This window comes from Pituophis catenifer, unplaced genomic scaffold, assembly GCF_029215685.1.
Source record: "Pituophis catenifer annectens isolate HBS135680 unplaced genomic scaffold, rPitCat1.0.hap2 SCAF_3, whole genome shotgun sequence".
In the NCBI taxonomy this organism is placed as follows: Eukaryota; Metazoa; Chordata; class Lepidosauria; order Squamata; family Colubridae; genus Pituophis; species Pituophis catenifer.
The window spans coordinates 146,792,108-146,864,196 of NW_027256883.1; the positions used below are offsets into that span (position 1 = coordinate 146,792,108).

At 36.1% G+C, this 72,089-nt stretch overlaps 1 protein-coding gene across 1 annotated transcript; it reads right to left on the minus strand.

Annotated features, from left to right (window-relative positions):
* Window positions 1-716: 716 nt before the first annotated feature.
* LEPR (leptin receptor) lies at window positions 717-46,185 on the minus strand. Its single transcript, XM_070939483.1, has 18 exons — window positions 46,146-46,185; window positions 44,458-44,736; window positions 43,817-43,940; window positions 36,903-37,108; window positions 33,823-33,968; window positions 32,642-32,786; window positions 31,163-31,456; window positions 30,957-31,074; window positions 27,311-27,510; window positions 24,424-24,572; window positions 24,075-24,234; window positions 23,894-23,976; window positions 22,498-22,714; window positions 21,411-21,593; window positions 20,750-20,845; window positions 8,934-9,036; window positions 8,392-8,467; window positions 717-1,538 (listed from the first exon to the last, which is right to left on the minus strand). Exons 1-18 carry the CDS (start codon window positions 46,183-46,185, stop codon window positions 717-719), a joined length of 3,441 nt encoding a protein of 1,146 aa, XP_070795584.1.
* Window positions 46,186-72,089: the final 25,904 nt, after the last annotated feature.

Consider the following 72,089-nt stretch of genomic DNA (forward strand, 5'->3'; position numbering starts at 1 on the left):
AGCATGCCAACTTTCTAAATTTGGTTCTGAAGATAATACTGTTCATTCTCTTGCAAATAAAAGTCTGAGATACAATACTGTGTCAAAGGGTGAACATGTGCAGTTTCATTCATAAAGAGTATATTCAAGGGCTGCATAAATATATTACCTGTATCAGTATTCATGTATTGGAAAAGGTTTCCCTCTATGTAATAAGATAATTGTAGCTATGCCCATTGACCTGCTATGGTTCCTATGTCAGTAGAGAATAATACACTGATATTAAACTTGCAAGATTAGAGATTTAAGACATGCTGGCACAAGTTTGGTTATTTCAAGCTTTCATTGAAGCCTCAATCAGAAAATAGTACAGACATCATCCTGAGAATATTGCTGAAGCTCAATTATCACTCAATTAATTGCAGAAATTTGACAATACAACAGCAGTTTATTCACAAGTGCAAGTTAACTATGGAAAAAAGAACCTTCTTATTTGGAAAGATAGAATTTACTTTGTCTTTCCAGATAATCAAGCATATATTAAAACTGTCTGGTTGTTCTCCTTCAGGAAAACACAATATTGCACTACTTGGGAATTAAATAATATGGATTATTAATAAAACTTGAACATCTAGCTATTCACTTGCAAAATACAGAATTTGCCAAAATGTTCCACATGAAGAAAACTTGTTGGACATACAACATTATAATCAAAATAAATTAGACGTATGGATTAATTAAGCTTTGCTACTAGCTGTCTCTTGTATTTTAACTGTCAATGTTTGAAACTGTGGCATATATGGTATGAAAGTTTGAAGGGGTCTCTCACAGTTACAGATAAAAGGATTTAGATCAGCTGTTACATTTTGAGAAATCCTCATGCTTCTAATGAGAGTATTGGTATGAAAGTTACATGGTGCCACATTTGAATTTTCTGTTAAAAATATATCATTTTCGTTATTTTTGAGTGGGCCCATGCCTAAATAGAACAAACTTCTCTCTGGACTGTCACCTTCAGTGAAAGTTTTATCCTGTTCTGAAGATTCTGAGAAACCTTCAGAGGAAACAACAGACAGAGAGTGAGTTTTTCTGGGAGGGTCTTGAAAATATTCAGGTAATATCAAAAATGCTTGATTTCCTACTGCCCAAGAAATGCTAGAGAAAGAAGCTGGAACTGAAGACTTAAGGTTCACAAAACTTCTGTCAAAAAGACTACTTGAATCCTTTGGAGGCTCATAAAGCCCACTTGACATGGAGCCACTTATAATAGTTGCATATTTTACATTACATTGTTCTGACATGCCTCTTTTATTTTTAGCATCATGGACATTCTCAGAGAGACTGTCGCTATTGAAATGACCACTAGAGCAAATTGAGTCATGCTCAAAGTCCTGAATGGTTGAAAACAGTGAGTCAACTGCTAGTAACTCTTGTTTATCTTCATGTTTCATTGCTTTATCAATACTGATATCTTCCAATACTATTTCTGATTCCAGAAGTAGCGGACCAAATGACAATGCTTCAGGATGCTTGAGAAAGAGATGCTCAAAGGTTTCAGGCTAAAAAAACAAGACACATTGTAAAGCTCATTTATCAGTTAATTGTTCATACTGAAAAGAATACAAGAATAAGAAAAATTAAGCAAATAAATATTTTATTATATTTGAATCTGGTTCTTCATTTTCAAAACAAGATGAATTACATTTTTGAAATAATCTCTTTTTGGGAGGGGAACCAAATTATGGTATTGAATCTGAATGTCTTCACCTATATAGTTCAGATTAAATAAAGTGCATTAACATAAGGCAAACACGTTAAAGTAAACAAAGATATATCTGCAAGTTTTAAATATGCCATTTTAGATATTTAATTTTTATATGCTTTAAAGTAATTGTTTAAACCCTAGCTTTAGAGGCATCTGTTTTCTGTATTCTTGATTAGAATTATGGATATAATTCATCTTCCTTTCAATAAAGAGGAAATTAAGAATACAGTGGCTCTAAAAAATAATTGATAAATAAAATAAGTCATAATCAAAATAACTACAAAGCAAACCTGCAATTCTATGCACACTTACCTGTCAATAAAACAACTGAAAATATTTTATTCTGGCCAAAGTTTATATTCTATGATACAGCTGTGTCTCCAGAAATCATTACTCATTGATATGCAGTACAAGTGTTTATCAGGTTTTGCTATTCCTCTCCAACATCCAGAAGGAAGTTAAGTATATTTCTCATGTAGACTACATCAACAATATAGGGTGATATTCCCTAAGTTCAAAGATACTCTTTATTGTCATATTAAACTCTTGTTCAGTTCAACTGCTGGAAAAATTTTCTGCCTTTCTTAGGGAGTGGTTAAGGAGATCTCCAAAATTGGGAGATGTTTTGCATCTTGGAAATATTGCTTCTGTCACCATTCCCTAAAAAACATTTTTCTGGGCAATTTCTTAGCTTAGCTTTATTGAACTTTATTTAAAATGTATTATGGAGCTGACCTTTCATATTTTTTTTGTTGCTGGAAAGTTAGTGCCTAGTGACCTAATCCAAATCAGGATCAGCATACATTGAGATGGAGAAGGCCTATGAGGATTTGATGCAGCTTCTGTAGTGGCAATGCACATCTTTGTTTCCAAGTTATGTTAGCATCATTGGGTAATCAAGGGAATCATTGCAATTTAAATTGAGTTCTAGAATGCTTGGAGGTAGCTTTTTCATTCATAAGAATTTCTATCAGTGCTCCATTTCAAGTTCTTTGTTCTCCCCTCCCCATTTACAATGTCTCTAAAGCAACATAGTGCCCTTGTATAAGGTTCTGGGGCTCTTGCAACAATACCAGGTATCTGCTTTTCTTTGTCACAAACCTGTGTGAGGAAATTAATGTGGGGGAAATGGGTGGCAGGCTGGATATTGATTTCTTTGTTCCTTTACTGGCCAACTAGAAAGAGTTCAACCTAACTGCCAAGGTTTTGGCAAATGGATCTTTTTAATGGATACTCATGGATCTTTGAAAAAATGATGTTCAGTTAACAGCAGGGAATTTGCACACTGCCCACATGGAGTGTCTTTAATATTCTGTTTGTCACAACCCTGCATAGATATGCTGCTAAAATATGCAGTGCACAATGAGAGAGAGAAAAAGAAGGGGAGGATTAACAAAGTTTTGATAACAGCTGAAATGGGTGAAGAGGGCCTACAATGTAAGACTTTCAGAAATACCTTGGATTCTGAAAGTTTTTGAGGGTGGCCAACAGCTAATGTGACTGAGGTATGACATACAGTATTCTATTACAACATTGTAATGAAGAGGGGTGTTTATATTTATTCATATGTAAGTCCTGTTCTGTGCTGTTTTCAGTTAGGATGGACAGACAGACACAACGCTGGCCTCCTTTGCAGAATTTGATCCCAATATTCTGTTGGGTTGGAGATAATGAATTAATGAAAACCTTATGTGTTAGACAAATTATTATCTGATAAAATATAATACTTTGATTACAGAATAGGTTTAAGTTTACCTGCTATACTTGAATGTGGAATCATTTATGACGTGACAACTGAAATATATTTGCAAGAGACAGCCAAAAGAATCTATAAGATTCTATTTATATGTCTGAAATAGACATACACACAAACTATAGCATGTGTGTATATGTGTATGTGGCACATGCAAACATACACAGGGCAACAAATACTAAGAAAATAAACTATTTTTATTTCTTACGTAAAAGAGGTTAAGAACTTTGTGTCTGTCAACAGGATAATTCTCTGTAAATAGAACAGAATGAAATCAAATCTGCAGCAGGGAAAATTTAGCCAAATAAAGAATGAGATGGAAGATGGATTATGGAGACAAGGATTCCAGAAAATTTTCCAATGAATCTCATTTTGAAAGGCAGGTCAGAATACTGGCCAGCACTTCACCCTAAAATCCTCCTTTTGGTCATACGACGCAGAAGAGGATGTGTGTGGCCTGTCCCTTCCTTCCCACTGCACACATATTCACATACATATCGAGATACCCTACCTGAATACGGTGTCGTGTTCTGGGCTCCACGGTTCAGAGAGAACAGTGACAAATTAAATTCATAGAAAGGCTGAGATAGTAAGGGATCTAAAATAAAGCTTTATGAAGAAATGCTAGGGTATGTTTGACCTGTACACAGCTGATGAGTGGATATTAAATCAGTCTTCAAATATCTGAAGAGTTGTCACATAGAGGAAGGAACAGAGTTATTCTCTATTGCTCCAAAGGTCAGGATGAGAACTAATGGATTAAAATGCAAGTAAGTAGGTTCAGCCAGACATTAGGAGGAACTTCCTAATTTTATAAACTGTCAGCCCATGAAACAGGCAGCCATGTGAGGTGATAAACTTTTTGCTATAGGGCTAAAGAGGCTCCAGGCATGATCAATCAGAGATGCTTTGGTGCAGTATTTTCAAACCTTTTTTACAGAACCTGTAATTTCTTTCTAAAGAAATTCATGGAATCTCTAATCAAGAAGCAAAGCTCATGATAGTAAATTCATTGTGTTTGAGTGATGTCTTTTCCCTTTTGCACTTAGTTTCTCATGGAATCCCATCAAATTGTTCCAGAGTTTAGGGTTCCGTAGAAAACAATTTGTGAAACTTCTTCATTCAACCCCTTGTCCCATGCATACAACAATGGTGTGCACATACCCTGATTAGTTTCTGGGAAGAAAGTGCACATACACAAACACACACACAATACTTTATTACACAGAACACATACAAATACTTATGGCCACTGCTGCTAAAGGTGTTGAGAAAATTCCAGAAACTATCCCCCTGAGCTTGTCAAATATTTATCAAGGAATAATTTCTGTCATTCTTGCTTATGCTGCATTTTTTTTATTGTTTGTAATTATAATATCCAGACTAGGTTGTTTATCTATTCATTTTTTTTCTCCTAAAAATAGGATAGATTTCTTACTCCCTATGATTTGCTGGTGGTCTGCCTGCTTGTGTTTCTCAAGTTTGCTGAAAAGTGAGAGTGGACAAAAGACTGTATTGAGTTTCTATCATTCGTTTGATAATAAATATTATGTCCAAATTAGGAAAAATACTTGTCTTTTGATAAATACTTTATTAATTTTTCTTTTATAGCTTTAGGAAGTTATTTCAAAATATACAGCTCTTTTCCAAGTGCCTGAACAAATTAGAAATCAGGACAAGGAAAATCCTGCTCATTTATATTCATTTTAATGAAGTAAACAAGCTAAAACAGAAGATAAAATTATCATTGGAGTTAGACTAAATAAAAGCTAAAATGTTCAGAAATAAAGCTTTCAGAACGTTCATAATTTTCATTTCAAAAATAATTTGAATATGATGTTAAATGTAGTAGAATAATCTCAGCAAAAGCTACATGGCGCTTGTATGTATTGCATTTAGCATTAAATTGGACAGAATAAGTTTGTACCTTCTAAATAAGCTCTTAAATATTTCTGAGTTTTCAAACTTTCTGTTATATTAAGATTGAAAATTCATAGAATATAAAAGATGCCATTAACATATGAGACTTGAGTGCATTTTAATAGAATTTTATGTCGGAGTTCTATTCTATTGAATTTCCTGTTTCCCAATTCTGACTGTAATTTCAGAGACAGTTTCTACTAACTAGAGCAGATAATGCAGTCTTTTGGCCTCTATCCCCTTACCTAATCATTTTAGGGGGGGAAATCTACTTTGTAATGGATGCCATCGTGTAATTTGTAACTTTTTGTGGTAGCTTTCACCAATAGTAATCTGAAAGTTCATGACCTTCTGAAAACACCAAGATATGTCATGTTGCATAAAGCAGGAGTCCCCAAACCCCAGGCCACAGCCCAGTGCTGGGCCACAGCTCATTTGGAATCAGAGCATGGAAGCAGTGGACAAGTGTGTGGTTCGCCGCTGCATTTGTGAAAGCAATGCGCCCACACAAAACCATTCCCCCTTCTCCCCACTGCCACCGCAGCCTCCGCCGCCTCTGCTTGTCCACTGAGCTGGAAAGGTTGGAGACCACTGGCATAGAGCCACTGACATTATTATACAATTTCACTTTTATTGGAAAATCTGATAAAATGATTCTCCCACTGATTGCAAATATAGGAGAAATTTCAGAAGGCCATTTACACACACTTTAAAATAAATTAAATAGGGTTGTTTTTCCTGATAATAATTTTCATTGTCTCGTCTGTCTAAAACATTTACTCTATTCTTCCCTGCTTCTTGGCACAATTCAACTAAAGGCACATCAAAGTCATACTGTTCTCACTTCCAAAGCCCCCTGAAGCAATTTGTAGGCCTAGCTGTCTTTCCTTCTGCTAATATGAAACACAAGTATTGCCCTGACCAAACTGCTGCAGTCCTCCAGTTCTTTGCAGGCATTTTTCCATCTGGGCTGGAGAGGAAATCTGATTAATCTCTTGTCAATGTCATCTTTGTTTATTCGCTGCAAAATCATTAAGCCAGCATTCCCTTTGTAACTAATTTCTGTCAGGAATCAGAAGGAGGGATGAGGTAAGTGTTTCCTCTCACAAGAAATTAAAAAGCAAAAAAGCAAAATAGTAAGCTAAATTCTCCAATCCTGTTGAAACAGTGAGAATATGGAGATCAAGAGTGGTTTTTAAACTGGTGCAGCAAATGTGAAATTGAGAGATTAGATTACAGGTAGTCCTTAATTTACGACCACAATTGAGCCCAGAATTTATGTTACTAAGTGAGAAATTTGTTAAATGAGTTTTGTCCCATTTTACAACTTTTCTAGCCACATTTGTTAAGTGAATCACCGCAATTGTTAAATTAGTAACACGGTTGTTAAGTGAATCTGACTTCCCCATTGACTTTGGTTCAGAAGGTCGCAAAAGATGGCCACATGACCTGGGACACTGCAACCATCATAAATGTGAACCAGTTGTCAAGCATTTGAATGTAAATCATGTGATCTTGGAGATGTTGCAACAATAAGTGTGGAAAATGATCATAAGTCACTTTTTTCAGTGCCGTTATAACTTTGAAGGTCACTAAATGAATTGTTAAGTCGAGGACTACCCATAATCAGGAAAAGCACCTACACTGAGTATGTCTTAGGTACATATATGTGGCTGTTATGAAATGATTGCTTATAAAGATTCAGCATATGATGCTCCAAATAAGAAACATGCTCCATAATAAGTACCTGCTTATTTAGAAAACAAAATAGTTTTAGGAAAACATGTAGAATTAAAGACACCTTGATATCGCTGGCTTTAAGGACATGATGCTTTATATCTATATCTATCATTCTAAATCAGGTGCTGGGAACATTCCCCGGCTACCACGTAATCCCAGCTTTATTCATTCAACCCAGTCATAAAGATAGTTTGCCTGGACTATTCTTTCATCTTAGGTTACTTAATCAGAGTTTTCTAAGGGAACTTAATGTATTAAGGAATATAACATAGTACCTACTGTCCTTGAATCCTCAAGTGTTCCTCTTACACAACAAAACCTGTCCTTGCTGAAAAATAGTATTCTTAGAATGATATACCATTAATATAACCTTTGTACAAAATTATTTCCAACGCTATTATGTACGAACAAAGTCAGCAGACAATGAAATGATAGGAAAGTAATTCTGTCTTCTGAATTCAAATAGATAATTCTTCTAACAACTTGTAAAGGAAGTCTGGGAGCTGGAACAATGGTTCAGCGGGCAGTGACCAAGATTAGACTTCAAAGAATGTCCATTCTCTGTTTAAATGAAATGAAATAAAATTAACAATAAAGATGAGAAAGTAAAGTTTAATGGAAATGAAAACTGAAAATAATATATTAATTTTAAAAAAATCATTTCCCCAAATGGTTCTTTCTACCTATTAGAACATTTAATTCAACTTCTATAGTTTTATTCACAAAGTATGTAATGGTAAACTTAATAAAACTGCCATTTGCACAACGTAAGAATCAAGAAATCAACAGAAAGATTTATAGAGAGGGATGAGATGGAGATAAGTGGATTAGATACATTCATAATGCTTTGTAGACGTTATGACCTGCTCTGTCAGAATGACCAGTTTTCTTAGACAATGTTCTAATGATTGAAGATCCATGGTTCCAATAGAAATGTTGAATGCTTGTGGCATATTGTCCTAGCAGAACATGGAATCTCTACATTTTATTTTGAGCACTGGAGCTTGTATAATAGTAATAATAATAATAGTATTCTATAATAGTAATAATAATAAAAAAACTGGAAGGATATTTTTAGAATATACATGTATATCTACCTCTGAAGGGATACCTATTCAGGTGGATTTATTTTTGTCAGTGTACCTGAAAACCCATTAGTAATTTAATGGTAGTAATCAGATTCAGTTTTCAAGTAAAATATAACAATGAAATGCATTAAAATAGAATTCCATACCTTTTGGAAATTAACTCCTTGTGCCCAAGAACAATTCTTCGGGTTTGGGACATCAACCCACAATAATTTCTTAATTCTGAAAAAATGCAGATAATGAATTGATTTGGTTCAAAGGATAAGCAAAAGCAAATTAGGTGTAGTGTCTAAGGCTGTGAACCAGGACCTGAGAGATCCTAGTTCAAGGCTACCCTCAGCTATGAAGATATACTCTATGGTTTTGTACCAGGCATTCTCTCTCTGCTCATTCTTTCCTATATGAAAAATTATAGAAGCAGTGCTATGTATACTGTATAGTCTTTAACAGAAGCTAAGATATAAATCTAACAAAATAATGATGAGAAAAAATATTACAGCTTCTGGGTTGCTGCAAAGAATAATACTACAATGCAAACTCTAATAATTGGTAAATATTTCATAATTTTAATTTTTAAATTTAATTTATTCTCTATTCATCCATTTAAATGGATGATCATATAGATTATTGTATGTAATATTCTCCTACTAGGAACAGATTCAACAAGCGTCATGAAAGAAAACTTTACCTATGCTGCAAAATCAACAATGCTCCAAGAAGCAGAAATGAGCATGAAATCATTAAGGGTAGAATCACATAGAAGTTCACATCGTGCTGCTTTTCAATCCTATCTGGAAAAATAATTTATTTTAAAAAGTCATTACCATTACATTCCAAATACACTTGCAAGATATTACTTCAGTGACATTAAACTGAATGGGTGAAGATTATTCTAGACAATATGCCTAACGAAGTCTCCTAAGATAAAAACTGAATATCTTTGTATTCTAGATTATATTTTTCAAGTCAGATCCTATGTACAGAATGGGAAAGATAAATTCACCAGGCCTCCAGCTTAATTAATGCAGAATAAGATTAAAAGACTTTAAACATTGAATCCTTATTTACTCAAAGTTAAATCTTAATCGGTTTGAATTAATCAGATTTTTTTTAAATGTGTAAGTTTGAATATATAGTTTAAAATACATTGATTGGCTAAATTAGCCATGCATCCCAATTCTCTGTATGAGTACTCAAAAGAAGCAGCATTAAACATCATTAACAAGCAGGAAATACTGCTAAAGAAGCATGACAATGACTGTGTAATTTCATTATCGCCCTCCACGGCCTCCTGCAGCAGTCTGCTAGCTGAAAAAGGGCCAAAAACAACCCAAAATGGGCCAAAAACGAGCTTTGTGGCCCATTTTCTGCTTCCCCAGCCTCCAGTAGCACTCTGCTGGCCAAAACTGGGCCGCAGGGGGCTGCACGTGGCCCATTTTAGCCAGCAGCGGCACTGCGGGCCAGCCCTTTGATATTTCCAGGCAGGCCCCATGGGCCACATTTAAGCATCCCAGCGACAGAATCTGGCCTGCGGGCCTTGAGTTTGACACCCCTGTTCTAAGTAACGCATACTTAATAGGGCTAAGCATTCAAAGGCGCTTCAAACATATATCAGCAGAAATGAAATGCATCCTAACCCTATATAAAAGTATTAATAATGTATATTATACAAAATTATATTATATGAACTAAAAACAATATTTAAGGCAGATACAATTTCCTGCTCTGCCATTGTAAGTAGCAATCACGTCCCATAATACTTGGCAAAATGTTTATGTGAAATAAAAAAAAATTCTATACTTAAATGTAAACTATTACTATGCTGCTATCTGTTATGAAGGTTTGGTTGTGTCCATAAATCCTTCTCAAATGTTGTTGTGAATTTTTTTGTTTTGTTTTGCATTTTCAATATAAATAGTTGAACCGAAAAAAGAAAAAGACCAAAATTATGGCTGAAGCTGTATTTCATGGCAGGATTATTATTTCGAATTAAAAGTTAATAATAACTTGTACAAACATACATACCCATTACACTGTTGAGATGAGTGGCTCTATAAATCAATCAATCAGTAAATCAATCAATCAAACAAGCAAACACTCCAGCTCAAACTAAGCAAATAAGCACAGAACATGAATAAAAAATAAAACGCCAAAATGCATGATATAAGAAAAAAAAAGTTAGTTAAATCTAGTTTCCATCAAAATCAGTCACTGTATTCATTCAGTTCATATAATTCTACCCTTGCAATCATTCTTGCTTCTACAATTTCCGTATATCACTTCATACATTGGCTTTTGTTCTTCCAACTTAATCTCTCTTATTTTGAGTACAGGTAATCCTTGATTTACAATCATTAATTTAGTGCCTATTCAAAGTTACAATGGCACTTGAAAAATTGACTCATTACCTTTTTTCACACTTACAACCATTGCATCATCCTCATGGTCATGTGACCAAAATTCGGACATTTGGCAACTGGTTCATATTTATGAACATATCCCCAGGTCATGTTATCACCTTCTGTGACCTTCTAACAAGTCAATGTTGAAGCTAGATCATTTAACAACTGTAGCAAGAAAGGATGTAAAATGGGGCAAAGCTCACTTAACAACTGTCTTTGCTTAGCAATGGAAATTTTGAGTTCAATTTTTGAAATTGTGGCTGTAAGTAGAGAACTACCTGTATCATGCAACCATGATTTTCTTGGCCTTCTCTTTCCTCTTAATCTTCTTCCATATTTTTGTTCTGTAATTAAATCGTCAATCATGCTCTTTATACCACAAACTCTCTCAGTATATTTCTTTTTTTTTACTAATTATTCATTACTATCTTTTAAATGTTTAACATATTTCTTATTCTTGTATTCAACATTCAGTTTCTTTTCACCTACCAAACTCTCACTTCCACATAAATAGAGTAGAAGTATTTTATATATAAGTGTTTTATTCTGACAAATAATCATTACTCAAAATAGACCATACACTACGTTTATACCAGAATTATCATGTTTTAAAATTTTCTCCATTTTTCAATCTTTAGCACAGATTCTATCAAGTATACAAACATATCAACCTATTCTAGTTTTTTCTATGTATATATAACTTTCACTTATTTAATTGATTTTTCTGTTAAATACCACTGGTCTCAGATTCCTTGGATTCTGAATAAAACATATCATCTACTTAGAAAAATATATCCCCAACTATATGAATTGAGACTGGTAAGGGAGAACTAACTGTTTTCTCTGCCAATAAAGAGAACTGTTATATAAACATCCTTCAGCTACCTCCCAAGGCCTTCACAAGACTTGCCAAGAATCCATTTACTGTGAAGGATGAAAAAAAATTAGAATTTAAACCCTGTAGCACAGATATGTATTAAAAGTTTCTGATTTCTTTGTGTTTAACTGTTAATCAACTGTTGTGTTTAAGGCTTTATTCCTATCTGCCCTAAAGATTATATATAAAATTTATAAACTAGCTAAGTCATTTTTTAGTGTTTTCTGCCGAAGCAGGGACCAAATAAGGAGTTAAGAGACTGGATAGCTATAATTTATTTTATTTATTTATTTATTTACAAATATTTATATGCCGCCCTTCTCCCAAAGGACTCAGGGCAGCGAACACAAGTTAAAAACATACAATAATGAAGGAAAATCTTAATTAAAACCAGTTAAAACAGGGACAAATAAATAATAATACCCAAGAATCAAAATCAGCCCATTTGTTGAAACAGCCAAGTCTTTAGGCCTCAACGGAAGGAGCAGAGATCAGACGCCGTCCGGAGCTCGGTGGGTAACTCATTCCAAGGGCAGGAGCGCCCACAGAGAACGCTCTACCCCTGGACATCGCCAGCCAACATTGTCTGGTCGACGGTACCCTGAGGAAGGCAGCCATGTGTGAGTGGGCAGGATGGTGGGAGGCAGGTAGGAGATGGTCCTGCAAGTACCCCGGACCTAAGCCATGAAGGGCTTTATAGGTAAGTACCAGCACCTTGAAGCGGATCCAGAGGACCACTGGTAACCAGTGCAGCTCGCATAGGAGCGGTGTTACACGGTAGTAACAGGGAGCTCCCATAACAACCTGTACGGCCGCATTCTGGACCAGCTGGAGCCTCCGGGTGCACCTCAAGGGCAGCCCCATGTAGAGGGAGTTGCAGTAATCCAAGCGAGAAGTAACCAGGGTATGAGTGACCGTGCGAAGGGCATCTCGGTCTAGGAAAGGGCGCAATTGGTGCACCAGGCGAACCTGCGCGAAAGCCCCCCTGGTCACGGCCGTCAGATAGTCTTCTAAAGACAGCCGGGAATCCAGGAGAACACCCAAGTTGCAGGCCCTTTCAATGGGAGCAAGTACCTCCCCCCCATCAAAAGTGGTGGGACCTCTAGAACACGAGGTGTTGGCATCCACAGCCATTCAGTCTTGGAGGGATTGAGTCTGAGCCTGTTCCTACCGATCCAGGCCCGCACTGCCTCCAGGCATCGGGACATCACGGAAAGGGCATCCCAGGGGTGGTCCGGGTGGAGATGTATAACTGAGTATCATCAGCATATTGATGATACCTCACCCCGAAACCAAGAATGATCTCACCCAGCGGTTTCATATAGATGTTAAAGAGTAGGGGGGAGAGAACCAACCCGAGGCACCCCACAGGTTAGCGGCCTTGGGGTGGACCTCTGCCCCCTGCCCATACAAACTGTGAGCGACCTGAGAGGTAGGAGGAGAACCACTGTAAGACAGTGCCTCCTACCCTCAACCCCCCAAGTTGCTGCAGTAAGATACCATGGTCGATGGTATCGAAAGCCGCTGAGAGGTCAAGTAGGACCAGGATGGAGGAACAACCTCCATCCTGGGCCTGCCAGAGATCATTCACCAGAGTGACCAATGCCGTTTCCGTGCTGTGCCCATGCCGGAACCCCGATTGGTACGGGTCTTGGAACTCAGTTTCCTCCAGAACTGTGGGAGTTGTTGCGCCACATGAACTCAACAACCTTTGCTATAAAGCGAAGGTTGGAGACAGGCCAATATTTATTTATTTATTTATTTATTTATTTATTTATTTATTTATTTATTTATTTATTTATTTAATCTAATTTTTATACCACCCTTCTCCCGAAGGACTCAGGGTGGTGCACAGCCAAAAATAAAACAAACACATATATAAAATTTAAAAGCAATTTAAAAACATATTAAATAATTTGGCCCCGACATCATTAAAAAAGAAAGGCAACCCATTAAAATTAATGTTTAGGCCAGGCCAGCTTGTTGGAACAATAACATCTTGAGGGCACGGCGAAAGGTGCATAGGTCAGGGATAATCTGTATCTCCGGGGGCAATTCATTCCAGAGGGCGGGTGCCCCCACAGAGAAGGTTCTCCCCCTGGGGGGTCGCCAGTTGACATTGTTTGACCAACGGTACCCTGAGGAGTCCCTCTCTGTGGGAACGTACTGGCCAGTGGGAGGCTATCGGTAGCAGAAGGCGATATCGTAAGTACCCAGGTCCTAAGCCATGGAGCGCTCTAAAGATGGTAACCAACACCTTGAATTGCACCCGGAAGACCACCGGGTCCAGTGCAGCTCGCGCAGGAGAAGTGTTACATGTTACATAATCACCCACACGGCCGCATTCTGGACCAGTTGGAGCTTCTGGGTACTCTTCAAGGGGAGCCCCATGTAGAGAGCATTATAGTAGTCCAGACAGGAAGTGATGAGGGCATGAGTGACCGTGCGCAAGGAGTCCCGATCCAGAAAGGGACGCAACTGGTAAATCAGGCGAACCTGAGAAAAAGCCCCCCTGGTCACATGATCTTCTAGGGACAGCCGCGTATCCAGGAGGACACCCAAGTTGCGAGCCCTCTCTGAGGGGGCCAAGATCTCACCCCCAATAGTCAGCGATGGAACCAGCTGGCTATAACGGGACGCCGGAAACCACAGCCACTCGGTCTTGGAGGGGTTGAGTCTGAGCCTGTTTCTCCCCATCCAGATCCGCATGGCCTCCAGGCACCGGGACATCACATCAAGGGCATCATTGGGGTGGTCTGGGGTAGAGATGTACAGCTGAGTATCATCAGCATGTTCACATAAATGTTGAACAGGAGGGGCGAGAGGACTGACCCTTGTGGCACCCCACAAACAAGGCACCTCGAGATTGACCTCTGCCCCCTGCCAACACAGACTGCGTGCAGTCAGAGAGGAAGGAGGAGAACCACCGCAACATGGTGCCCCCCACTCCTAACCCCTCCAACCGGCACAGCATGATATTATGGTCGATGGTATCAAAAGCTGCTGAGAGGTCTAATAGGACCAGGACAGAGGATCAACCCCTGTCCCGAGCCCTCCAGAGATCATCAACCAATGCGACCAATGCCGTTTCCATGCTGTACCTAGGCCTGAAGCCTGACTGGTACGGATCTAGATAGACAGCTTCATCCAGGTACTGGGGAAGTTGTTGCACCACCACACTCTCAACAACCTTCGCCACAAAGCGAAGGTTGGAGACTGGACGATAATTCGCTAATACAGCCGGGTCCAGGGAAGGCTTCTTGAGGAGGGGCCTCACCACTGCCTCTTTCAAGGCGGAGGGGAAGAAACCATCACTCAGAGAAGCGTTAATAATCATCTGGAGCCAGCCTTGTGTGACCGCCCGGGAGGCCAACACCAACCAGGAAGGTCCAATAAACATGGCAGTGCTAAGCCTACGCAGAATCCTGTCCTCATCCTCAGGTGTCACAGGGTCAAACTCCTCCCAGATAACACTCTCAAGACCCATCTCCATCACCCCATCTGAACCTACCCAGTCGGAGTCCAAGCCTTCCCGAATCTGAGCAATTTTGTCATGCAGGTATTGCACAAAATCCTCAGCCCTACCCTGCAAGGGGTCTTCCCGCACTCCCAAATGAGTGGGAGTGGGTCACCCTAAACAGGGCGGCTGGGCGGTTATCTGCAGATGCAACAAGAGCGGAAAAATAATTAGATTTTGGAGCTCTTATCGCCACTACGTAGATCTTAATATGAGACCTCACCAGTGTTCAGTCAGATTCAGAACGACTGGCCCTCCAACTGCTCTCCAGGCATCTTTTCCGGCGTTTCATATAACGCTTCCGGCGTTATTGAGTCTGGATCCAGGGCAGGCTTCTTGAGGAGGGGTCGAACCACTGCCTCCTTAAGAGAGACGGGGAAGACCTCCTCCCTCAAAGAAGTGTTGACAATTGCCTGGATCCAGTCTCCAGTCACCTCCCAGGCGGCTGAAACAAGCCAGGAGGGATACGGATCCAACAAACATGTGGAGGCACCCAGTCTACCCACAATCCTGTCCACTTCATTGACGGAAACAGGGTCAAACTCAACCCAGATACTAGTCCCAAGACTTACCCAGTCTCATGGATGGATTCTGCCCAGTCAGAGTCCAATCCAATCAGGATCTGAACGATTTTATCTTGCAGAAACTGTACAAAATCCTCAGCCCTGCCCTGTAAGAGGTCTTCCCTCGTTCCCTGATTGAGAAGTGAGCGGGTCACTCTAAACAGGGCCGCTGGGCGGTTTTCTGCAGATGCAATGAGAGCGGGGAAGTGATCCCGCTTCGCCGCTTTCATCACCACAAGATAAGACCTAATATGGGTTTTTAACTGTGTTCGATCAGATTCAGACCGGGAGGACCTCCAACACTCCTCTAGGCATCTTTTCCGATGCTTCATTTCCCGGAGCTCCATAGAGAACCAAGGAGCCACCTGGGATCTGCGTCGGGTCAGAGGCCGCAAAGGTGCAATTCAGTCCAAGGCCTTGGCAGCCACCTGCTCCCAGGATGCTACAAGTGCCTCAGCCGAATCGCGGGATTGGGAAGCGGGGAATGTCCCAAGCTCCATCAGGAATCTCTCTGGGTCTATCAGGGCCTGGGGCAGAACCATTTTACTGGTTCCGCCTCCCAGCGGCGAGGGTTGGTGGGTTGAAAGTCCAGTCTAAGGAGGGAATGGTCGGTCCATGAGAGGGGGGCAATAGAAAGTTCCCCCCTACCCCGGCCATTTATCCACTGCCCAGAGAGAAAAACCAGGTCAAGTGTGTGTCCACCCCATGAGTTGGGCCCTGAACCACCTGAGTCAGGTCCGTGGCTGCCATGGAGGCCATGAACTCCCGAACTGTCTCAGATGTCTCGCCAATCGATGGCAGATTGAAATCTCCCACAACCAGAAGGCTGGGGAGTTCAACTGCCACTTCGGCCAAGACATTGAGCAGTGCGGGCAGGGCAGTGGCCACACAACTGGGAGATAGGTATGTGACCAACAAACCTGACTGAACTCCAGGGTCCCACTTCAATAGGAGAGACTCACACCCGCCTATCTGAGGGACAGTGACCTCCCTAGGACTAAGACTTTCTCTAATAACCACCGCCACCCCAGCCCTTCCCTGGCATCGCGGCTGGTGCAGTACACGAAAGCCTGGGGGGCATAAATCAGAGAGAGGAATTCCCCCCTCCTGTCCCAACCAGGACTCCGTAATGCAAGCCAGGTCCGCGCCCTCCTCATCGATAAGATCTTGTACGAGGGGGGCTTTATTCGCTACGGACCTGGCATTCACATACACCAGCCGGAGTCCAGGGTTCCCCACTCTCGCACCCCCAGAGAGGCAGGGTGAGCAGTGAGAGCGGGAATGCGCCACCACCTGAATACAGCAGGTGTGGCGTCCCTGCCCCCCCTACTCCCATCTCCTCTAATTAACTTCCAAATCCTGAGTGTAGTGTGAAAACAACCAATATACTTCTAATGTCACAAGCATTTATTGTCATCCATTAGTTCCATCATAAAGTCCTGCAAACTTTACATTATATTGTGATGGAATGCCTCCTCAGAAGGTACTCTGGATCCCTGCATGAAATATACCATCTCAAGGAGACTCTACCAGTAGCTAAACGATCTAGATATCTCGCCTGTAGATTTAACCACCTTAGTAACTGTTCATACATAATTTAATTTTATTTGTAATTTTATTCATCACTTGTTCTGTGTGTTTTTTAATGGTTCGTTGTTCTGATATTTTATATTTACACATTTTGTGAGTTTTTCTGCATTAAGCTTGTATTCTGTTATGTCACATGAAATAATAATAATAGCTTCATCATAGAGTGTTCTTAATATATTCGACAACTGCCAGCTTGTGATCATCTTCACACAAAACATTTCATTACCAAAGCCAAATTCATGTTATCATGTGGTTCCTCTAAATCAGCAAACATAAAAATAAATTATCTCAAATTCATACATTTTTCAACAACCTGCTGAAGAGCAAACATCGGATCTGCAGACTCCCCCGCCCAGTATAAAGGTACACTGTACTTCCCACATTTTGTTCATTGTCACACCATCACTCTTTCAAAATCAGAATTCAGTTAAACACTTTCTCAGGAACATTTAACAGATTAGTACCCCAGTAGTTTTTAAATAGATTCTAGGTAATTTGCCTTTTCTATAGAAGAGCCATAGTACAATCTTGCAATCGTTATGCAAACATATTTAAGTCTTCACACATATTAAATAAGTCACACAACCCTTTCATAAGCAAACCATATCTGTATTTTTACTTTCCTTGGTATTTTAACATTTCTGTCTTCTTATGATTTGTCAATATTTTCACTAATTTTTTCTTTCATCACTTTTTTCTTTGACTACAAGTAGTCCTCTACCTACAACCACAATTTCATTTGTAAGTCATCAGAGTCATAAGTCAAGGAACCATGTGACAAACTTGATTTTATGACCATTTTACCACCAAACATTTTGATTTGCAATGTTTTTTTCTGAAAAATGGCAAAAAAACCCAAACCACTGCAAATCATAGTCACGTAACCATGGGTTAATGCAACCAGTTATAAATGTGAGCTGGTTGCCAAAGTCCCAATTGTGATCACATGACCATGAGGGGGAAAGTGCAGCAGTCATTACTTCGGCAACAGTTCATAAGGAGCCTTGGTGGCGCAGCAGACTAAAGTGCTGTTAAGTAGCAGTTAGCTGCCAGCTGCCTGCAATTACTGCAAGTTCAAATCTCACCAGGCTCAAGGTTGACTCAGCCTTCCATCCTTCCAAGGTAGGTAAAATGATTGTGGGGGCAATAAGCTGACTTTGTATAAAAAAGAATACCGCTTGGGAGGGCCGAAAGCCCTACTAAGCAGGTATATACAGAAGTATGAAGACTATTGCTTAACGCATTGTAAGCCGCCCTGAGTCTCCAGAGAAGGGCGGCATATAAATCGAACCAATAAATAAATAAATAAATAATAAATAAATAAATAAATAAATAAATAAATAAATAATAAATAGGTCTTTTGAAGTTTGTTTTAACCGACCAGTCATAACTTGACTACCCGTACATTTATATCATTTGTTTTCATTCTACTTTTGATACCTACTTATCATTCCCATGTAGATCTCTAGACTGCTTCTAGCATTCCCTCACTTTATTTTCATCCCAAAACATTTAATCACTTTTAATTCCATTAGTTCTGCTAATTAGTTCTTAACAATTTTCACTTCCAAGTTTTTAAATTGCCACCAATTTAAGTATTTTGTTTTTCTCTACTCCTTTTAAATTTAACCATTACTTGCTCTAGTTGGCTATATTCTTCACTACTCTTTTTCTCTATATTATTTCTATCATTCTCTCTTTTTTTTTTTTTGCCAGTCATTCTCTTATATAAACTTTTTCTCATGCACAGCCTCTTCTTTCACTTTATCATGTAACTAAGCATACTTTTTACACTCCCCATAAACATTGTACAACTGATGGAGCACAAACATCCTTCCAATTACTTTTTTTGTGACCACATTAACATGAAATATCCACATTGCCACAGAAATTCAGTGCAAAGAACTTGGTTGTGGTACTGAAATATAAGGATAATAAATGGAAAAAGGAATAAAACCTGAGTTATTATGAAAACCTACTACAAACAACTTAATAATATTAATCATAAGTGATGTTTTCATATACATGAAGTTTTTCAATTTTTGAGTCTTCAAAGAGAGAAGGAATAACCGATGGACACTTTATTGTTCAGACATCTGTTGGTAAACAAAATAATCATTCCAAGACACCCAGGAATCAGCTTGGAATATTTTTCTTCAGAGAAGGGAGAATTAAATTCCTTGTCTTGTTTCTAACTAACATGTAACTAATGATTCAGTATACAACGTAAACAAAAGTAAGAATACTGGGCTAGGGGCAGAAAATATAGTGTAGTGAAATACATATCTTAGACATCAAGAAATCTGATTGTAAAAACTTTTAATGATTATATATAGGACTCCACAGTAGTAGGAGAAAAATGGAAAAAGTATGCACAGATTAATGGGAGTACCTGAAAACTGAGATTCTAGAAAGAACATTTGGAAATCATTAAAATGTGGAAATAAAAAGAAAGGAGCAGAAGAAACTAATGGGGTTGTTCATAAAGTGAAAAAACTGAAAATCCAAAAAGGCACATATAAGAGGTAGAATGAGAGACATATTACCAAGAAACAGTACACGTATACCTAGATTGGTAGAGAGATGTCAGAAAAACTAAGAGCAGAATGTACTGAGATTAGCAAAAGGGCTTATTTAGAGATGTTCAGAGTAACAAAGAAAACAATCGATATACCAGCTGCTCATTGAGGAGGGCAGAACAGATAACAAAGAAAAGGCAGTACTACTTAAATCCTATTTTGGTCCCCTCTTCTCAGAGAAGATATGCATTCAACTAGGCAATTTTGAAGAACAGATTGAAAGAGCAGCATTTTCGCTTCAGTTTAATCAAAATAATCAGGAGAATTTATTGCCCATGAACGAGTTCACATTTCCATATGAATTGTTTCTTAAAATATTGAAGAAACCCTGTTTCCTGTTTGGTTACCTGTATTAAATCAGCCAATATCAGGTTTACCGTATTTTTTTCATGTGATATTTGAAACATTAAATACAATTAGCCACTCTCTTTTTAATTAAAAAAATGCTACCACAGAAGCGTTTTCCTGCAAGGATTAAGCCATGAATTGTACACATGGATAATATCTATTGTTTTATTGCTGCCTATAGGTGTTTCTTTTTTCAAGTGGAACAAGGTGGAGAATTCAGTCCAGTCCAGTATACTTACTAATATGGTTTTGGCTGCTCTAACACCCAACAAAATTAGCTAGTGCCATCTTGTGAGTTTAACTGGAGAGCATATGTTAGATATGACAGATAGCAATTTTCATGATGAATACTTGATTGTTCTCACATGTGTCACTTACATGATCCTTTGTAGTCTGAGTGGCAGCCGTCATTAACAACAAAATCCCTTTCAAACCATTTATATTTTGCAAGCATGTTTTATATTCTATTTACTAACGGGAATATAAACATAACTGGAATATAAATATATTCTGTTAAACTCTGTAAAAAAGTTTTTAAAACACATTTATGTTATGAAGTGTGTCCTAGTATTATTTGTATTCTCATTATTATTTAAGAAGTTATAAGATAACAGTTCACTAAAATCACCTTTGGAAAATCCTTCTGTTATCGCAGGTTTTGTGACTCCTTCGTTAATGACCGGATATAAACTAAATCTGTATTTCTCAATGAGTACAAAGTTATCTGGAATGAAACAATAATGTTTAATGGACAAGTACCAGCAACTCACAGTTGGTCAGATTCATAGAAGAGACACACAGCTACATAAAACATCAGAGCTAAAAAAGTTAAGCACCAGTTTGAGACTTACAAGTTTAGAAAACTGGCACTTTCCTATATTGGAGAACTACAAATAGCTTCTCAAAATCACAAATAAAATGTTACCACATATAACAATAATATTCTTCTTCATCTACCATAATTTAAGTTGGGGCAATCTGCAGTTGCTTAACTTCTTATATATGGTTCCCCAATATTGCAAAATCATGTTGCAACAATATTAAGGAAGGAAGGGTTTTTTTAAATTATTTTTTTTAAAAAATCAATGCAACTATATTAAATATAACTTAACATGACTTTTTAGGAATTTTTATTTTTAATTGGTTTTCAATAAATCAATATACACACAACATTCCTTATCCTTCTATGTTTTATCTCATGTTCAGGTAATTCTTTTCTTCCAAAATAAGTATTGTTGTAACAACAACAACAAAAACACAGAAGCATATGTTTTCATATTCAAACTCACCAAATATATGATACCTCCTAACATTAGAAGGAACTGTTATCCATTTAATTTGTTCTTCTCCATTTAGATTGGTCCATTCAATTACAAAGGATGTAACCACATAATCCATAGGTAAAAGTGTCCAGGACATTATTACACAACTGCTGTTCATTGGGTAGATATTCAGAGACTGCAGAATGTTTACTAATTCAAACCAATCAAGAAACAAACAAAAAAATGGTAATCAGATAGAAAATTGGAAAGAATTCACCCAATCTCTTAAAAAAAAAATACAAAATTACTTCATTTTATTTTGTAGATTAGAAATATTGTAAACTTCATAAGTAAAGAAAAGAATAATATTACTAGATTTCCAATTAGAAGAAACAAGTTTAATTCACATGTATAATACAAGTAAATTTATTTGGATAAAAAAAACTGTAAAATTTAGATCAGGAAACCCAACTTTAATTTCCTTGGCCACATGTCCAAATAGCTATACTTCATTATTTTTTGTAATGAAATAGGTATTAAAACATAATTAGAGACTATAGTCAACAATATTTAATATTTATTAAATATAAATGTAGTTTTGTAAATCAAATGTAGATCTTGCCTTGCCTCCTCCACTATTCTGGAGGGAATCAGTGGAGAGAGAGGAATCAAACATGTCAAAATGATGTGTACAATTGGGCGATCAAATAAAATGCACGATATCTGCATTGCTTGGTAAAAAGGAGCATGACTTTATCACCCAACTTCATCCATTGTTTTAATGTATGATGACTCCATTGACACTTTTGCACGCTTTTGGATGGCCTCTACATGCCATCCAAAAGTGACATATAATCCTTGGCTGAGGAAAATACAGATCACTGTATAATTTTAATAAGAACACTGTCCATATATTTTGGCTATTTTATATATAGTACATGTATCAGCATTCCAGCATGAGAATAATAAAAATGAATGTATTCAAAATTTTGGTTGAAAATCCTACATTCTTTTGGAAGGACTTTCCAAAAGATCAAATACCTTCTGCATTAAACGTATAGTCATACATTAAAAGGGTTGTGTGGGAGCAAGAATCCAAAACGGTTGCTCTTACCTGTGCTTATTTGTTGTGAAAGAGTTAAAATAAAATTCACAGAGGAAGGTCCAATTGAGTTGATTGCTAGAATTTTAACAGAATGTATTTCTTCGGACCATGAAAAAGTGTAAGTAGTGTCATTTTCTATATAGTCAGACCAAGCAATATTTTCTGAGGTATTATGCTCTACTACATAGTCTAGAACACTACATAAAGAAAGATTCTTCATCAGTGGCTGTAAAAAAATACACATATATTAGATATTTTGTATTGCAGTTGAAACTAAAGTTTAGATTTTTTTTAATAATATAGGAGAAGATATTTGATTCATTTCCTACAAATGTTAACTTTCACAGTCTTATGTAGCCAATTAGGTCAGAAATTAAACTAATTTGCTGAGAAATCAAGAATTTTAAACTGATTTTTTTCAAAGTGCACTGGAGGTTTTTAAAGTGTGAAAGCAATTAGATGGATTTCTAATTTAGTAAACTATCTGTGCTGGTTCCATATTTCTAAGAATTCTGATTGGAAACACTTGTTAGTTTAGACAGACAGACTGTTTTTGGTTTAAGGCATTGGGTAGAATCCAGTAGCATGGGAACAGACTTATGCTCATACAGGAGAATATTCTCTCCTTCTCTGTGCAACAGCTCATGTATCCTCAGGATCTAATCTTTATACCTGGAATCTTCGGAGAAAATTTTGAAATCATGTAGAATATTGAAAGGAGAAGGAAGAACTATTTGGCTTTAGGTTTTATTTGCGTTAACTGTTGACATTGCAAGTACAACTTTTTGTACTTGCAATGTAAAAGTTGTTCAACTTTTTAAAAGGTTGTAGGACTTTAAAGAACCATGCTATAAATTTGCTGATGCGCTGATTTTGATAATAAAGTTGTTTGGATCATGCATCCCTGAAAGGCAGTGCAAACTTGAATTATGCCTATCACAAACAGAAATGCAAAAAAAATCTACCTTTAATTCCTTTGAAAACAAATTTAGAAATTCTATTCCAAGGCAACTTTTAGCATTAAAGCCTACTAGGATTTATTTTTTCCTGAATCAAAGCTTAATCAAGAAATAGTCCTTAAAAAAAGATACACTTCTGAAAGTTGCATGTAAACAATAATAATTACATTATGGAACTTCAAATTTTTAAAAACTTCCCCTTTTCTATTTTTAAAAAGGCTCTTGATTAATATATGTTAAGAATTGTGTAAATCAGGCCAATATATAAAATGTCTTCTTTATATTTTTAACTAATTGAAAGAGAAAGCCAAATTGACTATTACCCCACATACATTAACAGTAAAGGAACTGCAGTTTTAGCTAGTTTGATATAACTAATTGTAAAGAATAATAGAGCAATACAAAAAATTAGATGTTGAGCATCTTATTCTTCTTCTCAGAATTACCTTCCAAAGTAAAGTAACATTTTTGTGGTTCATAATGGGATCTTCATTAATAACTCTCCAGAATTCAGGTCCTCTCAAAGGAGCTGAAAAAATAACGCATATTTCAAATTGTTTACATACAACTTGTTCTAAATGAAAAGCATACAGGTAATAGCCAAAAGCATATAGGTAATATACTGACCTTTGATATCCTTAACAACTGTATAAGCAGATCTGCTCCAATCACTCCAATAGCCAATTCCTTCAGTCATCCTGCAGCGCACCTGAATAATGTAAACTATACAGGGATCTTGTACAGCAATACTCACAGAGGTAACTGATACAACAGGAACTTCCTGAATCTATAAAAAAAAAGCAAAGAAACCTAACCAATAATAATAAAATAATTTCTGAATGGCTAAAGCCAAGATTAGAAAAAAGAAAGAAACATATCAAAATTGTTCTTTTTCCTCCCAAGATGAACCAGACACTAATAAAACTAACAGAAGAATCCTCAGTAAAGCATTAGTTTGCATTAAATCAGAACATACCTTCCAGTTAATGTCTTCTCCGCTAGCCACATATCGAACTTGAAACTGAAGGTCATTCTTTGGAAGTTCAGGGTTCTTCCAACTCACATTCAGTTGCCCAGTGTCCTCTGTAATTTCAGCTTTGACACTGAAGGGAGAGAATGGCTTCACTAGAAAGGTAAACAAAAGAAATTTGGCTGACTTACTGGATATCTCCCTTGGATATCTATGCATTGGTTCTTCCCTATTACATTTCACCAAAATAATGTATCTTGCAATTTATAAAAATGTGTCTTTGTCATACTTTAATTGTAAGCAATTGCAGTAATAACCTGTTGCCTTAAAAAAAAAGTTCCTTCTCATGAAAAACTGCATCTGTGATTCTTTCTTACCCAATCTAGAATTAACTCATGACCACTGTGTTAAGCTTGTCCTGAAATCCAGAGGACAGCATTGCTCCTCCAAGGTTTTTCTGGTATTCTTACATTTTTGGAAGAAATATAATATCTAGCTTCTCAATAATCTGGTAAAGACTGATAGCTGAAAAATACTGAGTGGCCCAATTCTAAAGATTTTATGGAATTGGATTTCTGATGTTAAACTTCCAGGAAGAAGAGTGATTACCAAACTATTAACATATAGGCAGGATAAGAAGCAATGGATGGAAACTAATCAAGGAGAGAAGCAACCTAGAACTAAGAAGAAATCTCCTGACAGAACAATTAATCAGTGGAATAACTTGCCTTCAGAAGTTGTGATTGCTCCAACACTGGAAGTTTTTAAGAAAAGATTGGACAACCATATGTCTGAAATGGTATAGTGTTTCCTGCCTAAGCAAGGGGTTGGATTAGAAGACCTCCAAGGTCCCTTGCAAACTGTTATTCTATTCTATTCTATTCTATTCTATTCTATTCTATTCTATTCTATTCTATTCTATTCTATTCTATTCTATTCTGTATGATACAGATGCAAGACAGGGGTGGTATTCACTTACCTTGGCTACTGGTTTGCAAATGTGAGTGTGCTCGTGCTCGTGCTTGCTTTGCTCGCGTGTGACAACTGTGCATGCACAGGACCTTCTGTGCATGCGCAGAGCGTCAAAAATGGGACGTGATGTCGTCCAGGTGGGTGGGCGGAGCCTCCTGCAGCCGCCGCTACCGGTCACTCAAACTGGATAGAACCAGCTGAATACCACCACTAATGCAAGATCTAATTAGAAATCATTTTGTTTTCAAATTAATTTTAAGTAAATTTTATAATAATTTAATAAGGAAGCCAATTATATTTTGTGGCTTTTAGAAATGCAACATGTTTAAACCTGTTCAGTAAAGATGATTGGTTCAAACTGCTCAGAAAATCACAGCAACGGTTGCTGATCTTCAGCAATGCTAGAAAGCAACCATAATCTTAGGCCCATTGAGGGCAACAGGGTGGATTTATAATGTAAATATGTATTATTTTTCCCCCTTTTAACACGTCATTGTCCCATTTTCTCATTCTTCACCACCTTCCCGGCACGCTGACTCATGCACAATACTGGAGATCCGTAAGAAGGAAAATGCTCAGAACAAAGGACTGAAGGCAGGTAAAGCTGGTGACAAAGAGAAGTCTAACTTCTCCTGTACACACATCTCTTTTTTGATGTTAAAATGAGGTGTCTTTTATGTTCTGCTTTAAAGGTGGAAGGAGCAAACAACAAACATTGCAGCCTTTGTCGTATCTGTAGCTGCAACAGAACTGAATCTCCAAAACCAACCTTTAAATGACGATACAAGGCCTTATGATCTTGTTATTGAATCCTGTAATGTGACTCTTGAGCCAGAATAATCTGTTCTATACATCACCTCCCTATCTATCAACATGGAAATGTAATAAAGACATATTAGAAATGAAAACTTATTTTAAATGTTTATTGCAAGACCTGATAAATCATTGCAATTTCATATGCATTTAATTTTCTTTCAGTTTTAATAAATACAGCTATCTTTATCTTCCACACAGGCTGACCAAATAATTAAAATGGCCAATTGAAAGGAATACTTTGGAGGTGGAATATGAAAAAATAGAAAAAAATGAACCCAATAGTATATATATGTAAGCAGCAGCAATTACATTTTTATAATTACAGATTGAAATACAGGATACGTCTTAAAAGGAATTTTGTATTGCAGCTTGCATTAGCTGTATTACATACATCTTAAAAGGGAGGCAAAAACCTAAGAGTTTTTATTTCCCTTTCATTCTTACATTTAAAAAGCTGTTTTGCAAATTGTCTTTCCTTGGAAATGAAATTTGTTGTAAGCCCTTAAAGAGTTATATTTGAACACATACAGTATAACATGCAGATTCAACAATAGCAGCCATCATCTCAAAGTCAAAATTCAGGCCCTGCCTCTTTGGGATACAGAATGTTATAGTATGTAAAGTAGTGTTTATCACAAGAAAGTCAGTTTGGTGTAGTGATCAAGATATCAGGACAGAAATTGGGATAGAGAAAGCACAAAGACAGCTGGATAACTTTGGGCCAGTCATTCTCTCTCCACACTAAGAAGTAGGCACTGGCAAACCACTTCTGAAAGCCTAACAAAAATACTACTGGGATTTGTTAAGGCACAAGTCAAAATCAACTGTGACTTGGAAGTATACCCCAAAAAAGGATTAATGATGTGAAATCACAACCCCATGTCAATCTTCCCTTCCCCTGTCCTCCCCTCTGGTTGGTGCTTGTACTGTGAAGATAACAGAGAAGAAGAAAACAAAAAAGGAGGAGGAGGAGTTGGAAGAGGAGTTGGAGAAGGAGACCCATGATATCTTAATTACCCAAAAGCAGAATGGGATTAATTGCCACCCTGACAATCTTCAAATCAATTTAGGCTATAATCCATTGTTGGAAATCCCTTTCACTTACCTACTTCTTTTGGAAGGACACATACTGGTCTTGATGTAACTGTTCCCAGTGAGTGCTTAATCTCTATCCACATAGTGTATCCAGACAGAAGGTAAAAGGGTTGAAAGATGCACTCATAAACATTATTTTTAAGCAAATTACATTCTTTCACCTCTGAATCGGTATGCATGCTCAGAGATTCTGAACAGTATATATCGTTCCTTAAAATAACAAGAAAAAAATACATGTAAAGTTAGCACTTGAGATCACATAAGTACTGTAATATAATGTCTTCATAAAAAAGAATTTAAATATCTTCACATATCCTGCAGTTTTTTTATTTTTTAATTACAAAATTATTAGTTAACTATTTCAGCTTACTCAGCTAAAATGAACAATTTTATTTATGTATTCATTTAATTATAAAATGTATATGTCATTAAACGTTATTTCAGCATATCTCCCTGAAATAAAGCTATGTATTATAATATATTAAGATGTAAACAAAATCTTTAGACAAATGCCTGGAAAATCTATTTGCATCTCAGAATTTCTCATTTTAGATCATCAACACCATTGTCTCAAATCTAATGAACTAAGAAGCCTTGAAGCTCATTCTAACTATACATATTTTGCTATAACGTTTGAGGCCACTGGCTTCATCATTACATTTGAGGCTGAGTTTTTCCATACTGCCATTTCAGTCAGATGGGAAGTCAATTATGTGAAGTACTGGAAGACATTTGGCATGTGTCATCTTACCAGAACCTGAGTACACACAGCTGGTGTACTCATGATTGATTACTTGATTGTTGTTATTAGTCATGAAAGATATTGCCTCTTTAACCAAGCCACAGATTTTGAGTCTCTTTGAAAATAGGTAGGTCATCCTGTTTTATATTTACTTTTTGGTAATCCACCAGAAAAAAAAAATAAACCTCACAGTTTGATGTAAAGCCTGCTAAAATCAGTGGGAATGCTGATACTGATAATGAATAGGATCTGTGAGGAAATGAATAAATGTCTCTACAAGATACCACACTAAAAGGAACTGCCATCAATCTAGTTTCTCTCTGCGTTGATGAAAAACTAAAAGTGACAGGTACATAATATGTTTACTTTCATTAATGTTTTCTCTTTCTTTTGCAGACTTCGGGATGGAGGGGTGGGAAATTGAATTATCAGTTCCATACATAGCACTGACTGGTGACATAATCTCTCTTTGTGAAAGTGTACACATGAACTAAGATTATTAAGGGGTATGTGCCATATTGCAGTTAGAAAAGAGGGACAGAGACAGAGATCACTTCTAGCACACAAGGAACTTTGTAAAACTTATTCTTGTTCATCTTCACAATGACTCTAAGAAACAGGTCAATATTAATCTCATTTTGAGAATGGGAAACAGAGGTTGAGGAAAGGAAGGTGATTTGAACAGCACTTTGCAAAAGCTAATATCCAATACTGCCACAATACTGAGCCAAGGAGCCTTAAGCCAAATGTAATACGCACTCCTTTCCCTGGCAAAAGACCTCAGACTAAATTTATTGATTTTAAATGAAACTCATTTTTTTCCTCTAAGATGCTCAGAACTGTATTTGCAGCTTAACAATAAAACTATGAGTATATTAGGCTGTGAGACAATGACTAAGACAAGATAGTTCAGAGGTCTTCACAGTTAAGCCAGATTTTAATCTGCAACACCTTAGTTACTACCAGAAATGTCCGCAGGGAGATCAAGGGAAGGCAAATTATGAAAGCAGCTTCCAACATTTTCAAGAAAGAATTAGATCCTGTGGATGCTTCTGATCACCATGTTATATGACTTATTTCTTAAAGTGTCAGTCCATGATTGACCACCGGTTTATCTGCCCCAGAACACTCTATCTAGGAGCTCTGGTCAGCAGGTGCTGTTTAGAGCTAAAAGATAGCAGATGAGGTAGCATGCCACCAGATTGATTCACATTAGAATAAAGAATTAAGATACCCTAGGGTCAGTCCTGATCATCCTTCTCTTCAATGATGATAGGGAGATTGATTACTTATTTATTTTATTTATTTATTATGAAATGTATTTGCCACCCATCTTGTGTTCAACGACTCTGGATGGCTTACAACATAAAAACATTAAAAAAACAAATACATTTCATAATAAATAAATACAAATAAACACTATTTTTCAGAAAGGACAGGTTTTGTTGTATAAGAGGAAGACTTGAGGATTCAAGGACATTGGGTACTATATATTACATTCTTTAATACATTAAGTTCCCCTAGAAAATTTGGATTAAGTAACCTAAACCCAAAGAATAATCTTGGCAAACTACTGTATCTTCATGACTGAGTTGAATTAATAAAGCTGGAGTTATCAAATCTGCAAGTAACACAAAATTTGATAGCTTAATTCATACCCTAGACAATCAAACCAAAGTAACCAGTTTACCAAAACTGGTAAACTGGTTACTTTAAAAAGTGATCGTTCTTTAAACTGTCATCTATACATTAAATTTACACATAAGTTATATATTTGCACAAAGACCTGTGGAGAACTTTCTTACAGAATCATATTTGTTACATACAACTTCATTAGGCACCACTTTCACTAAAACCAATAAATGACTCCAAAAGAACAGAGAGGATTGCAACCAGGTAGAAGGATGAGTTCCGTAAGATTAAGTATAGTTGATCACCATTTGACCAAGAAGTCAATATGGAGCTTGCAATAATTTTATAATATCTTGATGAAAATTTCTAAAGAACTCAAAATATTAGCACATTCATTTGTGCCATTTTGGTTGGCCTTAAGAAAAGTATTGTCTCAGCAAGTGGCAGCATTTAGTTGACCTGCTGTTGATTCAATACTTATATAAGATTGGGCCTGGTTTGACCTACATGGAATATCAGTGATACAGCAAGACTGATATATTTAAAAAAATATTGCAGGAGGTAACGGCAAAACATATCTTTAATTGCATGGAAATTACATGGACATGTCCAAATTACAGTGAATTATCTTGATAAGAGGAAGATTTCAGCAATGGATGGTTCCAATCCAGCTAAATATATTTAGTAATTTATTAAATTGAATATTTTTTAATATCTTTCACCCCTAGAAAGTCAACAAAATTAGCACTATTACAACAAGGATTATGACCAGAGTGCAAGAAGCAGTTTCATGAATAAAAAATGTAATGCATGTTGGTATTTATAGGACTGAATTTCAAATCAAAAGGGTCACAAAATATCTCTACTTCTGCTGTTTAAAAACCAAAATTTGGGACCTTAATAGTGTGCATCAGATATTCAGTCTCAAAACTGCTCTTAAGCTCTAATGTGATGAGGGAATATAATAAAGGATGCCAGTCAAAGCTACAATTTCTAGCCCAAGCTCCCATTAGAATTAGTGAAGCTGCAATTCCCAGAGTATCTAAATTATGTTTAACCATGCTCTCTGAAATTTTGACAGTTGCACTCACCTCTGAAAGTATCAGATTTGAAAAGGCTATTTTAAAGGGCACAGAATTCAGTTTTCCCACTTAAATCACATCCAACCTTTCTTTTAATGAACACTTCCATATCACTGTATAGGATTTTCCTCAACCCTGTACTAACTTGAGCTCTGAAAGAAAAAGCTTTTCAAAAATACTATATTGAAATGAACATTTACCTGTAGTATCTTAACAGCAAAGTACTCTCCAAAAGTATTGGATCTGGGTTGATGGACCAGAAACAGGTCATTTTTTGTAAATTGCCATAGGTTTCACATGTGATATTGATATTAGCATCTATTTGAAAGACAGCATTAGTGAATATGCAAACAAAGAATAAGAGTTCATCAGCATTTATAATTGTAGAAACAATCTGATATATTACCTATTATGTATAGTTCAGCATAACGGTGATTACATTCCTTGTTTTCATTACAACAGTATAAAGCATTAAAAAGAAAATTTCCTCCAGGCTTCATTGCAGGCAAGTTGGTAAGTGTAACTTTGCTAGTGTAGTCATTCACAAAAGTGTACTGGCTACTTGGAATTTCTTTTGCTAAATTCAACCACCAGACTATCTTCTTTGATGAGATAATTTTGTCTTTGGTTTTATAAACACAATAAAAAGAAATGTTTGTTCCAACACTTGCTAGGAGTTTGGAAGGGAAATACATGACATCTATTACAAACAAAAGAAAGAAGCATTATAATATTTTAAATAATTTTTATAACATTATTCTTTATAAAAACAACCACAAATGTTGGAATTTTTAACAACACGTTTCCCATGTTATTTTTTATTACTTTGTAATATACTTTCTAATTCTTTCCTCATTAATCAAGTTTCAAATTTCAACACATGAAAAAGGCAGTCCTCCCTCAGATTAGATCATGAGCGTCCAAGCTTTTGGCTTGCCTGGGCCACACTGAATAAAGAGGAATTATCTTGGGCCACATATAAAATATATAATATAGTTGATATATATAAAATCACATAATAATGTTAAAACTTGTGGGGTCATGTTATTAGCTATCCAGGGCCGCATGAAGGCCATGGACCATGGGTTGGACATCTCTGAATTACATAATATGCTCTTCCTCCTTAGTTATGAAAGATGATACCCCAAACTTTAGAATTAATTGATTCCAGATTTGCATTTTAATCCCTCCTTTCAATCATTCTATAATGTGACAAAAACAGCCATTAGTCCACCATTCCTTTAGCTTTAATTCATTATTGTGGGCATCTATTCAGGATGCATTTGATACATTTGGAATCTGTTATGAGTAACATCTTGTATGCCACTCAAGATCTTTAGATTGAGATATATTACAGATATTGTAAAAATAAAAAAAACAATGTTTAACTTCTCATGGGCCATGATGCAGAGTGTGTGTGTATCTATGTTTGTAGGCTTCTTTTACCCTTTTATAACTTTTTACTATTTCTTCTATGTTTCTGTAGTTTTTAAAATCCTTGTAAAATGTTCTTTTAATAAAACGAATAATAAATAAAACATTTATTATCATCACTATCATTATTACTATTTTCATAATTATACAAATACAAATCTATTTTAAAAATTGCAATTATTTAGAATAAATTCTCCATTTATCCAAATTAAGATTACATTGAAAGTTCATTTGAATCATAGTTCATGGTATTCTTACAAGAAAGATACTCTGATTTCAAATATTATCGACTATCATTCCATGCATAAATTGCATGTATCATGTCAAATTTGAACCTACTCAATTTTTCAATTCAAATTATATAACACATAAGTGGCTTTATATTTTTCAAAGCAGTCAAATAAAATGATCTAATATCCTGGATTAATAACATTTTTTTATGTGAATGTACCTTGTAGATCCATGTTAAAAGGTGAGCTCCAATCACTCCAAAGACCTAATTTCTGATGGTTCTTGCACCGAACCTGAATTATATATGAAGATTCGAGTAATTCATTATTTATGGTCAGCGATGTTCCCATGGTAATTTCAGCCACCTATTAAATTATATTTTTAAAAATAATAAGAATAATGCCATTCTTTCACTGAATTAACTTAAAAATATAAAATCAGAGATTATAAAATGAAGCTAATAAAAAACAAAAGAGGGTTTATTTCTTGGTTTTAACACCTGACTTTATATAAAGTTTATGTGTCCAGAATGCAAAGGTTACATACGTGCACTCCATGGGGACATTGTCCCCTTCCAATTTGGTTGATAGAAAATGCATTCAGTAATACAAAATGAAAATAGAGAGGATTGTGCAACCTTTCACATATGCACATAGAACTTGCTTCCTAGATGATCCATGCCAAACCTCAAACAGATTTAAAGTAAATTTAGGGAGTAGTACTTTTTGTGAATATGTGCAATTGGGAGAGTAGATTGTAATCCCACTGCATCTCACTTAAAAGTATGTTTTTGTGCTTGCATTGTGAGCTAATGAAATACAGGTAGTCCTCAACTTATGACCCATAATTGAGCCCAAAATTTATATTGTTAAGTGAGAAATTTGTTAAGTGAGTTTTGCTCCATTTTACACCTTTTCTTGTCATATCCGTTAAGTGAACACTGACATTGTTAAATTAGTAACATGGGATGCTGTAATGGTCATAAGCGTGAAAAATGGTCATAAGTCACTTTTTTCAGTGCTGTTGTAACTTTGAACAGTCACTAAATGAACTATTGTAAATCCAGGACTACCTGTATAATCCAATGAAAATGAAGCATAATTAAATCCCTTTTATTTTGAAGTATTAGGTTTGTTAGTTTTAATCATTTCAATGCATAGGTGTCCAGTACAAACCATTATAATGAAAACATAATGGAAGACTGGCTACAAATATCTAAAACATATTGTTTATGTATTGATCTGACAACATGTATTTCCTCATTATTCTATCTTGCTGCTGCCAAATGTAAACTCATAGTTGCAAGAAAATTATTAGTTTAATCTTAAATTAAGCTTGCCAAATTTACAGTGACTCTTAAATCTATTTTATAAGAGGCTCAGAATAAGGAATTTGTCTCACCTGTTGAAAACTTTTAGTTGAGTTTGTAAAACATTTCACTTCGTATAGAAATAAATTGGATTTAGATGCTGGCTGAGACCAAGAGATTTTTATTTGTCCTGTGTCTGTCATTTCAACTTGCAGATATAATGGAGGGTCAGGTTTTACTGCAAAATAGTATGATAAACAATATGCCTTAAACACATTTATTTACAGTAATATTTTAAGCTTGCTAAAATGTTTAATTTGATCATCTCTATATGTGCATACAATTATTTTATTTACATAGGATTAAATATTTTTAAATAACACAGTTAATATCTAGAGCATCTTTTTCAATCAATTTCACCTTAATCAAGAAAGAGTACCCTATTGGCTCATGTTCCAGTTAAACAAAACAATTTCAACATATAATATGCATAAATGCCTTGGTGGTTGTGGTCTGAAACAGTTGTGGCTGGAGTTTGTTAAGTATCCAAAAGAAGCAAAATAAAATTAAAATTCTCATATTATTTACTATGTCAAAGTTTGAAAGGAAGATTTCCCATACCAGGCAATAAGTTTGGTAGAAAAAGAACAAAAGTAGGTATTTTTTAAAAAAAAAGATTAATAATATAAATAAATGACTATGTTTTTCTAATTCATGGAATGAAAAGTTTAACAATATTCCCTTATATTAATGCTAACTCTAAAACTGCCACCTGGCTAGGTTGAAATCTGAATACAGATATTTAAGATCAAGTATCAAACAATATACAAATTATTTTATAAGTAATTATAGAATTTGATAGTATTTGTTTAAGGAGCTATAATATTAAATACTGTATGATACATCTCATTGTACCTTTACTTGGCCTGTATATTATAATAATTTCATTTATTTTCCATAAATTATATTCACATAATATATATTTGATCTGAATCACTGTTATGTGAAAATGATGTATAATTCTGTACTACTGATTTGAATATTCAACTTTTATCACTATTCTTGAATTTCACAATTTTATCTATAACTACATTTCTAGATTTATTTGAGAATCACTGCTTTGCAAATAAGCATACTAAAGCAATATAATTCAAACAATATGACATAATTCAAACATTATTCATGTTATTAAAATATTTAATCATTTACAAATTATTCAAGGTATTTGTAAAATGAGTGAAATGATGTACAATAACATACAATATATCAATAAACCAGCAAGTATGATTAAAATATGAAAAGGCAATAAAATCAATATTTGCAATGGAGTTTACAGAAGATCATATGTAAAGTTTTGCTTAAAAATATTACTTATTCTTATGAATATATACAAGACTGCATTTCTAGTAATTCAGTACACACTGATTTATATTATGAACATTTCTGTGGCTGCTGCTTGAAAAAGTGTGCACAAGGACAAATCTACATCTTGTATTAGAGAAAGAATCTCACTTCATTTTTAAAAACTAACTACCACTAGAAACTCTGTGCCTTGGAAGAGTAAGTTTAAAAGTGGAAGTTAACATCACAAAACTCACTTTCGCAATTCCATTCCACAACAAAGTATAGCTGACTTTTGTAAAAAGTTATCTTAATCCATATTTTTAAAAATAGATCCAAACCTTGCATCATTTGAAGTGATGTAACTGAATTATAACAAATGGTATTGTCGTTCTGCTAACTAGAAGATTTAAATATCTGACTATTGAAAAACATGATTTACAGAAACATTGTGTAATGCCTGTAATTCCATCATGTTTCCCAAACATTAAACTATATTATAACTAATATAAAACACTCATTCTAAAAAGTTTATAATAATTTACTAAACTAATATAATAAACATTCTTTATCTATTTTTATTATAATAAAATACAAAATAGTTCAGACAATGAGTAATTTTGAAGCATCTACTTATTAAGCCAAAAAGTATCAAAAGATTAAATGCAACCATCATCTGATTATATAAAACTCTGATTTAATTAAAATTAAAAAATTAAAATTAAAAAACTAAATTACATTTTAATGAAACAAGCATTGTACTAATACAGCTACTAAAATGTAACCTTTCAGAGTGTCAGCATCTCCTCAAAGTCCCCTCCCCCCCCCATTTTTACTCTTCACACTTGGAATAAAGCATTACAAAGTATGTTAAAAAACATGATTTTTTAAATAAGAATGCAGATCAACTTCCCCATTTTTATTCCATCAAGATACGTTGACACTATAATTTCCACAATTACTAGCAAACTGGAAGTTGTGGTTGCAGTATAACTAAGGGTACCATAGAATAGAATAGAATATTTTATTGGCCAACTGTGATTGGACACACAAGGAATTTGTCTCCTGTGCATAAGCTCTCAGTGTACAGACAACAATAAAGTAATATCATAAGATACCAATAAGAGAATATTAGATAGGATTGGTATCTTTGACTTATCAAATCTTAACACTCATTTGTGTATTTTGTGCCACGGCATAGATTATGAAAAATAATATATTCTTCCTTGAATACAATTTTATTTATAATATATTATGAATTTAAATAATTTAAATTTACTTAATAAATTTAAGTAAAGTGTCAGAATAGTGAAATGTCAAAATATAAATCACAATACTCAATGAATGCTAGATTTATAACTAATAATATTAATTCAATGTTTTAGGGAATTCATTCAGGACTAGTATCACTAAACAGAATGACTGTTTTACTTCTAATTAAAGCATGTTGGGATGCCAAAAAAAAAAAGATTTTAACATAAACATTTCGTTCTGCGCTGCTTTTCCCATTTCTTCCTAGTTCTGAGAGAATCTATCCTTTAGAGCAGTGGTGGGCAACTATGGCCCTTTTATGACTTGTGGACTTCAATTCCCAAAATTCCTGAGCTAACATGGCTGGCTCAGGAATTCTGGGAGTTGAAGTCCACAAGTCATAAAAGGGCCATAGTTGCCCACCCCTGCTTTAGAGTAAGTTTGACTTAGCCATGATGTACATCTATACCTATAAACCAAGGTTGTCTTCATTACTGTGGAATTTCAAGAATAATTCTGGCTTAGTCTGAAAGAACTTGGCAAGCATGCTTGATGTTTTTGCTAATAGATCAAAACTTACCAATATCTATAGGCTTGACTGACATCAATGGTGACTGCAGTAATATATTTCCATTTGTGATCTTGAGCCACATAATGTAAATATGATTCAATTTTACTGAAGATATCTGACATTCATATTTTTGGGCTTTTAGAATATTACAATGAATAGCTGTAGAATTTTCCTTTAGTAAATTTGTAGAAGCACTTTCCAGTGATGCATCTGTTCTGAAAAGGAAAGAAAACCAGGCATTTTCTTGTTATTTCTTTTACTAGATCATGCAAAGGACTTTATTAGAAATTCTGTAAATTGTTTGCATTATTTTTGCTATTCAAGAAATGAAAAAAAAAAAAACCTGTGTTGTAAATGCCACAAAGCACTTTTACTTATACAAAGGCATGATAAAAAAATGTGCAGCCATTTTATATAATTATAACAATCCATTCCAATTATATTATTAAAATACATTTCTACATCAATATCTATAAGCACTATCAAGACATTCCTATGGCAGACGGAAAAACAAACATTTGAATGATGGTGTGCATGTACCATTACAACTATCCCATTTTTATCCATTTCATCTATTTTATTTAAAATAGAAGAAAAATGTTGAAAAATATGAAATCTTCACTGATCAGTGTATAGAACTCCCTGTCTTGTCCTGTAAGTGGTAAATATCCTTGCTTGCAGTGAAACTCCTTTTGGAAAAAGATTTGAGAAACAAGAAAGGAGGCAGAGTGTCCAGAAAATTCACTCCACAGGGGAAAAAAACCAAACCTTAGTGGCTACTTCTCTCCGCTAAAACTCCCACCAACCATCCAAAGGCAACACAAGCTCTCTATAATTATAATACTTGACTGGGGGAGAGGAAACCTAAGTCCAAAGCCGCTTCAGTGTTTTACATCCAATTTTTAAATGTTCCCGTTTAAAAAAGGGAAAAGAATTTGGGGATGATCAGAAGTTCAATTGTTTTACAAGGAAAAACCATAAGACAGACATAAGGCAGGCATGGTTGTAGGGTGATATATTGTGTTGTTGTGTAAATGTAGCGTTTATGAAATAGTCCAATAGTGCTATTACCCATTTTTGTAGAAAGACTCAAAAGAATCCAAGAATTAGCACCACTGTATGGCAGTTATTTGGGTAAACTTTGGACAAATAGAAATTCCTGCAAAATATTATTGTGTATTAAAGGACAATTTCATATGGTTGAATTTTTTGGGTGAGTTCCCCCATACGTAGCCAAAGTTTGAAAACTTCAAAATTTTATATAATATTTTTAAAAATCCTATAGGGAAGGAGAAATTATTTTTCTGCAAAAAAAAAAAAAAGTGTCTGCTTGATGCTTTAGAGAACCAAATCTTCAGTGAGTAAAATACTTTTTAAAGACTGTTTTGAAACCATAAAATCATGCTTTTGGAGCAGGTAGAATCACTTACATTACAATCTTGTTTTTTAAAATGTGAGTAAGTTAATAAATATCGAACATGTTTATACTGTTTGGAAAATGAATTCCTAGGGAAGGTTAAAGAATGGAAGAAATAAATAGAAGCAGCTGAAAAACACTCACAGTTGCCTTTGTACAATATTTGTTATAATATTAGATCCATTCACCTTGGAATACTATTGAAATCTTTTCAGAATGAAAAGGTATAGTTTTCTTGATGTTATAATCTGAATTTTTCTTTTTTCAGTCTGTACAGACATAATACCAACAGAATTTTAACAGAATATGCAACAAGGCAAGGAAAAAGGCTTGCAAAGAGAAATATAAAATTGCATCTGTTGCTTTTTAAAAGGCTATGCCTCTTTTCAGCTTTTTCTTCAAAATTATATCCTTTGAAATATAAAATTACACTAAAACATCAAAATTAATATCTCTCAAATATTCTTATGTTATCTTCATGGTGTTAAATCTAACACTGTAGTTTATTAAGTAATTATATAAATATGCTTTTCTCATTTCAAACTCTTTTGAATCAATATGCATGACATCTATCTGTATGATTTTTTTTAATGCACATCTATTTTTTATCTTGTTTAGCTTTGCTTTGTTTTTGTATTTTTTTTCCTTTTGGGAGTTTGTATTTTAATGTTCTGAATAAAATAAAAAAATATTGTCAAAAAAAGAATTCAAACTCTTCTGAGTTCATTATTTGGACTAGATTATGGAAAGTCTGGGTTTTTTTTTTAATTTGACAGTATACTATTTTGTTTTCCTTCCTCTAAAAAATTCAGTTCAAAATATCTTCTTTGGCTGACCTCTCTAAATAATTTTGTTTTTTCCCAAACTAGAAAAGTGCTCAGATGAAACAAACATCTTTTTGAACATATATTAACTTGTGACATCCAAAATGGAAGGTACTAGATGAAGTGTAATAAAAAGACCAAATTAGCCCTTGGCAACAACAGTGTCAGTGTGAACAGAAGCAGTAACTAACAAAACACCTCAGTCCTTGTGGCAGATTGTCAAAGTAATAAACTAAACACACACATAAATTAAGCAGTGAGTGAGTTTAGCAAGAGGGCAAGGGCAAGGCATTTGATCATTTCCTTCCCTGCAACAATGAATAATTCAACAAATAATTTTTAAAAATACTATGGAGAATTGTCATCTGGTATGAATGATCTCTATGTTTACTATCTTTTTTTAGTTTTTAGACAACAGTTCTATTCTTGATAGAAAAGAATATTTGTAGCTTAGGGTAGAACTGTGGGTCCTTGGTGCAGTCAGCTGGTTGTTTTCTTGCAGACGTTTCATTGCCAAACTATGGTTGATATGATGATGTTACCTAGTTTGGTAATGAAATGTCTGCAAGAAAACATTCAGGCTCAGAGAGCACAAAGAACCCCACTGTTCTATTATTTTTAATCTAGAGACAATCAATCTTTAGATAGGGTTGCTCAAATGGTGCAGATAATAACAATCACCTATTTTCTTCTCATTTCCTTTCTCCCCTTCTGAAAGAAAAAGGTGACTACCTTTCACAAAATGAGAGCTTCTTCTACCCCTGAATTTGGATTCAAAGTTTTAACATACCAAGCTGTATTTAATATATTAAGATCAATTCAGAAGCAAAAATTTTCTACAATGCAATCTATGCTAAATGAGACATTTTTTTCATAGTAATGGTTATGATAGAAGTACATGGAGGAAGAGCAAGATAAATGACCCAGAATATTCTTCTCAAAGTTAAAAGCATCTGAAGGATTTGGAGCTTGAACAATACATAATTTCCTCCTGTGGAAGACGCATCCCCAGTCTCTTCCAAGCTTATAAATTCTGTGGTCTGTATTTTGCATTCTACTGCCAATATTCTGAGACAGCATGTAAACACTCCATAGAAACATGTAAAGCACATCAGTATTACTCCCTAACATTTCAAAGAAAGTAAATATTTCTTCTATGTTCCAGCAATGTAGCAAGCCATAACGGAAATAACACAATCAAAGCCCATTGTCTTTCTGGTTAGCAATGGAAAACCTAGAACTCATTTCCAGGCAACTTCACAGCTAGGCTATGGTAAAGCATCTGTGTCATTCAAATGAAACCACAGTCTATATGATGTATGGCCCTAATTTATAGTATAGTTAATAATAAGTGCCAAATCTGGATTCATGGATGTTCCACATTCTCAGTATCAAATATCACTAATTTAATATTAGTAATTGAACTTTTTTTGTACTACATTGGAACAAAGGTTTGTGATGCTGCAAGTTATTGTTTCCACCCTTCAATAATTAGGGAAAAATTAGACCATGAAGGCAATTCATATCCAAAGAGTATATCTCACATAAGTCACTAGTTACATTAGAGCATAAAAAATATTGCAGGGAAGGAGCCAAAAACACTATAGAGAGATAAAACACAAGGTGTGCTAATAATGATCATGTTATTGCCAATGTTGTTGAAATTGAATCTGGAAAATGAATATGTGAAATGGTGTATGATTCAGTGGGCTAGAATTTTTGTTATAACATAATGCTTGAGTACTGGGAAAAATGTGGACAAATGATTTAAAATTTACACTAAATTATAATTTGCAAAAAAAGTTTGTTACAAAATGATGCATATAACAACTGGCAAATTGTCAAAGATGTATAAAGGTCTCAAATATATGTTGGCAATGTCATTTTAAAGGTACATTCAGGGGTGAAATGCTACCCAGTGGTGAAATCCAAAATTTTCCCTACCAGTTCTATGGGTGTGGCTTGGGCATGGCTTGGTGGTCATGTGACTGGGTGGGCATGGCCAACTTGATGTCACTCATTTCACTCACTGTTAGAGCCAGAAGCTGCACATTGTGAAGCACATTCTGCCCTTCTGAAGCCCCCAACACTTTGAGTTTCCCTCCGCCATCTGGCTTGACTGCCCAAGTGAACCTCGGAGCCTTTTCTTGCCCCGCTCTCCATCCCGGAGGGCCGCACATCGTCCCCCTGCCAATCCTCCGTACAAACTGCCCGGCCTGTTTCTGCAAAGGCAGAGCCACCCCCCCCCCGCAGGGTGATCCAAAGAGGGGAGAGGGATGCTGCAGAAAAGACCGCCTTCCACCCAGGCCCGCGTGCCTCCCAGGCCGGCTCCGCAGGGCTTGGGGCTCCGAAGCAGCCCACTGGCTTCCCACCTGTGCTGAAAGAATTTGGAAATCAAAGTTTTCATTTTTTTTCTTTCCCCTTTTACCCTATACTTTCTTGTCATTTTCCTTTCCAATTTCTATACTATCTTTATTTTCATTGTATTTTAGAATAATTCTAATGATTTTTTAAGAGAAATAGAACAAACAAATACTCAATGACAATGATATTTTATTTTGTCTTTTCAAGTATCTTACAATTACTATACCATAAACCAATTCACAATAGGAGTCATAGTGATTAAGAATGCATTGCTGCTCAATGCAAAGAGGAAGTGTAATTTGGAACTTTAAAAAATAAAGTTATAAATTCATATTTTTGAACCACACTTCTGATAAATGAAGTGTAGGGGGGGGTACTCTGTTTAAAATTTGTGCTTACTGGTTGCAAATGTTCATTGTTCCACTGGCTGCAATTTTTCTCTAAACTCCTTAAGAGAATTCAGATGCAATTCTCAATATCTTACTTCCCTCAAAAAATTAACTAAAGATATTACATTAAGATCAATTTATTTCAGAAAGCTGGAAAAAGCAATATTTCTGGGGGAAAATAAAAATGATTGTAAAATCTGGGGGAAAAGGATTGGATGGATAGACTGACTGACTGACTGACTGACTGACTGACTGACTGACTGGCTGGCTGATTGACTCTTAAAAGGAATCAATTCTCATATAAATCAACATTCACTAGGTTTATAGTAAGAATTTTGGATTCTCAAATCTGTCCATTCCTCCAAAGTTAATATATTTTGATGTCTGTGGGAATCCTTATAATTGGTTCCTGAATATTTATGCTTGTTTCCTTTATCTTACAGAGGGCATACAAGGTAAATTAAGGCCAATGACGATAGTTGGCCATGTATTCCCAAGGTTTCCTTGGAGAATCTATTTGAAGAAGCACAAGGAAGGGAAGCTCATTCTATTTAAATGAGAGAACTTTCTTCTCATTCTGAACAAGAGAGCCAATAAAACCACAAATATTGCATTCTCCAGTGTTGTGAGTTTTCAATTTTTGATATTTTAATAGCCAACTCTACATTCCAGAATAAATCTTCTGAGTTCAGTATGCCTGGACTCTTGGCCATGATTAAAACCAATCATGGCTTAGTTTGATACATAAACACTGCAAAAATACACAAATGATATATGCATATGCCTTTTCCTCCTGTGGATTTTAAAGCAGAAAGCTTTTTGATATAGTGTTTCTAATGAAAACATGCATATTCCCAATAGGAATATTGGGAACATAATATTCAGGCCAGACCACATAAAATAAGTATTTCTGTACTCATTCAGTAAAACTAAGAACTATGTCAACAAAATATTTTGCTATTCAGAAGACTGTGGAATACAAAATAACATTTTTAAAGATTTCAAAGGGGCTGCATGATAATACAACTACAATTTTAAGAGAAGAATCGGATGACAATACAAAGAACTCTACAATATTGATTGTTATTCCGATTGCTATTCCTGTTTTAAGCCTTAAAAAGATATTGCTGAAGAAGTGTGTTCATAGAAGATATCTTTCACTTGCTAAAAAATAAACATGCCACTTTACAAAATAACAGAGTAGAGAGGATGGAATGTTAACAGTTTACCTTTCATGTTTGAAATATAGGTCTGGTTCCAGAGTTCCTAAATGCCATGATACTATGATCTCATAACACAATAAAATGATTTTGTGTAATATATCATCTCCAAATAAAATGAATAATTTTATTGGGTTAGGTATGGACTATAAACTTTTCATAATTACAGTTTAATCTATTAAATAAAATGATATAATTTTATAATTTTATAAAATAGAACTGTTCCACGAACAATATACCTAAAATGCAATAACATTTAAAACCATATTTTTACAGAGAGTATAGGCTTGCTTACTGAATAATTACTGAAATCTTTAAATTTATTTTGAAGACACAAGTTCTCATTCACTCTGAAAAAAAAGAGTATTTCCTTGCCTTAAATCAACTGTTTTTAAATTGTTCTTAAAATGTAGAACATGGGTAAGAAGCTATATTTTGTTTTTAGTACTCTGTGTTCCATGTCAGCCCTTTTTTCCCTTTCAGCTTGGTACCTGGTACTTGGAAATTCCTCTCTCCACTATTGGAACTTTTTCTTGTTAAAGAAATATTTCCCCACCCCATCACCTAATATGAAGTAAATCTGATAGAAAGTCTTAAAGCAAAATATAAAACTGGAGCTACCCTTATCAGAAGTCAAAATATTACAGTGGAGTAAGATCCTGGAGGTAAAAACCTCACAAATTTTAACTTGGATTTTGATTATACTTACAATGCATGCAATAGATTAACTGTAAAGTCTTCATTCAAATATGGTGACTTAGTAGATAATTTCACAATGCAAAACAATTCTTCTGTGGTTTCATTAGTCCAAAACTGCAGATTCCAAATTGAATCTAAATACAAAGTTAAACATTTTTTAAAAAATAAAAAACATCCTTGTAACCCTGAACTCTTGACAATAATTTATCATGCCCTCATTGATGGTCCTATAAATATAAAAAAATAAATTATATCAAATCATTTTTGCAAATACAAAAATGGTGGAGTTTGTGTCATTAAGTCATATTTTATCATCCACCACTTCTCCCCCATCTCATGGATAACTCCATACAACTACTACTGGCATATTTTTTTATGCCTTCAATAATACCTATAGGCAATAGGTAAAGTCAATTGACACTGACTTTAAGTCCATTCAAGCAGCAGTCAAAATTCCGTTGCTGAAAAGAATTTTTTTAAAAAAGCTTTGTAATTTGTTTTAATTTGGTCACTGTTTTATTCATGATCTATTTTACTGCATACAGTTTGATTTATCTACTGTATATTCTTTGCTTATATTTTCATTTTGTAGCAGCTATAACTATTTAAAATAATCTCAATAATAACTAAAAACACATTTTCCAAACACACCTATCTGCTGAAGTGTTGAACCAACAATTCTTGAAGAAATAAGTGCTTTGGCTTCCATTTCTGCAGTGTACGCAAAACAATTCATATATGTATCACTCCAGTGGCAACATAAGAAATTCTCTCCAGCCACCAGTACAGTAGCATTTTCTCCAATGGTACCATGCACATCCTGCCAAGCGGGACCATCCTCTGCCATTCTAGGTGGTATACAGGGCATTTCAAAGCTCTGTGTAGGAATCTGATATACCATGCAATGAGAAATGACCATTTGAAAGAAATCTAAAGAGAAAAAAAAAAGAATAGTTTGACTATTTTAAATAAGGAATACCTAAATTTCTATTGTTAGTAAAGGAAAGCTTAGATATACTCATAAGTTTATATATATTTAATTGATATATATTATGTTACATTAATCAATAGAATTTAATTGCAGCAATTTTTAATATCAACAATGTTTTGAAAGACAAATATATATACAAATAGTGAAATAATTGTCGCACAGTTTCTTATCTGTTGCAATTCTTAAACTACCTTTGGTGGCTTAAATAAACTGAAATCTGTGGAAATCTATAGTAGGATGAGCTGGTATAATCCTAATAACTATTCAGAATGGCTTAATGTGTCATTCTAACATTCTTTTAGTATTGTACAAGGTGCAGATCCTGCCTGCCGTAAACAGAGCTTACGGAAAATCTCTGGGTTAAGAGTGAGATCCATCCCTGTCTGTCCTTAACTCAAAATTATGTATATGAATTGATTGCCTATTACTAAAAATGGTGGATGGTGTTTTTCGTTTCATGAATCACTGAAAATAGGCTGTATATTAAAAATTTGCAGCTTCAGCAGTTCATGAAAATATTGTGCTTCAATATGAGGAGGGAGTTTTCCATTTGTAAGTACGAGTTATCCATAAATCGGACATTCTTAATTTGGGGACTGCATGCTTCTAGTCCACTGTAAATTTTTTATATATTTATTTATTTGGTACCTTCAACTCACTGTTGACTCCTGGTGACTACCTGGGCTAATCCCTGCCATTTTCTTGGCAAAGGTTTTTTTTTTTTCTTTTTTTTTTTTTTTTTTTGAAGTGATTTGCCATTACTTCCTTTGTAGGCCTGAGACAGAGGAACTGGCCCAAGGTCACTCAGTTGGTTTTGTGCTAAGGTGGAACTAGAACTGATAGCATCCTGGTTTCTAGCCTGGTGTCTTAAGCATTACATTAAACTGACTTTCAGTTTAAAATTACTCCTACTCCTAAAACTGTTCTGGAGAATTGAGGAACTTGGGGTAGGAAAAATTAGCAAAATTATGTCTTTACCATTATATTATATTCAGGAAAAAGTCTAGTTGGTAAAGAAGAAGCTGGATCTAACCCACAGTATACATTTATACAGAAAATTATCTATAACAAGAAATCATATATGATATTATACTGTAATTAGGGGTGGAATTACATTACAGATGTGTCAAACACATCTTCTAATGACACAGTTTCTGCAGTGGAATAGGAATAAATACTCTGGCAATAAGTATGATTGATTTGTTTTAACTGTTAGTAGAATTATAAACTCATAAAATATATTTGAATTTAATCACTAGTTTTAACATTTGCACAGATTCTGGCATCTGCAATTTAAAAAGGAATCCATCCTACAAATGAGAAGCAAAGATAAGATGTTTCAACTTACTTAACTGTAGAAATCCAGTCAAAATGTTGTTCCAGTTCATCTTGTTCTGGTCAATAAATCTTGGAGGAAAATAGGGAGAAAAATCATTTACATTTATACAATCTGAAGGATGTTTCACGAGATAATTTTTTGTTTACAAAAAAATTTCAACTTTTCCAAGGAATTGCAGACTTGGGGAGTGAGTGGATTTTTATTAGACAAAGGTAATAATGGGGGTCTTAGAGGGACTTGGCATTTCAGGTATCCAGTGGATGGCTTGCTCTTTGACCTTCGCCACTTGAATGTGCAAATGAAGTGCCTCCATACAGCAATTCAAGAAACCTTCCTGATGATGACTGTGTGCTTGTAGTGTACAAATATAGTGATCTATGGTTGATGCTGAACAAGTTCTCAGAAGCTGCTATGCTTTTCAGCCTGACTATCAGATTGAACAAAACTGAAGTACTTTACCAACCAGTGCCAAATACCAAGCCTGCTGACAAATATAAACAACTTCAAATACTTGGGAAGTATCATCATGAGTGATGGGTCTTTGGACAACAAAATTGATTCCAGTATCAGTAAAGCCAACCAAGGACGGGGATGGCTACATATAGAGTGAGCACTCAACACAACATTCATATTACCACAAAGGTAAAATATACAGAGCTGTGAATATCCCTTCCTTTCTAAATGGATGTGAATTCTCAACTCTACATCAAACAACAAAGAAATTTTCACAGGTATGCTCTCTGCTCCATCTTTGGAATTTGTTGGCAAGACTGTGTCTCCAACCTGGAGGTTCTGGATTGTGTGCAGTCCACCAGCATGTAATTCCTCATTATCAAAGCCCTGATAAGAAGACTGGGAAATGTCATCAGAATGGATGTCTGCCATAAGCCTTGCCAATTGTTCCACAGTATACGGGAATCTGTGAAGACACTTTGAGGTCGATCATGCAAGCTCTAAAAAGACACTGAGAAAGAAACCCTGTGCCACTGTGACATCCAGCCAAGAAATTAGAAGCTGTGCTGCTGACAGAACCTGCTGATAAACTTTGTGCTATGGGTGCCATCAAAAACTGACAGAAAACCATGAGCAGTGTCACAAAATAATATCCACACTTAGTACAGAGCAATTGCCCCCATTGTGCTAGACTCTGTGCTTCCAGACAGGGACTCTGTCTCCCTGTCAACAAATGAACAGCACAACAGAATGTTTTCTTTGAACCCAAGGGATATAATAACATCATATTTATCATCACATCATATCATGCCATAATATAGAATGGGCATTTCTGAAAAAGGTACCCTTTTGATAGATTTAGCATAAAGATAAAAGTACAGATATATAACATGTCAAATAGAGTGAAGGAAAATTCCAAAAGATGTGCAGTGAGGAGATTTGAAAAGGAAAAAAATTATCTGGGCCGATATATAGCATCTGTTGGCACCATCTTAAACCAAATGCAGGAAAATATATGGTTTCCTTAAGATGTTGCCAACAAGTACAATGGGGATGTCCACATATGCTCCCAATGATTTTTTTTTTCTTTTGGATTGCTGAGTAGCCAATCAAACAAGTTTTCCAATGATACATTTTACAGTACAATCTCAAAACATTAAAAATGTGTATTCATACAACACATAATTAATGGAAGGTATTGCTCAAATTTATGTTCACAACCCTTTTGTTACTTCACTTTAAAAAGAATTTTTTAAAGTGTAGAGAATAGCACAATCAGTGACTACTAATATAATAACAAATACACATGTGCAGTGAAAACCAGTGGCAACACCAGCATGCACAGGGACTGAAGGTCAAAAAAGTCATTTGCATCAGTGTGATGGAAGCACTGTTCTTTTCTATGAGCATGTGATATGATCCACAAAGAAAAGGAATGGTGCTTTGATTGTACTTCCATATCCATCAACTTGCCTTTCTTAACTTCCTCTCCCAAGAGATGAAAATGAGCATTTGGGGAGATTACTCAATTTCTTTTTAATTTCCCTAAACTTTTATGGTTCCCACAGATTCCCAACATTTATAAAATTACTGGTGGAGGTATCAGCACCTACCTCTTTATATTAGGCCAGATTGCCTTATAGAAGTATTTGCCCTACAAAAGTATCATGGAATAGTTGAGAGTAAAAAATCTCCTAAAATATGGAAAAATAATTTTCAAAAATCACATCTACTGAAAATCAAAATTTAAAAAGTTGCAGATGGACGTAGTCATACTGCAGTGTGCTCTAAAACAGACTTTCCATATTATTTCTAAAGTGCTGCACAGTCCTATTCTTTATTTCTTTAAAAGCTTAAATAATTTATAGAATCATTTATGCGTGAAAGAACAACCAAAGCCTAACTATAATAATTCATATTTGTGCTATGAAGCACTAGATGAATAGCATACAATAACACTTGGCTGAAAAATGGAGTATGAAAAATTCAGAATATCTTAATGTATGGATATTACATAAGGCAGAGACAAGAAAATGGTCAAATCTCAATGCTACAAAATCTAAAGCTAATGAATTGTAAAGTTTTGAACCATCCACTTGCTTCTAGTCAGTCCTAAAATAAAAAGTAAAGGACAGGATAAAAGTACATATGTGTGTGCCTGCGTGTACACACAGAAAAAGCTTTTAATATTCCTAATTCAACTTTCTATTCCAAAGAGATTGCAGCTAAGGAGCCTTCAAAGTTTTGTTTGTTTGTTTGTTTGTTTGTTTGTTTATTTGTTTATTTGTTTATTTATTTATTTATTTATTTATTTATTTATTTATTTATTTATTTATTTTATTATATTTCTATACCGCCCTTCTCCCAAAGGACTCAGGACGGTGAACAGCCATAATAAAACAATATACAAGACAAATTTAAAAACCATATTAAAATAATTCAATTTTGGCCGAATTTAAAATTCCCATTCTAAAACCCTTATAAAACCATATTAAAAACCCATATTTAAAACCCGATTAAAATTATTGTCCCATCAGACCGGCTTGTTGGAATAACAGGGTCTTCAGCGCACGACGGAAGGCACAGAGGTTGGGGATCCTTCGTATGTCCGGGGGCAATTCGTTCCATAGGGCAGAAGCCCCCACAGAGAAAGCTCTCCCCCTGGGAGTCGCCAGTCGACATTGTCTGGCTGACGGCACCCTGAGGAGGCCCTCCCTGTGGAAGCGTATCGGTCGGTGGGAGGCTGTCAGTAGCAGCAGGCAGTCCTGTAAGTATCCACGGCCGGATTTAGATGAAAAGAGGCCCTAGGCTATTCCACTTATGAGGCCCTTTCACCTATAGTGAAAGTGTAATTTTAATTTTGCTAACAATTTGAATGTAGGCCCCTCTTGATCTTGAGGCCCTAGGCTGAAGCCTAGTTAGCCTATAGGAAAATCCGGCCCTGTATGTATCCATGTCCCTAAGCCATGGAGCACTTTAAAGGTGGTAACCAACACCTTGAAACGCACCTGGAAGACCACCGGGAGCCAGTGCAGCTCACACAAGAGAGGTGTTACATGGGAGTGATGGGTCGCCCCCATAATCACTCGCACGGCCGCATTCTGGACCAGTTGGAGCCTCCGGGTGCTTTTCAAGGGGAGCCCCATGTAGAGAACATTGCAATAGTCCAGACGGGAAGTGACGAGGGCATGGGTGACTGTGCGCAAGGCGTCCCGATCCAGAAAGGGACGCAACTGGGAAATCAAGTGAACCTGATAAAAGGCCCCCCTGGCTACGGCCGTCATATGATCATCCAACAACAACCGTGAGTCCAGGAGGACGCCCAAGTTGCGAGCCGTCTCTGAGGGGGGTAAGATCTCATCCCCAATAGCCAGTGATGGTTCTAGCTAGCTATATTGGGACATCAGAAACCACAGCCACTCAGTCTTGGAGGGGTTGAGTCTGAGCCTGTTCCTCCTCCTCCAGACCGCACGGCCTCCAGGCAACGGGACATCACGTCAAGGGCATCATTGGGGTGGCCTGGGGTTTAAATCTACAACTGTGTGACATCGGCATAAGTTGACACTTCATCCCAAAACCACGGATGATCTCACCCAGCGGCTTCAATTATGAAGAATTGTGAAAAGCTATCTGCCTTCCATTAAAAATAAAGGAAGTTCTTCTCTGGAGGGATTTATGGGGGCTGATACCACAAATTGTTTGGATTTTAAATTGTAGTTATGATCTTATGTATAGTTATTATTTATGCTTATTTGTGGGAACCACTGACCACCTCAGTGATTGTGGCAGAATATAAATTTGTTTGATAAATAAATAAAACAATAAAGTTAAGTTGGAAATATTTCTGAAAATAGGGAGTTTGAACTTCACTGCCACATCTGAAGTAACAGAAATGGAATAGAAGCCTAAATTACGAAAAGAAAAAATAAAAAGGACGAAATGATTAAATCACATCTGCCTACTGTGAAATAAAGTGACAGCAAATTTATTTTATTCAAATAGGCAACATATCCTTTTAGCTTTGTTGAAGAAACTTAAGGCCTATATGACATCATCTGATCCAAAGGGCATTTAATCAGCATTGCTTGAGTTTCAGAATATTCACAAAATGTTTCTCGTTTCATTTCAACTACCTTGGAGATGTCAGATAATTTAAAGTTCAAGTTATTTAAAGAACACATCTCCTCCTACTTAACTTTGGTTTATATTCATTGTCAACTTTAGATTACATGTTCCTTGAGCTAGTGGCATCATTTTCATGCTCATACCAAAATGCATTACACCTATGTAAAAATAATGCATATATTAGAATACTAGAATTCTTAAAATCAACAAAATCAATAAGCATTTTCTGAAACTTCAAATAATGTACTTGCTGACATTTTAGCTTTCAGGAAGCTATGATTTCCCTTAGTCTTTCAGCCAAACTTCTGTCATGTTAAGGACAAATACAAGAATTATGTCAACACATTGGTGTTTGTTAGTGATGTTTCCACAGATTCTGGGTCAGTGCTTATTAAAAAGTTACATGTGATCATGTGCTAAATAATATAATCTTAATTAAATAAGTGATTAAAATTGGAATTCTTAAGCTCTTAACAATAAGAATATCAAGACAACACAAAAAAGAGATCTCCATCAAAAAGTTTCCATTTTTAACACCATCTCAATTTGCAAGTGAAATAAAAATATTTGTCCATCATGGTCATAAATTGCAATGGTTGTAAAGTGGATCATCAAATGGACTCCCAGATGTTATTCCACTAGTCGTCTCCGGCTCTAGGTGGAGCAATGCTTATCTCCATTTCAATGCCATTGAGACAGTGCTGTCCAAAGATATTTCTACGTCATATGGCCAGCATGTCATGGAGTGCTGTTACCTTCCCACCGAATGTTACCTATTTATCTACTATCATTTGCATTCTTTCGAACTGCTAGGTTGACAGGAGCTGAGGTGAGGATGGGGGCTCATCCCATCACGTGGAACTCAGGTCTCAAACCTGGGCTGCTGGTTTTTAACCACTGAGCCACCACATTGCCTTGGTCATCATACGATTAATTCAATTTTATAAGCTTTTTCTGTGGTGGTCATTAAGCAAATCACTATGGTCATTATGTCAATCCATGGTAGTTAAGCAAACCCATTCTTCACTATGGAGTGTATAAGTCTAAGTGCTATTGCTAAAAACATCATAAATCATGCTCATTTGATTGCAGGATGCTGCAAATGGCCATAAATCAGCACTATTTACCATATGCCCCAAATGCAGTCACATGGCTGCCACAGGCCTCTAGCCATCAGAACTTTGGAAGCATGTCATAAGTATCTTTTGGGAGGGTCCATGGTAAATCCAGGATTACCTGTATCTGGAATTGGCATAAATATAATAGGAAATGCAGAGAATCTGAATCTGAATTGACAAAATGTTCTGTTTCTTTCTTTGTTTAAGATTATACTTCTTAGAGCAAGTTTTCCACTGTAATTTCAGAAAATTGATGTTGTTATAAATATGTTTTTAGACTCCTTGATAAAAGAATGCATGTGTCTGTGTACGTGTATATATATTCATTTGTAAGTTTTTTTTAATAGAAGTAACTTTTTCTCTCTTCAGAGAAATCTGATTTTATGAAAGGTATTTTATTTGTTTTCCCCAACAGAGCCATAAGGGTTTTAAATTTACAATTCAGTTATTGAGACTTGAAACAAAAGGATATGAACATTTTAAACCTTTAAAAAATTAAATTCAGAACAAAGCTATAAAATATCAACAAATAAATATTAGAAAATGAAAAAGACTTTGATGATTTGAATGAATTTTAACAGGTTGCAGTGATTTAATGTATCATGAATTATCATTGTCTTGAATCTCTAATATAATATTTTAGAAAAGCTAAAACAAAATTTACTTCAAATTAATTCACATTTTAATTTGCAAAAATGAATATACTTTGGAGGATATTAGTACATTAAAACAAATAACCTACTAATTCCTAGATGTCTTTTCATATTACAAACAAAACAATTTACAAGATAAAAAAATTTACCAGTTGAGTAAAATTTAATCCTGTACTTTATATCAATAACAATTGGGAAGATTAATACTATGGTTTTACATTTTTAAGTTTATCTCCCATTATCAAGACAAAAAATAGCTAAACTATAACCACATTTGTTAACAATTTGATTCTAGCAGTGGTTAATTCTTCTTTGAGTGAGAGGAATATTCCTTTGCCTAAGTTAAAAAGGCCTTAGTTTACCTCCTCTTCAGGAAGCAACCTCCCAACAAACTGGACAATTTTTGTCCTGTATTTAATTTCTCTTTTGGGTGGTTGAGAAGGTGTTTGTGTGACAGCTTCAGGGGACCTTGGATGAAGTAGATTATTTGGATCCTTTCCTGTCAGGATTCAAACCAGGATAGGGGATGAAAACAGCATTAGTCATACTTTTGGGATGATTTCTGGAGAGGGTGGAAAGGGATTTATGTGCCACCCATCCTTGCCCTACTGTACCTCTCAGCAACTTGGTATCCTTCTGGATCAGCTCAGAGGATGGGGATGGTTGGCACAGTATTGTATCTGATCGTGGTGAAGTAAGCCTAGAGGCTGTGGGGGTCTGGATAGGAAACAGTGGTCTTCAGCTGAATCATGGCAAGACTGAATGGCTTTAAGTTTTGGAATCTACTGGTACTTGTTCTAAGATTATCTTTGGTGCTGGATAGACTGGTACAGCCTCAGATACTGTAGACCCGATGTGCAATATTGGGGTCTTCCTAAACTGGAGAAGCAGGTGGAAGTCATGGCTAGGAGGGCCTTGCGACTTCATTTTAAGTGCTAATTGCACCTGTTCCTACATCAGAAGGCTCTAGTTATGGTCACTCATATACTAGTTGCCTCCAAATTGGAATATTGTAATGTGATAAACAGCGTTGTTCTTGAAGAGTATCCAGAAGCTTCAACTGGTATGAAATGCAGTGGTATGGGCACTTAAGGTGGCACCAGCAGTGAAATCCAGCCGGATCTATCTGGCTTGCGCGAACCGGTAGCCAGCAATGGGAGGCTCCCCCCACACGCCAGAATGTCATTATGTCCCATTTTTTATCCTCTGTGCATGCTCAAAAGGCTCTGTGCACGAGTGTGTGCGCGCTCACATATCCAAACCGGTAGCAAAGGTAAGTGCATTTCACCGCTGGTCATCTTGCATTTCTGCTCTGTGAGCTGTGCTGGTTGCCAATTTGCTTCCAGGTGCAATTCAAGCTTCTGATTTTGATCTTTAATGTTCTTCATGGCCTGGGGCCATTATCTGAGGAGCTATCCCAGTAGATCTGGCGGAGAGAGCATGCTGCAAGTACCATCTGTAAGACACCTATATTTGATGGGTCCTGAAAGGAATGCCTGCTCTGCTGTAGCATTTGCCTTATGGAACATTCCCTGCCTCCCAAAGTCAGGTTAGTTCCATTGATCTTTCCCTCAAGACCTGGTTATGTCATCAAGATTTGGATCTCAAGGAACTGGTGACATTTTAAAGTGGCTCCCCTATTGTGATTGATGTGGCTGATATATTTACTCTCTCCGTTTATGGCTTTTATATTTTTAATAGTATTTTTATTTTTAATAATGAGCGTTCATATTTTATGATGATTGTTTTTATAATGATTATTTTTATGTTATTGTTTCATTTGGTTGTTGGACACTACTCAGAATCACTTTTGGTGAGATGGACAGCTATATAAATTTGATAAATTAATTAAAAGTTATACACCTTTGTATTGAGTGAAAACATATGCATACTTTCATACAATTGTATGTACCAATTATTTCAGCTAAGTTTGAACGAAATAATTGTATTCAGAACTATTTTTAAAAGCACAAAAACCAGAACAGCACTTTCTCAGAGGACACTACCCACCATCAAATGTAACCTTTACAGGAGCAAGAATATACAGTATTTAGCAGTCACTTTCCAGAACAACTACAGTATTATGTTTTCATTAAATATATTAACAGGTGTTAGCTAATATGGATTGGCAACATAGTAATGTGAGTATCTAAACTATCATGAAAAACAAATTGTATGTCACAGCTGTTTTTCAATATTAAATAGACAATTCTGAAACATAAAATCCTACTCCTAATACATATGGGAGTGGGTTGTTTTATTTCTTCAGAAACTGGGAGTCACTCCAGATTTCCAAGAATTAGACTGTTCCATATTATTAGCCCTCTCTCTCCCTCTCTCTCTCCCTCCCTCTCTCTCTCTCTCTCAACATAACAAAAAGTATTCAGAATGAGTGAAAAGTCCTTTAAATACTTTAAAACTAAAAATAATAACAGCGAACTTGTCATAATAGAAAAGTTTACTATATCTGATGCATCTTGCCAATAAATAGTTTTATCTTTGTCTTACTCAATCCTGGGAACATGAAACAATGTCAGATCATAGGCCTCCAGAGAGGGGCAAGGGAAATAACAAAACAAGTGTCACAACATCACAATGCAAATTCTGCTCCTTAATATTTGATTCCAACCTATATAAAAGGGCAGTGATCTCATCATGCCATCACAATGCATGTTTCATCATTTTAGTGCCATCATGGCCAGCTGCAGACATTTATAGACCAGAGTACTAAACACTAAACACTAAAAGCAAATTTACAACATGAGCAAAATTCATCATTCAGGCTGAATAGCTTCTAATTTTCACCTACGCATACAGACCAGAGGTGGTATTCAGCAGGTTCTGACCAGTTCTGGAGAACCGGTAGTGGAACTTTTGAGTAGTTCGGAGAACCGGTAAATACCACCTCTGACTGGCCCTGCCCCCATCTATTCTCTGCCTCCCGAGTTCCAGCTGATCGGGAGGAAATGGGAATTTTGCAGTAATCTTCCCCTGGAGTGGGGTGAGAATGGAGATTTTACAGTATCCTTCCCCTGCCACACCCACCAAGCCACACCTACATAACCAGTAGTAAAAAAAAATTAAATCCCACCACTGATACAGACACCCTTTTTTATTTATTATATTTAGAAGGCCATTCAATTCCATAAATATTTTGAATGATGTACAACTTTAATAATTGTAAACTTACTTAGTACCAAGGATAAAATGCTACCGGCGAACCGGTAGTGATAAAAACTACCGGTTCGGGTGAACCGGTAGTAAAAAAATGCTTTAAAAAGGTAAAGAAAATGTTCCGACGATCGCAAGGCACAGCTGATTGTCAATTGTCAATCAGCTGTGCTGCGCAATCGTCAGAACCTTTTTTTTAGTTTTTTAAAGTATTTTTTTACTACCGGTTCCGGCGAATAGGTAGTAAAAAATGCTTTGAAAAAGGTTCCGATGATCACAGCTGTGCCGCATGATCATTGGAACCATTTTTTTACTTTTTCAAAGCTTTTTTTAATTACTGGTTCCGGCGAATAGGTAGTAAAAAATGCCTTTAAAACGGTTCCGATGATCACAGCTGTGCCACATGATCATTAGAACCATTTTTTAACTTTTTTAAAGCATTTTTTTACTACCGGTTCTGGTGAATAGGTAGTAAAAAAATGCTTTTAAAAAGTAAAAAAAAAAGGTTCCGACGATCACATGGCACAGCTGTGATCGTCAGAACCTTTTTTTTTTTTTACTTTATAAAAATATTTTTACTACCTATTCACCTGAACTGGTAGTAAAAAATGCTTTAGAAAAGTAAAAAAAAAATAAAAAAAAAATGGTCACACTCACCAAGCCCCGCCCAAGCCCCGCCCACAGAACCAGTAGCAACAAATTTTACATTTCACCACTGCTTAGCACATAATAATATATTTTTATTAATTATATAATAAAAAACAAAACCCCATTCAAACTAATAGGAAGATTTCTATAAGGCCTTATTGCCACTCTAGCCCAAGCACCTGAGGGAATGGCCAGATTTTTAAGCACTAATGTTGGTGGGTGGGAGCCATCTGGGTCTCTTTTTTTTTATTATTTATATGCCGCCTTTCTCCGGAGACTCAGGGCGGCTTACAATGCGTTAAGCAATAGCCTTCATACTTTTGTATATTTTATACAAAGTCAGCTTATTGCCCCCACAAACCAGGTCCTCATTTTACCTACCTTAGAAAGGATGGAAGGCTGAGTCAACCTTGAGCCTGGTGAACTTGCAGTAATTGCAGGCAGCAGGAAGCTAAATACTACCTTTAACAGTAGCATTAGTCTGCTGCGCCACTCAGGCTCCATCACTTCTTGTGGAAGGGAAGTGATTTTTTTGGATCATGATCCTTGAAAGACTTTATACTTGGCACCATTATCTTGAATTTCATTCTTGCTCTATGTTCTGCCTCCCTTAATACTGACTGGAACTGGCCACATATTTTTCCCTCTTTCATTTAAGAATACATTCTTTGCACACTTCCATATTAAATGGAAAGTTTTAACAGTTGTTATTCAATTAAGAATATTTGTAATTACAAACTTTCTCCCTCCCTTCCTCTATTTCATATACTCCAGTTATTTCTGCTTTATAATGAAAACCACATATATCAAAACTCTTATTTGTTTGTCTCTAGAAAATTCAAATGTCAAATTCCAATTTGATTTGATTTGCATTTCTAGTTTTGACAGCTTGTTCAATGTAATGTTTTGTTGTTTGGATATAATTGCAAATTATGTTCTCTATAAAAATAGAAGCAAAAGAGGAAAAAATATAGCTGATAAACAGTGAAAACATTCAAGGATAAGGTTCAAATCATGGATAACCAACTATGATTCAAAAGTGAGTTAGCTGCATGACAAATTATTTCCTTTGTTTTCTTTAATTTATATATGAAGATGACATTGTAGTTATTCTAATTTTGAATATGCATCAATATTTTTATCAGCATCTGTTTTAATATTCATTACAAGTCTGTAAGATTTTATTTTGGCCATGTTTGCAAGTAGTAAATACATGTCTGTGATCATTGGAATTATGTTCATACAATCATTATTTTAAATTGCTAATTACTGAACTTTAAATTTCATGTATCAGCCTGAATTACTTCTGAAAAACAATCAATTCTTGATGATTCTGGAGGTTTGGATCTGGCAGTAGGTCTGCAAAGAAAGGTTAAAAAAGTCAAGATGACAGGTGCACAAACCTCATTGTATATAAGTGCAATATCAATACCAGCATAAATGGGGTGGGAATTTAATTGCTTTGTAAGGCCCATCATCTTGACTTTTCAATTTCCCACAACAATGCCACTAATCACTCGTTTCTTAAGAAATAATTGAGCCAATTTACAGTATAAATTCAAACTCAACATTCATCCACTTCATCTAGTATTTGTGGAACTTCAGTGCTAAATATTAAATATTATACAATATTCCATAACAGTATGAAATACTGTTAAAATCAGCTGTATCCAATGATGCTTTAATACTCTTAATTAATCAGTCAAAGGCTAGAATCCAAAGTCTATTTTAGGTTTAGGAGCTTAGGCTTGTTCATTTGATTTTATTAATAACATTTGTGTTTCAACAACAGATCTTCATGCCAAATGGAAAACAGTTTTATAATTCTCTTTGCTTCCAAAACGGTTTGCTATATAGTAGATTCTGTTTGAGAAATATATAATCCATTTCTCACTGGGTATGCAAAATTCTACCAGTACAATAGAGTTGGGTGGTTAATACATTTGAAAAATAAATAAATGATTATACAAATATAGTGCATGTAACGTTTAAATTTAAGACTTAAGTTTAAATTTAAGGTTTAATCCAATCCCTTCTTTTTATTCTCTGTAAAATTGCTTTCTAGTAATTGTTGCATTTCCATTTTTCTCTTAGTCTCTGGAACTTATCACATTGATTCATTAAGCCATAATTTTCTCCTGGTTTAATTTGTTCTCATAAGCACTATAAAGAGTCAATACAAGAAAACTTTAGATACCCTTTTTCTCTATGAGTTTATCATTAGGGAAGAGAACTTTAAAAAAGTGGCACAGTAAAATGCAGAGTAATATACTATATATAATAATAGTCAAAGGAAATGGAAATGTACTGAAATCTGTTCCTTTGCCTTAAGAAGCTGTTCAGAGTCAAGTTAGCATAGATAGCAAATTTTGTTTCAGAATGTATTTAATTAATAATTTATCATTATTTCATGTGATCTATATGCTGTCCCAGGTGTAGTTGTTGCTTTGTGGTTTTTGTGCCTTCAAGTCAGTGTTGACTCATGGCTGCTGCCTGGAATATTCCCTGAAGTTTTCTTGGCAAGATTTCAGAAATGATTTACCATTGCCTGCTTCCTAGGGCTGAGAGAGATTGAATGGCCCAAGATCACCCACTTGGCTTCGTAACTGTAATGTGGTATTAGAATTCACAATTCCCCAGGTTTTGTTTTGTTTTTAAATTTGATTTATATGCCACCCTTCTCCGGAGACTCAGGGCGGCTTACAATGCGTTAAGCAATAGTCTTCATACTTTTTTATATTTATACAAAGTCAGCTTATTGCCCCCATAAACTGGGTCCTCAATTTACCCACCTTAGAAAGGATGGAAGGCTGAGTCGACCTTGAGCCTGGTAAGAATTGAACTCACAGTAATTGCAGGCAGCTGGATGTTAAATGCTGCCTTAGGAGGCATTAGCCTCCTACGCCACTCAGGCTCCTTAAACTGGTAATTTAACTGCACCAAATTGGCTCCCAGTTGTAGACTCAACAATACAAATATAACATCAACTAACCCTAACTTGTAACCCTAATCACCCAACAGGCTTGTTATGGCCAGTGTTTATAAGAACATGAACCATAAAGTTGCTTATCAGTAATGATTGACATTTTTTTTTGTACCAAGAAATCTATTGATGACCAAGGCAACTCTCACAATATCAGTGTTATTTGAATAAAATTACCACAGCCAATCAACAAGGAGATAACGGGATCAATTTTAATTTCCAGTTAACCTTAAAAAAGGGAATCATTTAGAACATATTTCAGTAATTCTTACATCAGGATGAAGGTAACACAGACAACTATTCGCTCAATGAAGAATCTACTAATTCTCAAATCTGATCACCTGTTTTGTCTCAGGCAGTTCAAACCAGTCAGAAAGCTGGGTTTCCAGCTTACAAGTGGCGAGGCTTTTATGCCTATTATCATGGAGCTGTTCCATTACTTTACCCCAAAAATGTATTCATTTTATAGCTAACATCTCTTAATGAGCTGTACAATAAAGTATCATGAAATCCAAAATCCATATAAATCAGGACAAAAGCAGCATCATAAAGCAGCACATAAGAAAGCAGCAATCAATTATAACTAAAACAGGAATCACAAGAACATATAAAACTGTCATAGATAGATACATTATTTTAAAAGACAACACGAGATATATATATATGGGAAAGAGGAGAAGTGGAATCTAATATACTTGACAATAATATCCCCAGTGCTTCAGCATGGAAGGACAGTGCAGGACCTCCAGTGATAATTTCAGGGAATAGACAGGAATATACAAGAAGAGGCATTCCTTCAAATACTCTGTCTCCAAGCAATTAAGAGATTTATTAATACCAATATGTTAAATTAGTCTTTAAATTATAAAGACTGGGAGCAAATGAAGATCATATATCAATAGCATAAGATAATCCTGATACCCAAATTCACTCCATTATTCAGTTGCCATATTTTATTCTAACTTAAGTGCCCAAACCATGTTCAGCTATTGTTTCTATTCAAGTAACATACTATGTGGCAAAATATATCTAGTAAACTGGTAAAAGGCATTCCATACCAAATAATATTCTTGTGCATCTATATAACAGAAATGGATCCATGTGTATACATGTAAACAGACACAAAATGTGATTCTTTGAGGAAGATTCTAACCTTTGAACATCTAGATACACAAACCGTATTAGCACCGTCTCCACTGCCTCCATTTTCCTGTGTGATTCTTTAGTGTATTGGACATTGTCAAGATCATTTCTACAAACAGCATTTTCACTGCCTTACCTGGTAAGGTAAAAACAAAGCTGGATTTGTTTATCAGCATACTCATGGCACTACAATGTAATTCTTCAAAAGACAATCTAAGCTTTTCATGTATATTTTATTTAGTATAAAGGATGAGTGAAATAGTGAAAGTCCACATAGTATTAAAAAAACATAGGGAGGGAGCTCAGATGCTGTTCTGCAAATATGCAGATTGTTAAACAGAATAGAGATAAGATGAAATCTTAAAGTTTTGAAAAGTTTAACTGCCCTAAAGCCTACCAGGAATTCTCCAAATACCACCTTCTGGAAGCAGTCATCTAAGGTTAAAGAGAACAACTATACAGATGCACTGCCAAAACCCTAACTCTGGCAAGCCCTTCAGAAAAATTTGATAGATGATAGCATCAAAAGCCACTAACAGGCCCAGGAGTCCAATTCAACCAAGATCAGCCACCACCCCCTTGAGCACTTCATCTACTGGTCTATATTGTAATTACTCAGTTTATTTTGGGTCAGAAACGGAGGAGAAAGGTTGTTTTTCTCTTTCCTCACTGTATCCCTTGAATTTTATCCAGTAGTTTCTTTTTCTGAGTAATTGGAACTTGTTATGTTCTAATAGTCAACATCACACTGTGATATGACTGCAAGAGTTTTGAAAGCTAATCATTCATATGTTCCATGTTTCACAATGTCTACATAAAATTACCCTGCTTCGTTTTTCTGCTTATATAAGAAGCATGTGCTTTCCCCAACAACATCCCAGAAGTGAAGTATCACTCCTTTGAAACCCATTTTATTTGGCAGCAGACTGAAGTGGTGATTGCTCAAAAGGGCAAGCATAAAAGCAATCAGGAAACCTACCGTTATTTTCTGAGGTAAAATAATGTGAGGAAGAATGAGTTGAGCATACATTAATTGTTCTAAAAAGATGCATACAAGGCACAAATAGGTTGTAACATCTCTGATTTTTTAAACCAGCATTATATCTGGCTCAACTTACAAATTACAAACTTTGAAGGACATTTACACTGTTGTGGTTTAATAGCAAGACGGGGGGGAGGGGGACGGGACCTCAAAATGCCCTATACTTTATCTCTGCAAAGATGGGAGCATTGGATCATGGGATCATATCTGCCATATGGTAATTTTTACCAAGGCACTCCCAATGTGTTACTTGTATGTACTCCAAGCTCATTTCCACGTTAGACAAAATACGTAATTCTTTATGTGGCTTCTTTTGTCAAATATTCCAAGATAACAAAACAATCCTAAAATGTTGTAAATTTTGTATTTGTAGCTTGAAGAATTCTTGTGTTGTTGATAGCAAAGTAGACCTTTTTAAGCCATTCATGTGCTACATTTTAATTTTGTAAATGAAGTTTGGATCAGTGACTTGTAATAAAGTTTGATTGGACTTAACATGACTTGCTTATCCGTGATCCACAAGATTTAAAAATGAAAAATATTATAAAGAGACGTGCAATAAAGCACTCAAATCCTACAGTCTTGTTACATAGTCTACTTAATCAAGCTATTCTATTTTTAAAAAAAAATACTTGCAGTATCTTTATAAAACTATCTACACAGAGATATCTAGAACATAATCATTATTGCTGTGTTTGTATAACATCCTATTACTCCCATGAGCTGGTGACATGCAATCATGGATCATTCAGTCAATTAGGAAATGGCATTTTATGAATCTTCCCAATCATGGCAAAAGAGATTGTGAGGCTGTACCTGACATATTTTCTTCTACTCAGATATAAGAAACAAACAGGAGCTGGGGATAGAGTGCCTACAAAAGCCCCATTTTCATGGGGCCTCTCTTTGGTCTCAGGGGTAGTAAGGGATAATTAATCTCCTGGTAATCATTTTCCCTAATGGCATTGACCAGAGTAAGACAGTTTTGTCCTAAACAGCTTTTGGATTAGTTATCAGAGTTAATTAACTAGGTCAGAACATTTCTATGAATTATGATAATTCCTGACTTGTTCAATTACATTCAGACAAGATAGTAAGTACCTGTAGTAATAGTCTTCCAATCAGTGACACTGCACTCATATTCATATTTGTACATGTTATAAATATCTCCATGTTTCTGAAGTTGCATCCAACAAAATTCATAATGTAATTGCCAGATTTATGCCATAAATCATTGACATGAGTCACAGGGTTGTGCATGGCTGATTAGAAGAAAGCATGTGTAAAACAGAGATCCATAAACAGGTACAATGGGCAGCCCTTTCAATTCCTTGGTTGTCTTTTTAATTCAGTTTCATCTCAGCATTGGAGATGAATGAGCTAATTGCATCAAAAATTATTACTAAAGGCTACCGGAAAGAGGCAAACTCAGAATACAAACTTACATAGAAACATCCCAAGCAAATGAATAGCACTCCTCATAAGGACCTTTCACTATTCAATCTATTTTTTCACCCAAAACTAATGTAAGTATTCCCAAGGTGACATCTAAGGCACCCATAAGCTGTGGATAGCTTTTTGCACTGAAGGCTATTTTTACTAAAGTTGCAAAGCAAAATGTCTGCCTTTAGCGTCTTCATTTCCACGAATGTCTATGGGCCACAAATAAACCCCATAATGTTAATGGCTAGCTACTACACAGTAAATACGCCCACCTGCCTGGAAAAGGTAAGGAGTGGCAATATGGTGATAAGTAGCATTCTTATAAATCAGGAAAACATCATTTTTTTAAATGAACCTGGGCATTTATGTGCCCAGAAGGCCCCCAAATTTGGGGAGCCATGCACTGGCAATGTTGGCACATTGCGATTGTCACTCAGACAAAAGGAAGGGCCATTTTAGATGTAACATGTCTGCACTAAGTCTGAAAAAGTTATTTTCCTAATTGACAAACCATTTTATAAATATAAGCCAACTTATTTTCTGAAAACTGTTCAACTGTGTGGGTTTTCCATAGGCTTTCTTCAGCTCTGATTGACAATACAATGAAGGATCCCCAAAACTTTTGAGCTCAAATATCCAGTCCTCTAAACTGAACTAATTCAAAAGTACCATCACCCTTAATATTTCAGTCTCCTTATGGATTCTTGCATTACATGTCTATGTGTGAAAAAGAACAGTTTGGAACAAGACGGCAAAAACCATGTAAAATCAACAGTACTGTACATTCTAATCAAGAACAATCTAGGGTTGTTGTTTTTTTAATGTGGATCAAAAACACCCCTGTTTCAGTCTCCGGTTGAGTATAAGTCAGATAAAATATAGTTTTACATTTACTATCAAAGACCATTCAAGCCTGATGAATTCAACTCTTCATCCTTCTTACATATGCACATTCACATAAACAAATGCTCCACACAGAGACACTATGAAAAGTTTCTTGGAGAAAGGACAGGATGTAAACCAAATCAGCAAATCAAACAGCAACCTAGCCACCAGCTTTAACAGCCCAGCTCAGATTTCCAAACCTCTGTCCTGCTGCCTGTCTTCCTTGTCTTTCTTTCGCAGGCGTTTTGTTTGTTTCGCCTTTTTTCGTCCAACTTTAAAACTTTTTTTTTTCCAGCAAGTCAAGTGCTTCTTTAAGACGAACAAGCTACGACAGAGTAGAAAGCATCCCCCTCCGCAGAAAGCATCCCACTCCGCTCCCTCCTTTTATCCAAAATAACAGAAAAGAGCCTGCCCTGAGGAAGAAAATTAAAGGACAATGCCCAGGCTACCGGCGCAAATGTCAGACCAGAGCAAATTTATCCGGGAGGAGGGTCTCCCAAAGCCCACCATGCGCATCTCATTTGATCGATGAAGGCAGGTTGGTGAGCATATTATCTTTCCAGAAGAAAGACATTAGTTTTTTAGTTTGATTTACGCCCAAAGACCCATACAAATAAAACCCCTGCGCCCACGCCCACCACCTCTTACACGACGAAAAGATTTGGTCTCATAATCGATTAATCAGTCTTTTCTTTAAAGGTACCCAAAGTTCGCTTAAAAGTAGCCGGACAGTTACCTGAACTGTTCGGAGGAAGAGATGCTGCTGCACCGACGCACTTATAAATACCCCCTTAATGTCTTTTTTTTTTTTTCCAAGCGCAGCCTCTGTCAAAAAATAATAATTAAAATTAAAAAAAAAAAAAAAAAAGACCCGGGACTTTCTGAAGCTGGAAGAAAGGAAGCAGGGGAAGAAGAAAAAAAAAAAAAAAAAGCAACGCGTACCTTTCGCTGCGACGGCATTCATTTCATTTCCCCACTGCTCCTCCACGGGAGGGGGCTTCCTGAAAAAGGGAGGGAAGGCTGAGGAAACTGAGCCCTCCTCCTCCTCGTTTTCTAGTTGTTGTTTTTTTTCCCCCCTGTCAATGGCCACGCCGTCAGGCGACGGGGTACTGGATTGCCCCCCCCTCCCGCTCCCCTTTGCTTAACCCCCCGCCGGCTTTTATCCCAGCCAGTCAGCTTAGCGACGGCGCCGTCTGCTGAGACAGCCCTGAGGGCGAGCGACTCTCGAGCGGCAGGCGGGAAAAGCGGCGGCGGCTACTGTTGTTGGCGCTACCTGGGCAGCTCCCTCGCTCGCTCCTGACGGCAAGGAAAAGCCGGCCGGCTTCGGGAGGGAGAGATTGGCGTTTTGGGGCCCTTGCGCGATACCAAAGCAGAGAACCCGAGCGTGGCGTGTCTTTTCCCCAGCCCCATCCCCACCCCGGGTCTGACCCGCACCTGCTGCTAACGCGTGCGCCAAGGTGTGCAAGTTTCTCCTGTGGAAAAGGAAATCGTTGGAGTCTTATGCTCAGCTCGGGTTAGTTTCCTGAGTGTATAATGAAATCCCTCATATGGCCAGCTAATAGTCTTCAGATATGATATACAAATGAAGTATGTGTATCTCTCAAAGTGAAAAGTTTGTTAAGAGGCTGGAGCCCTGGTAGTTACTGTCTACATATTTCTATCTATCTATCTATCTATCTATCTATCTATCTATCTATCTATCTATCTATCTATCTATCTATCTTTCTATCTATCTATCTATCTATCTATCTCTATTATCTATCTATCCTATCTATCATCCTGTCCGTCTGTCGGTCTGTCAGTCTGTAGGTCGATCTATCTATCTATGTATCTATGTATCTATGTATCTATCTATCTATCTATCTATCTATCTATCTATCTATCTCTATGTATATGTATGCATGTATGTATCTACTGTATCTAAACTATCTACTGTAATCTATATCTATCTATCTAACATCTATCTATCATCAATATCTATCTATCATCTATCATCTATCGCTATATCTACCTACTGTATCAACTGTATCTATCTACTATATCTTTGTACTGTATCTATCTTATCTATCTATCTCTATCATCTCTATCTATGTGCTCTATTGATCTATCATCTATCATCCTGTCTGTCTGTCTGTCTGTCTGTCTGTCTGTCTGTCTATCTATCTATCTCTATTACTGTATCTACTGTATCTGCCTATTCTATATCTATCTACTACTATCTATCTGTATGTATGTATGTATGTATCTACTGTACCTATCTATCTACGTATCTATATCTATCTATCTATCTATCTATCTATCTATCTATCTAATCTATGTATCTAACATCTATCATCTCTAATATCTATCATCTATCGCTATATCGATCTACTGTATCTATATATATCTACTATATCTTTACTGTATCAATCTTATCTATCTATATCTACATAATGTATCTACTGTATCTATGTACTATATCTATGTACTGTGTCTATCTTATCTATCTATCTGTCTGTCTATCTCTACTACTGTGTCTATATATATCTACTATATCTATTTACTGTATCAATCTTATCTATCTATATCTACATAATCTACTGTATCTATCTACTCTATCTATGTACTGTATCTAATCTATCTATACCTACTGTATCTACTGTATCTATCCACTATATGTACTGTATCTATCTATCTGTGCTCTATCTATCTATCTATCTATCTATCTATCTATCTATCTATCATCTATCATCTATCTCTATATCTATATACTGTATCTATCTATCTCCTCATCTATCTCCTGGCTTCATTATTTTTACAAATAAGTCATGGCCATGAACAGCACTCCTATTTTCCCTACGACAACAACCCTTTGAGGTAGGTCGGGCTGAGAGAGAGTGACTGGCTCAGTTACCCAGCTGGCTTTCGTATACAAAAAGAAAATACTCAAGTATCACTATAGTGTTCAATATCATCAAATTCAATGATAAGAATCACACTATCAAGCCTCTTGCTTGAAGAACGTATGGTTTTGATTTTAGAAGTTCTCTCTCCCCCTGAGCCTCTTGCACCAAGCCTTCCTCTTTGTAGTGAATAGTCCTCAAGTGTCAGAAAAGATGCTCTAGGTCAGTGATGGCGAACCTTTTCAGCACCAAGTGCCCAAACTGGAATAAGTGTGCATGCATGCATGTGGGAGCACCGGAAACCTGAAGACCAGCTGGCTGGTGTGCATGCGTGTGGCAGAAACCAAAGAGCAGCTGGCGACGGTGGTGTGCCCACAGAGAGGGCTCTGCATGCCACTTCTGGCCCACATGCCATAGGTTCGCCATCACATCTCTAGGTCCTTTCAGGCTGCCCAGCAGTATTACGGTAGGTGAGAAAGTCAGTTTCTATGACAGCCTTGTAGCATAATCCTGTAGAAGCTGCATTGAAAGATAACATTACAACAGCTCAGTAGAAACTGATCCAAAGTATGTAGCCCTCCTCAAACTAATGATGTACCTTGGACACAACTACTCATTGTCTTAAACATTGTAATTTAGTCTTTTTGGGGAAAGAAGAATGCACAAATATTATTGTAAACTGCATTTCGTCTTTAGCAAAAAGAAATCTTGGCTTGCCAATTACCACAGTTTCATCAAATTTAACTGCTTTAACAATTGTACCAACCTGAGAACTTGTAGCCAGATGTTAGCATAAGGAGATGGATAAATAAGTTGAAATGTGTTTGCATGTGGAACAAAATTACAAACCAAACATTGAAGATTGTGTCCTCAAATCAGATAGATAAATACCAATCCTCACTATTTCCTTTCTTCCTGGTCCTCCCCACTTCTCCTTTTATCCTAAAAATAAGACCTAAGATAGACCATGTCCCACTAACCAATTTTAAAGGAGAATTATTTTAAACATGTTCTCATTTCAGCTCACAATAGATGTACCTTAACATTGTTTCTCAATCAAGTCAGCCTTCCAAATTGAATCAACCATTTAGCTCCAATATTTTAAAATATATTTAATGATTCTGAAGGATATTTTATAAGATTAATTCAGGTAAGTTTGAATAAAATAGCATAAATTTATTTTAGTTTATTTAACTTTAGTAACTGGATTCCTAAAATCGGGGTAGCTTTCTTTTGGCTTTCTTGGGTCTTGAAAAAAGCTGAGCTACTGTAATAAATAGCACAGAGGTGCTGTATTTGTGGAAGGTCATAGGCACTTCTAAATCATTTTTGAAACATATTTTTGAATACCCTATTATATGGGTATTCTTTGGGGCAAATGATGCAAACACCATGACTTACTAGCTCCAAGCATCCTGATTTTGGTTATAATTTTGACATGGTGAGTTTGACCCCTGTGGCTTACAGGAAAACAGATTTAGATGAAAAGTTAGGGAAATTTTTACCAATAATAATATCAGTTCAATAGTGAAAGTATCAAGGGAGGTAATGGGCTCCCCATCACTAGAGGTTTTTCCAATAACACAAAAAAGTCATATATGGCACAAAGCAAGGAATTGCAGTCCAAAATGATTGAAGAAGGGGTGTATTGTGCCTCTGGATCATTTTTTTTCCTTCTGGCAACTCCCTGGACTAGTCCCTGCAGTTTCCTCTGACAACGTTTTTCAGAAGTGGTTTGCCATTGCTTTTTTCCTAGGACTGAGGTTACCCAGCAGACTTCATGCCTAAGGTGGGACCAGAACTCAAGTTCGCCCAGTTTCTAGCCTGCCTTAACCACTAGGTCTTGTATATCTTGTGAATGCATGCATGCTGTTTCTTTCTCTACTCCCAAAAGTTCTCATTCCCCAACAAAATGGACTGATTGAAATCCATAGCATTTGTTAAGAATTAAATTTATTCAAGTATTTTTATTTATAACTTTATAATATGCAGTATACAAAAATACTATAGCGTAATGAAAAATATTAAAATATTGCTTCTCTCAAATCTTATGTCATTGTGGGATGATTCAGTATTTTCTCTGCATTACTCAGGGAATATCTAATTTTTGTAATATAGGTGAAATAAATATAAATTATGCAGTAATTTATATAAAATTGTAAAGCGTCTTGTAGCATCACACTAGTTAAACAATTCATTTTATTTATTTGTTTGACTGTAAATGCAATTAATACATAAACCATTTGTTTAAAATGAGTATATCAAGGTAATTTGAACAATTTACAGTTTATCACTTTTCTTGAAATGAATTGTAGTGGTACATTATTCTTATCATTATTCTGATATTCTATGAACCTAGTGAAGATATAAAACAGCCTTCTTCCTGACATCCACCAAATATACTGAAAGTACAACTATCAAAATTTCTAGGTAACATGACCACAGTTAGGATGGTTGTAGGGTGAGCATTTATTAAATTTGACTATACTACCAATATCAGAGACTCTACTACACCACTTTAATATAGCTGATATGTCATTAAAATGTAATGGCATGTTCAATAAATGATAAGTGAGCTAACTAATCAACTTAGTTATCACTTCAAAATATGTCAACTCTAGCATATTTATCTAAAAGCCACAGTCCTTGCCTCTAATTTTAAATACGGTATATTCAACTGTGGAAACCTAAGCCCAATTCATACTTTGATAACTAATAATGCAAATATAGGAGTCAACTCCATTTCTCTTCTTGGAACAGGTAATGAGTTGGATTCATAGCAGAGTTCCATTGACAATGTTCTTGCCTAGAGAACTGAAATTTACAGAATTTTAACTGATTTTGATTTCTCTGAAGCTCTTACCTGCTTATTTCTCATTGTTGCAAAAAATTCTTAACTGATCACAATAGATTTTAAGATGTATCTCCTGGATCAGAAAAGTTAAATAAATAGGCAGCAATTGCTGGGTTATTCATCCACCAGCACATACAATTTTGATATGCAGATGTTACTAGAGTAATATGAGAAGGGAAGTGCTTCTTATAATACTGTGCTCCATGGAGATGAAAGAGATGAAGTAAAATGAAACTGATGACATTATTATTACGTTTAATAGTAATAAAGATATGCTGATTTGATAAACTTATGGTTAAATACTGGATTATTTGAGAATCAAATTCAGCATATATATATATATATATATATGTATGTATGTATGTATGTATGTATGTATGTATGTATGTATATATGTATATATGTATACATATACATATACATATACATATACATATACATATACATATACATATACATATACATATACATATACATACACACATATACATACACATACACACATACATACACACATACATGATTTTATTACCGGTAGTAAAAGTATTAAACACTTTCCCTTGTCTTTTTTTGTTTATTGGTGAATGTCTACATCTTTGTCTAGAGTTCCACATTTGTGCCTAGAAACTCATGTAATTTTAGGGCAAAATACATGCCTTGGATATTGCTGTAGCCAGGAACCGAACACATGCAATGCAAATATCTATTAATGTATTTATAACATACAGAGAATTTCCTGGAAAAACAAGGCAATGCAGAATAATTTATAGCATAATTTATATGCACATGATAGTGTTTATTTGCATATATAAGTAAGAACTTAAATGCATACTGCTTTCTCATCAAACTGGCAATATGGAAAGTGATTATGAATTGAAGATGTTCTTATAGGCCCATAATCATTTAGAGCCATTCATATAACAACTTTCATTGATTGGTTATATGCTATCAAGTCAGTATCAACATTAATGACCCCATATGGAGATGAACTCAGGACAATCTATCCCCAACTTGGCCTCTCAGATTTATTTAATCATTTATTTATTTATTTATTTATTTATTTATTTATTTAATCAAATTTCTATACCGCCCTACTCCCGAAGGACTCAGGGCGGTGAACAGCCAAGATAAAATACAGATAATACAAATATTAAAAAATCCCTTAAAATTATTAAATATTTTGGCCGAAACACAGATTAAAACACCCAATTTATAAAGTCACAAATTAAAAAATTTAAAAAATTTAAAAGAGGGGAGTTAGGCCAGGCCAGCTTGCTGAAATAGAAAAGTTTTGAGAGCACGGCGAAACGTGTGCAGGTCCGGGATCTTCCGTATCTCTGGGGGGAGCTCGTTCCAGATGGTAGGTGCCCCCACAGAGAAGGCTCTCCCCCTGGGGGCCGCCAGTCGACACTGTTTGGCCGACGGCACCCTGAGGAGCCCCTCTCTATGGGAGCGTACTGGTTGGTGAGAGGCTGTTGGTAGCAGAAGGCGGTCTCATAAATACCCCGGTCCAATGCCATGGAGCGCTCTAAAGGTGGTAACCAAAACCTTGAAGCGCACCCAGAAGACCACCGGGAGCCAGTGCAGCTCGCGCAGGAGGGGGGTCACATGGGAGTGCCACGTCGCTCCCATAACCACCCGCGCGGCTGCATTCTGGACCAGCTGGAGCCTCCGGGTGCTCCTCAAGGGGAGCCCCATGTAGAGAGCATTGCAGTAGTCCAAGCGGGAAGTAACGAGGGCATGAGTGACCGTGTTTAACGAGTCCCGATCCAGAAAGGGGCGCAACTGGCGAATCAGGCGGACCTGATAAAAAGTCCCCTTGGCCACGGCCGTCATGTGCTCTTCTAAAGACAGCCGTGAGTCCAGGAGGACACCCAAGTTGCGAACCCTCTCCGTGGGGGCCAATGACTCGCCCCCAATAGTCAGTGATGGCACCAACTGACTATATCGGGATGTCAGAAACCACAGCCAGTCGGTCTTGGATGGGTTGAGCCTGAGCCTGTTTCTCCCCATCCAGATCTGCACGGCCTCCAGGCACCGGGACATCACTTCAAGGGCATCATTGGGGTGGTCCGGGGTGGAGATGTACAGCTGAGTATCATCAGCGTACTGATGGTACTTCACCCCGAAACCACGGATGATCTCACCCAGCAGCTTCACATAAATGTTGAACAGAAGGGGCGAGAGGACCGACCCTTGTGGCAACCCACATACAAGGGGCCTCGGGGTCGACCTCTGTCCCCCTGTCAACACAGACTGCGACCGGTCAGAGAGAAAGGAGGAGAACCACCGTAGGATGGTGCCCCCCACCCCTAACTCCTCTAGCCGGTGCAGCATGATACCATGGTCGATGGTATCAAAAGCCGCTGAGAGGTCTAATAGGACCAGGACAGAGGAGCAACCCCTGTCCCGAGCCCTCCAGAGATCATCAACCAATGCGACCAATGCCGTTTCCGTGCTGTACCCAGGCCTGAAGCCCAACTGGAATGGATCCAGATACGACGATTCATCCAGGTACTGGGGGAGCTGTCGCGCCACCACACTCTCAACAAC

Coding starts and splice junctions, on each gene's coding strand:
- LEPR (XM_070939483.1), bottom strand. CDS start 46,185: ATGAACTGGAACAACATTTTGACTGGATTTCTACAGTTAA. Junction 44,737..46,145: donor GACTGGATTTCTACAGTTAA/GTAAGTTGAAAC, acceptor TTTTCTCTTTAG/ATTTCTTTCAAATGGTCATT. Junction 22,715..23,893: donor ATGTTACTTTACTTTGGAAG/GTAATTCTGAGA, acceptor ATTTTTTTACAG/CCACTGATGAAGAATCTTTC.